The sequence below is a fragment of the Balaenoptera ricei genome, chromosome 5, assembly GCF_028023285.1.
Source record: "Balaenoptera ricei isolate mBalRic1 chromosome 5, mBalRic1.hap2, whole genome shotgun sequence".
NCBI lineage: Eukaryota > Metazoa > Chordata > Mammalia > Artiodactyla > Balaenopteridae > Balaenoptera > Balaenoptera ricei.
This window is the reverse complement of record NC_082643.1, coordinates 58,220,049-58,292,137: the sequence shown is the minus strand read 5'-3', so window position 1 is coordinate 58,292,137 and position 72,089 is coordinate 58,220,049.

The following is a 72,089-nucleotide window of genomic DNA, read 5'->3' as shown; positions in this document are numbered from 1 at the left end:
ACTAAAAGAAGTATTTTGCACTGTAACCACAGGATCCTGTTCCTACAGCTTGTTTCAGCTATTCTCCAGATACTTTTTTTTTTTTTAACCCATTGACCTCTGTAAATTAAAGATGGAGTAAATCCCCCACTTTATTTATTCTATTAATGTCTGAGCTAATTCCATCTCACCTGTCCCTTCTACCATAATAGAATAACACATGAGCCCTCCAAACCAGCCATATGTGCTTTTGGACACTATTCTGCCCTATGTTTTTGGAAAGCGTACACTATCATCTTTACTTCTCTCTCTTGATCTCTCTCCCTCCCCTGAACGATCTCACTCTCTCTTTCTTTCCTCCCTGTATATTGTAAATATATATATTTACAATATTGTGTAATATTTGTAATACTTACAATATTTACAATAATTACAATATTTACAATATTGTGTTAGTTTCAGGTGTACAGAAAAGTGATTCGATTATACATATGTATATGTATATGTCTATATTCTTTTTTTTGATTCTCTTCCATCATAGTTTATTACAAGATATATATTTTTTATATTTGTCCTTTGTCAATTGGATACTTTCCATTGCTTTAACAAAATCTAAAATCTCTATATTGAGTGGTAAAATGAAAAGAACTAAAACACACACACATGCACACTCCTCCTCTTTATACCCTTAATTAGGCTATCCCTCATTTTCTCCCCAATTATTCTCTTTATTTTTTTTTTTTTCTGAGTTCATTCTTTCCATTTCTTAACTCTCATAGCCCCCATTTACTACCCAGATCACTCTAACTAGGTTTATCTCCTCATTGCCATCCCCAAGTAACTTTTGCAAAATTCTTCATAACCTCCATGTTGTTAAATTCAAAAGCCACTTTTCAGTCTACAAATTTCATGCCCTTTTAGCAGCAATCAATTTTGTTAGCAAGTTCCTACTTTTGTAAACGCTTCTTTTAGGTTTTATGACCCCATACTTTCATAGACTTTCTCTGACCTTTTTGACAAACAGTTTCTTCCTTCTTTCACTGTCTTTTTCTACTCAGCCATTTACATTGGGGCATCATCAATCCCTATTTTCATATTCTCTTCTCTTCCCTTCTCCTTCAATGTCTTTCCCTAGATTTTCTCATCCATTTCACACTTTTAATGATCTCATATATGCTGATGATATGTAAATTTATACTTCTAGCCTAGATAGTTCCTCTGAGCTCTGGAACAATATATTTAAAAACCTACCTGACATTTGCACTTGAATGTCTGAAAGATAGATCAGAATTTTATGTCCTTAACAAACTAAAGATTTTTCCATATTAAAATACAATTTCCCACCTGTTTCCTCTATCAGTAAATGGTAACAACATTCATCCATTTATGCAAACCAATTACCTAAAATTTATAACAGATAATTTACTCTCTCTTAACCAGCATCTAATCCACTATAAATTCTGCAGATTCTATAGTGGTAGATATGTCATTCTGAATATATCTTATTCTTTCTGTTTATCCCCAGCTTCACTGCCAGCATCCTCATGCAAGCTCTTGAAATGACTTTTTGACTGTTCTAGCTTCCACTGTAGTCCATCATCCATTCACCCTTTTCCCGTCTGTTCTTATTATGGAGTGATCACTTTCAAAATATATCTCAGCATGTCTTTCAGGTACTGAAGTTAAAAGGCATCCATTTGCTCATGGAATAATAATTAAAATCACTAATGTGTTCTTTAATATCTCTCATGATCTATCCTTAACTAGTTTTTCACAGTCATCTCACATAATGCCTTCTCCACTCGACCCCCAATTCTCTGTACTCAACGCACTGGCTTTCTTTTAGTTCCTTAACCACTTCATGCAAATCTTGCAATGGTGTCTTTCCACATGTTGTTTTTTAAAAACTTTACTTAATTCATTCCCACTCTTACTTTAGATGCTTCCTAACTAAATTGTTGCTTTCTTTGGGAGGCAGTTCTGTAAGACACACACATTTCATAGCACCATCTACTGATTAGAGTGTTAATTTAGTATTCATTTTATGAAAATTTGGTCACTGTTATTCTTCCTGTGTAAACGCCATAAAAGCAAGAGCCCCCTCTCCACTTCTGTTCACTCTTGTAGTCAGATGCCCACCAGAGTCTTAGATATATTGTAGACACTCAATAAATGATTTTGTGAAAAATATATGTCTTTTATCTCTTATTTCAGAAAGCTCACATTTCTTTTATGTTATTGAGGATGCCAAGCTGTGTTCTTTAAAACTGATTTCAATAAATAATTTTCTGAAAATTCAGTAGAATGTGTTCTTTTTCCCTTTGTCTAAGGGATTTGTTTTTCCAATAGACCTAAAGTTTGGATGTTTTCTCTTTGCTCTTTCTAGAATGAGGAGAGATACATGTAAATACAGTATTTATCTGTAATTTCATGTGTGTGTCCTGGATTCATCATCTTGGTTATTTTGGAATTCTTCATCAGTTCCACAGCCTGGAAGCAGGCTGAAATGCAGAGCTCTTAGACTAATTTCCAGGTCCAGAGATGTTCATCAGGTACAATTTTGATTGGCCAGACTTTACCACATAACTTTTTTTTTTTCCTGAAGCTTTGTTCAAATAAAAAATTCTGCATTTTCCAGTTGTACAAGTATTCTTCCTGATATTGTTCCTCCAAGGGAGATCTACTTTTGGAAATCTCTCACTCTAAAATGAAGTGTCACTCCAAGTTTTCTTGCTAATTTTATTAGATATTTCAGTCTCTGAATGGATAAATAGAAATAAATGAAAAAAAAGGAGACAGTTTTTTGCCTTCCTCATGAAAGAACAATAAAATAATAAAACAAAATAAAGATCAAATCTTTATTTTATTAATATAAAATGAGTACTTACAAATCAAGGAGCAAAAGGCAAATGAACCTAATAGAAAACTAAACAAAATGTTTGAAGAACAATTTTACAAGAAAACAATTAAAATTATTGCTAAATGTATGGATAATGGAAATGTGTTACCCCTTTTCAATCCAGTCCAACATGGATCACGGACTTACGTGTCAAACATACAACTCTAAAACTTTTAGAGAAAAAAACGTAGGAGAAAATCTTCTTAGACTTGACACCAAAAGCACGGTCCATAAATGAAAAACTGATCCATTGGACTTCTTTGAAATTAAAAACTTTTGGTCTGCAAAAGACTGTTAAGAGCCTGAAAAGGCAAGCCACAGAGTGGGAGAAAATATTTACACACTACATATCTGACAAAGGACTAGTATCTAGAATATATAAAGACATCTCAAACCTCCACATTAAAAAAAAAAATTCATTAAAAAATGGGCAAGAGACATGAAGAGATGTTTCATGAAAGAAGATATAGAGATGACAAATAAGCACATGAAAAGATGTTCAACATTATTAGCCCCTAGGGAAATGCAAATTAAAACCACAATAAAATAGACTACACAGAATGGCTAAAATAAAAAATAGTGACAACACAAAATGCTGGCTGGGATACACGAAACTGGATCACTCAGACATTGCTGGTGGGAATGTAAAACCGTACAGCCACTCTGGAAAGCTTGGCAGTTTCTTTTAAAACTAAACATGCAAGTACCATATGACCCAACAATTACACTCCTGGGCATTTACCCAGAGAAATAAAAACTGATGTTCACATGTTCACACAAAAACTTGAATGTACATGAATGTTTATAACAGCTTTATTCATTATAGCCCCAAACTGGAAATGAAGGAGTTGTTTTTAAATGTCTTTTAACAGACAAATTGTTAAACTAACTGTGGCACATCCATACTACAGAATTCTACTCAGCTATAAAAAGGAAGGAATTCTTGACACACCCAACATCCTGGATGAATCTCCAGGGAATTACGAGTAAAAAGGCCCATTCCTGAAAAGTTACATACTGTATGATTCCATTCTTGAAATGACAAAATTATAGAAATGGAGAACAGATTAGTGTTCCAGGGGCTGGAAGGAAAGGAGAATGGGGAGTTATCGTTTAATGGGGATACAGTTTCAGTTTTACAATATGCAAAGAATTATGGAGATGGATAGTGGTGATGGCTGCACAACAGTGTAGACATAATACCGCTGAACTGTACACTTAAAAATGGTTAGGATGGCAAATTTTGTGTTATGTGTATCTTAACACAAATTATTTCTTCCAACTACATATGAATTTACAATGACCTTGAAATTAGAAGTTTAAATTAAAAAAAGAAAAAAGACTAAGCAAAAAGTCAGAATTCCAATACAATGCAAATGGAACACTTGCTGGAAAAATACACAGGAAATATTAACAGTTGTTACTTCTGGACAGTACGATTTGGAAGTTTGGGAGAGAGAACTGTACTTTTTACTTTCCACATTTTAGTACTATTTAGATGAGTGTGTGTGTGTGTGTGTTTGTGTAATCATAAACTTAATAGTGTTGGAATTAAACTGTACATACCACAATATGTAGAAGAAAAAAAAGAAAGAAAGAAAACAGGCATGGTTGACCTCGTGCTGAAGAGACAGGTGCTCAGTTTCTCATTTTTGTTTGTTTGCTTTGTGTTATTGTCATGCTGGTTATCTATGTAGGAGCAAGAGGAGGTGGAAGTTGGGGACCTGGATAGAATAGGGTATTAGGCTGACAGAGAACCATCAGTCACCAGTTGTAATTTTTAATAATATTGTAGACGGAGGTTGTACTGAGATTTTTGCAACAAATTGGCTATTTCGTTCTCTGCTTTATTATGTTTTTGAATTTTTTTTTTTTTTTGCTCTTATAGGTTTTCTAGTAAATATTCAGAGGCACGGTATTAGGTCGAACTAACCAGATATCATTTTAAACAGAAATCAATAAATGTATCAAATTAAATATTCTAAAATAATAGGGTTTAGGTTGAGGACACCTTAAGCTAGTTATTATAGGTACCCCAGGACTTGGTATATTTAGGTATATATTTAGGATCAGGAAGCAAGAGGACATTCTGTGTCACAGTCTTCACATTGTAATTAGCCGTGGATAGGGCACTTATGTTCCTATCTTAGTTTTAGATTTGTAAAATAAAGCAATAATGCCAGTCCTGCTAACTTCAATGCATGACATTTTTGAAAAAATGTAATGCACTCCACAAGGGCACAGAAGTTATTAACAGTGGAAACTAGTCTTCACCGGAAGGAGTAGCACTGGAAGGAGAGGACCTCCAGTTGTCATGTGGATATGGCAACAGCCTCTTGACTGGTGTCTTTGAGTCTAATGCTTCCTCCTTCAGGCCATTCTCCATACAACGATTTAATAATATTTTTTTTTTTAAATGAATTACTTCATATTACTTTTATGCTTACAAACCTCTGATTGCTTCCTATCACATTACAATGAAATATAAACTCCACCATGATTGATGACCAGGTTCAATCCCCCTGCCTAACTCCTTAACCCCATCTCATATTCTCTCCATTGCTTCCACTACTCAAGGCAGCTAAATGTACTTTAAGCACACCAGTCTCTTTCTCCATGTTCTTCCTCTTTACACTCCCTGGAATATTTTTAACTTGGATGTTTGCATTGTTCTTCTTCTCACATTATTTATCTCTGCTTAGATACCATCTTTTCTGTAACTGCTCTATCAAAATATTTCTGCCTATCAGTCATTATCTCTTTACCCCTAAATAATGCTATATATTTAAGTGTTTAATTGCTAATTGTCTGAATGATTCTACCAGCATGTAAGTTCCATTTGGGTGGAGACTCTGTTTTCACTAATTTATCCCCTGAGACTAAAACAGGCAAATAATAGGTTCACAATACATATTTGTCAAAAGAATAGATTAATGAGTACTTGGCTGAATAAATGATATGTGATATAAAAACTACTTAGCTGTCCTGCTTTCACTATGTTTTACATAGATTTTCTTTTTTTCCTTTGACATCTAATTTATAAAGATAAAGTTGCATCTCATTTTAATAATCCATAATAAATCACTCTAAAAATTGGTGATTATTGATTCAGGCTTTAACTGAATTAGAAAAATGCAAAGCTACATTTGCCATCTGATCGGCCATCAGGACACATTGACACTTATTTACCTTTTCTATAAAGTAAAGTTTTAAAATATTGATTTGGTCAATCTGGAATCACTCTATGTTTCCCACTGATTATTTTTTGCCAACAGCACAGTCAAATGCAATGATACATGTAAGCGTCCCACACTAACATAAGCATACAGGCACACCCATACTCTAGAATTTCCTAATACTTCCATCTGCTGTGTTGTGAAGTTAGTAGACAGAGGGTACAGCAGTCCACCAGGCCTCTGAAGAATTTCTCTCATTTTCACTTAACAGCTTTATGTAGGAGCCTCAATGTTGGCATCTGGACAGTATGTCTCCACATGAGCGCAGTGCTGCTTTATGAATCTGATAACAATAAATTTGAACTTGGTGGCTTCTTGTGTGTCCACTTGATTTAGTTTTAGTTTTATTTGGTTTTGAATTTTATACACACATGCATAAATGTCACTGTCTATCCTATAAGCAAAGTAAGACTTCTTACATTTATTTATATACTTAAGAAATATAGATCTGAATAAAAAACTGTAAAATATTGGTGAACTAGTTAACAAATATTTAATGAAGATAAATGAAATACATTAAACCAAATAGCTTTATGATTTCTTTTTGCTTTTATTAATGTGCCAGGAATTCTAGGTTAAGTGCTTATAGGCCTTATTTATTAATTACGAGAGTGGGTATGGATGTCCTTATTTCTTAGATGAAGTGAGTGAGCCTGAGAGAATTATAATAACTTTGCTAAGTGCACACAGCTGAAAAATGATAGCACTAGGATATGAACTCATGACTGACCTAAAGCCTATAGGCTACTCGCTACTACCACTATATAACTTTGGAAAACTCACTTAGCCTGTTTGAGCCCAGGGTTACACACCTATAAAATGCAGTATTTATACCATTCTTATCCGTTCCTGGATAAGGTTGGGGTAGTGGAAGGCTTTGTTCAGCATGGGCTTCTATCCTTGGCTCCTGACAACCTGATAAAAGATAAGGTCTTTTCAATGTCCTGTTGCTTTTTCTTTTTTTATGTGTTTGGGGACATAAAAAAGTAACAATTCCAATACTTCTCACTTAGAAAATAAGAGATTTGCTACATTTAACTAAAAGGATTCTCATAAAATTAAATGAATGCAGCATACATCAGCTAAGAGAGAACACCACTTTAAGTGTCTCAGCAGAACACAAGGCTCTCACCATTCATACCCTCTTCAACCATTTTGCACAGTCTTTGATGATCTGACTTTCTGCTTCCAGAGGGATGGGACCAAGGAACAGGGGCTCTGAAGATGAGGTGACAGCAGATACATAGTCCCTAATCTGGTGACCTCTTGAGATTTTATTTCTGCCAGTTCCTGAAGAGTTGGAAATCCGTCAGTCAGTTGTTCATTTGTAATGTTAAATATGTTATATGATTGATGCTCCAATTGCTGGTAAGCGAGGAAGGGGCAAAACGTCAGCTATTGGTTTTATTTCAGGCATCAGGGTATGGTTTCCATTGCAGTATGGATTGGCAACTCAAATAAGCATAGGTGTTTAGATTAAAACTGCAAACTGATTTTGAAATACATACAGAAAATTATGTCTTAGAATAGCCAACACAACACTGAAAAAGAAGAACAAAGTTGAAGGACTCTCACTATCTAACTTCAAGACTTACTTTTAAGCTTCAACAATCAAGACAGCATATTATTTGTGAAAAAATAAACAAATAGATTATGGAAAGGATGAAAGAGCTTAATAATAGAACTACACAAATATAGTCAGCTGATTTTTGACAAAGGAGCAAAGGCAGTTCAATGGAGAAAGGATAATATTTTCAACAAATGGTGCTGGGACAGTTGGACATCCAAATGCAAACAAACAAAAACCTAGACAAAGACATTATGCCTTTTAGAGAAATTAACTAAAATTAAATCATAGATCTAAATCTAAAATTAAAAGTATAAAAGTTCTAGAAAAATACTTAGGAGAAAACCTATATGACATTGAGTTTGGTTATGAGCTTTTAGTTCATGAAAAAAATTAATAAATATTTTAAAACTTCTGCTCTGTGAAGTCTCTTTAAAGAGGATAAAAATATAGTCCATAGACTGTGAGAAAATATTTGCCAAATACATATCTGATGAAAGATTGTCATTCAAAATATACAAAAATCCCTTAAAACTAAACAATAAGAAAACAATCAACCCAATTAAAAATGGGCAAATGCTCTGGACAGACTCCTCACCAAGGAAGATATACAGATGGTAAATAAGCATATGAAACAATGTGCTACATCATTTATCATTAGAAAACTGCAAATTAAAGCAAGAAGAAGATACCACTGCACATCTATTAGAATGTCTAAACTCCAAAAACTGGCAATACCAATTGCTGGTGAGAATGCAGAGTGACAGGAACTCTCATTCATTGCTAGAATGAATGCTAAATGATAAGACAACTTTGGAAGACAGTTTGACAGTTTCTCACAAAGCTAAACACAGTTTTTCCTATGATCTAGCCGTCAAAGTTGGGGATCAGTATGAACTCATGTTTAGCTTAATATGGCTGTAGAAGGTTACATATAGAAATATTTGAAGATATGCATATATGCACAGATTAGTTTGCACACATATAATTCCTTGTTCTGGCAGCTGAGAGGGCCTAGCAGCAACAAAAACCCAGCGGTTACAAGTACACTAACCACCCAGATCTTGGTTTCTAATACCACTCTCCAATAAAAGGAGGGCTCCTTGGAGAAATGGCTGATTCTAGAACTGGGGTAGGAAATACACAAGATGGACTCATAGCATAGTATAGTAACAGAAACTAAGGAAGTGCTCAAACAAACAAGCAAACAAAAAACACCACAGTAATAAGAATATATCAACCGGACATAGGGACCAATAGTCAAAGCTGCAAGAATTTGATCAACAAAATAAATAAAGTAGTTTTGGATTATAACCCAAAATTTAAAATAAATATCTAGGAGTCCATATTAAATGAATAAATGATTGAATAAATAAATAAGCGTGGGATAATAGAAAAAAGTTTTGTGCAGAAAAATTCCAAATAATTTATGTAGATAATTAAGTGAAGCGTAACTATTGGGCTATACACAGTGACTTCCTTCTAAAATGCAGAGTATGAAATGGGGACTAGTGGTGGTTACAGTAGCTTTACAATCAAGAAACCTGATAAACACTCTCCCAACCAGGTGATCAAGGTTAACATCAACAGTGATAATTCATGTAGATTGGTACAATGTACCTTTGATATGATGTGATTAAAATGGCACTGGGCCTCTTTGATCTTCCTCCCAAAACACATATCCTCAGTCTAATCATTAGAAAAACACCAGGCTAATCCCAAAGTCCCAATGGGACATTCAACAAAATATCTGACTAGTATCCCTCAAAACTTTCAAGTTCACAAAAACAGGGAGAGCTTGAGAGAGTATCACAGTCAACAGGAGCCTAAGGAGAAATGATGATTAAATGTAATGTGATATTCTGGGTGGATTCCCAGAAGGGAAAAAGAACACTAGGTGAAAACTAAGAAAATCTGGATAAACTGTAAACTTCCATTAATAAAAACACATAAATATTGATTTATTAATTGTGACAACTATAACATACTAATACAAGATGTTAATAATAGGGGAAACTGTGTGGTGGGGTGTATGAGAACTCTGCACTATCTTTAAAATAAAACATTTATTTAACAATAGAAGGAGAATTCAATTTGACAGAATTATAGTCTCTTCAAAATGTTTGTATAATATGGTCATTATCATTATCAGTAGCAGCAGCAGCAGAATCAATATTTCAGAAGTTAAATTCAAAATATAGTATTCAAACCTAAAACTAATGTAATATTGTAAATTAACTATATTTTAATTAGAAAAAGAAAATATAGTATTCCATAAAAATAAATTACCTATATGCAGGGATGAAACAATCTCATTCAGAAATATAAAAAAATAAAATAAATATTTAAAATACATTTTTGGCCTATTAATTGACACAAAATATAGAAACTTCAAGGTTCCAAGTTGGCAAGAGTGTATTAAAACTAGTACTTTTAAGAGTGAAGGTATATTGTGAAGAGGTTCAATTTATTTGCAGAGTAATAAAACATGATAGTGATTGACTCCATTAATACTAATTCTAGAAATATTTTCTAATGAAATAAATTATATTTGAATAAAAGTCATATGCATGATAATGTTCTTTGCTATGATATTTAAAAAACAAAAAAAATGAAAATATCCTAAATGCACAATTTTAATAGAATGAGTAAATTAATTATGGTTTGTTCATTCAGTAGAACATTATGGAACCTATAAGATAGGCATAACATAGTCTGATTTGTGTTTTAAAGAGACTACTCCAATTGATTATTGAAAATATTCTGTAGATGGGAAGCAGCTTTCCATTTAAGATACATTGGAAAATCCAGGCAGAAAATTATGGGCATTTGATATAGGAAAGTGAAATTAAAGGTACTGAGAAGTGGTTATAATTTGGATTTACTTTGAAGATTGGTTTGAAAATTTTTTCTGATGAATCAGATATGAGACGTGAAGTAAAGAACAGGGCAATTATTACTCCAAGGATTTTGCCAAAAGCAACTGAAAGAAAGGAGTTAGCATTCAGAGAGATGAGAGACCACAGAATAGCAGGTTTGGGAAAGGAAAGCAAGAGTCTGGTTTTGGAAATTTTAAGTTTGAGCTATTTATAGTTTGTTTTGAAGAAGAGATATTTTACATCAGGTATGAATACGAATGGGAATGATCCATAATTGGAGAAAAAAAACCCATATGATTCAGAAAAAAATTGTTTGAGTTATTTTCTTCAGTAGGTCCGATGATTAGGACACAGTTTACAAGCAGAGTATTGATTTTAAACATGAACCAAATATTGTTATTCAGACTAACAGGAGGGAAGACAAAGTAGATAGACATAGATGCAGGTATGTGGATGGAGGCTGTGATTGGGGCATGGGGGTGTTCTTTTCTTATTGCTTTATTGTGAGTAAGTGGTAATGTGAGAAAGAAAATTGGTGCATATGTGAGGGAGGATTAGAGGGAAAATGTTTATCTAGGAGAGTGCAAGAGTAAATGGAGTAAGGCTAGAGGACTAACAACTCACTAACTTTAGTGGTGATAGATTTAAGGAGAGAGCAGTAAACTTGCTTGTAGATTTCTCAGCAGCGTGGTCAGCATTATGGCTGCAGGCTTGAGTTAGTGGAGAATTAGAATTGAGGATGGTTAGCATTGCAGGTGTAAGATGTGAGACTAGAGGATCAAAGGAATTTTGGTGTTTCCAGGAAGTGATTATATTCATGAGCCATGGCACCAGCAATGGGTAAAAAGTAAAATTAGGACATGATGGTAAATGAGAAATAGAAAAAAAGTCAAAGATAAACGGGTGATAAGAATAGTTTCACTGAAGAGTTATTGTAAAGAATGTATTAGAAAGATTGAAAGTAAAGAATTTAAGAATGGAACACTTGGCACTGTAAGGGAAGTAATGCAGCTATTGGCAATGTAAAAGTGAAAGCTGTTGGGATGGCATGTAGGGTATGTTAATTTATTAATTGAAGGAGAGAGTGGAAAAAAAGAGAGAGGAGTGGGGAGAGAGAGGAAAATCTTGGCAATAGGAAGAATTATTTATGTGATATTGAAATTACCAAAATGTATGTCACAGTATTGGAGAGTGGAGCTGTTTTTTAGAATCAAAATCTTCATGGAATGATGGGCAACACTTGGGATCCTACAGGTGACTGCATGTCTTAAAAATAAAAGAAAGATTAAAATAAATGAGGTAAGCATTCAACATAAAAAGTGCATGAGGGGACTTCCCTAGTGGCACAGTGGTTAAGAATCCGCCTGCCAATGCAGGGGACACGGGTTCAAGCCCTGGTCCAGGAAGATCCCACATGCCATGGAGCAACTAAGTCCGTGCGCTACAACTACTGAACCTGCGCTCTAGAGCCTGCGAGTCACAACTACTGAAGCCCACGTGCCTAGAGCCTGCGCTCCGCAACAAGAGAAGCCACCGCAATGAGAAGCCCTCACACCACAAAGAAGAGTAGCCCCTGCTCACCACAACTAGAGAAAGCCCACGCGCAGCAACGAAGACCCAACACAGCCAAAAATAAATACATAAATTTATTAAAAAAGAAAAAGTGCATGAGAAGATGGCCAATCTCTAAAGAAATAATGATAACGCAAATCCAAACTATTTCATAGTTATTCAGTTCACACACACACACACACACACACACATACTCACATACACACACAGTGGTGTTACCAATATCTGGAGAATTATGAACTCACATACACTGCTTGTGGACCAATAACTACATGACCACTTTGGAAATAAATTTGATTTTACTTAATAAATGTGATGATGAACATCTTGTCAGACAGGCCCTGTGCTGGAGGAGGGCATGGAGATCATATGACCCCAGGTTGACCCCAGAGCTGGACCAGGGCAATCACAGGCTTCTCACTCCCTCGTCTGTCCTTGAAATGTACTTCTGCCCACTGTTCCCACAGTGGGAGTCATTTTCAAGGATGCAGCCGTAAGCGAACAATGTGTTGAGACCATCTGGATGGTATACATGAATGAACACATAAACTTTTAAGATTCAGGGAGGTGGCAGGGGGATGCAGAAATCTACCTGTCTTGTGGCTGTCCAAGACAAGGCTATTATGTAAGTTCCCTTGCTTGTTGAACCTGCCACCTACCTATCTGCAGTGGTCTACCTCTTTCTTGGGTCTCTCATTGCCCTCTATGTATAGGGTCCAGTTTGCCAACTAACAAACACCCCTGTAATTCTACTTGTAGCAACAGGTCCATAAGCTGCATTTCCCATGCTTCCTTGGACTTAAAAGATATCCAGGTGACTCAATTTAAAAAACGATCCCAGACTCCTCTGGAGAGATCCTGCAAAAATTTGTTAAGAACATTCCCCAATTAAGGAATAATAAAATGATTCTTATCACTTGAGACACACCACCCTAGACAAACCCTAGCACATGGGAACAACGGGAATTCAGACATCTGTTGAAACTTAGTTTATCACAAATGAGTCAACTGAAATATCATAAATAGAGGTACATTCATATAATAGATTAAAGTTCTTAAAAAGAATAGGTAGACATAATTTAAAGGAGTAAATCTCAAAAACAGAGTCAGAATAAGAAAGACACTATATTTTCCTAAAACATGACAACAGGAAACATGCCAACTAATACTCTATTTTCCCTATCGATACATATATACATAAAATATGAGAAATCCATGAAAATGATAAAAACCATATTCCAGACAGTGGAGACTACCTCTGGAGTGCATTAACAAAGAAAAATGGGATGGATAGAATACACGGAGTTTCAAATCTATCAATAATGTTTCATTAAAAAATAAAAATCTGAATATGTCAAATAACACTTTATGAAGATGTATAAGAGTTTTATATTTTCAAATTTATGTAGTTTATATAAACCTACATTATGTAGTTTATATAAACCTATATTTTTAAACCTACATATTTATATTTGGACTATTCCATTAACATTTTACATTCATTAAGTATAATAACTTAAAATTCCCTGTACCAACAATGGCCACAAATAAAGAATATGCTCCCTGATACTGATGATTTTTATCTTTTGTTATCAGGAACACTTTCTATATCACTTTATTATTTTGTTGCCCAAATATAACAACTATTAAATAAATATCTAATTAATCATGGTTAGTCTATAAAATAGTTGTTAGTCTTGTACTAGAAAACAAGCACTATAAAAAAGGATCTACCTATAAACTAACAAGCAATCAAAATCTTGCTATATACATGTTTTTAGATTATCGAAAATGTCTTTCAGAGTTTAGAGGCAAGTTGGCTACATAAGTAACAACATGTTAAAAAAAAATGTAAAAGGAAATTTTTCCCTCCCACCAAGTGTTATGATATGGTAGTTATGATATTCTCATGATATTGGTACTTTGGACACAACATTATGCATCTGTCCTTCCTGCTTCATTTGGAGGTCCTTGAAGGCAAAGCTTGGATCCTTCATTTTTGTGACCCAAGAAGCTAGACCCCTGTTTAACACATACTAGTGGCTCAATATATGTGTGAATTGAATTCATGTCAGATGCAGGAACAAGAAAAAAAAAGACAAAAAAAGGATAACAATTCACAAAGGATTCTATATTCTAATTCTTGCCTATGGTAATAGATGACCAAGTGCTGGAAACTTGAATTAGCAACAAAACACAATACAAAAAGTAACTATCTCATTCGCTCCCTAGGGACTGTCTTTACACTGACATGTGCACAAGATCACAGCTGAACATAAAAGACCCTTCTGCTATTTTAAAAATTCAGATTATCATTGTGCTTAAAAATATACTCAGACTATCTTTACTGTATTTATTTCAATATATAGTCCACATGGCATGTGACATGGTTGCTATTTTCAAAAAATATAAATTTGTGACTGGCACTGCAGGTAGAAATATGAAGAAAAGGTACTATCTTGTTTAAAGAAGAAAAATGGAGGCTAAGAACTTCCATCCCATAAATGGAAAAATAAGTGATGTTCTTGGGATTAAATAGGTTTTTCTCCCCTAATTAAAAACGTCACATGTCCATCAGCATAAATTTTCTCAGTGCACAGAGATGCATGTTTAGTGACGTATTCAGAAAGTTTACCCACAGAATACTTGGTCACAGACACTTTATTCAAGGATATACGTGGGACCGTAAGATAAGGCAAGTGAATGTCTGCAGAGTTTGCTCTTAAGACTAAAATGTAATGTTCTCTTACTGCAGGTATTAGAGAACTAAACACCACTTACTCTTGAATGTTCTTTTGCTTTCTCTTGTCCACTAGGTAATTTGCTCTATTAAGACAGTCTTTTATCATCTGCCTCCAAATACTTAGTTAACACTATCTGCAGGGCAGTTGTTTAACATTCTGAACCATTTCTAACCAATAGTGGTAAAAAATAATGAATGCTGTTTGACAAGCTTAAAAATTATCTTTTCAGAATGATTCCCTGAAGGAATATCTTTGTGTAATATGGAAGCAAAATCTAAAACGATTTTTGATTACTTGGCATATTTTCTCCAAAACTAGATTTATTTTAAAGTGAACCCTTGTTTTTCTTTAAAAAAGCCTCAGCAATGTCTATATAACTTTCGACTGATTTCAATATTGTAAATTGTGGGATAAATTTCAGGGCAGATCATGAAAAATCATAGCTACATCTAAATGAAGGATTGCTGATGCATCATCTCACTTCCTTAACAAGATGGGAAATAAAATGCCTTTTTTCCTAAAAGATGCTAGATTTATTAGGAACTCACATATGCAGAGTCTCCTGATGTAAGATACTTTGCTGATTTCCTTTTCTTTTGCTCTGTGTATTTGATCTCATTAGTAAGGCTTTACTAACAGGTCAAGTTTAGGTTCAAATTTAATAACTTCCTACTAGTCTCAAGTATTAATATTTTCTGTACAGATGCCAAAACCAGGTGTGTGTGTGTGTGTGTGTGTGTGTGTGTGTGTGTGTGTGTGTTACCTACATGGTTAACTACTGGCCTTTATTTCATTTCTTTCTAGGAGAAAAAGATAGAGGACACCCTGATTATAGGTAGTTATTTAGCATTTTGTGATACTGTTGACTTATTACAAAGTAAAGACTAGATCTGCTAGGAAATCTAACTTATATTTAATCCAAATTACATAGTTGGGAGCAACTCAAGGGAAGTGTTTTATTTTGACGCAATAGGTTTTTGCTGTTTTTTTAACTCCATAGTATTATAGAGATAATGACTCATGTGACACTATTCCATGAATAGGACATCAGATAATTTAAGTTTAGGCTGTCTCAAAATGAAATAATCTTGGAACTGTAATACCTAGTCTTTGGTTAGGTTCCACAACAGATCAGTGTTCTATTAAATGTAATTTGATACAGTATAGAATTATAATCAGTCTTACAGACACACACACACACACACATTATTCTATGTTAAGGAATAATTCTTCAAAAATATTGCTTAAAAAAGTAACTATGCTGTGTGTTTTTAAATCAAGGAACCACCTTAGCATATGTTCCTGCTAGGGAGATGTAGCAAATGTAAAAATAATTATCTAGAAGATAATTATATTTAATTTATTTGTAAATTTCCCACTTAGTTATTAATATATGTATAGGAATGGAGAGCATCAGAAGATATCTGCATGATTAGAATGATTGCAACCATTAATAATCAAAACTTTTTATCTTATAGCATTTGAAGAGCCTTATGAGAAAATGGTGTTCAAAAATATAAGCATACCTCTTCCATGGAGAGCATTATAATAATTTAAAGTTGCTTATTTCTCTCCAGAGTCTACCAATAATCAGCAAATTATTGGCAAGTCAAAAGTTTTTTTATGTGTAATTAGAATTTTCAAGGCATCATCTGCTTATGGCTACAAAAGAAGTCACAGAAGAACAAAACCCAACTTTGACTGGTGTATTGCTTCTGCATGTTAATTCAAAAAACTCCCTCCATTTTTGAGGGAGTATCTGAAGGGATCTTATGTATACAGAAATCCCATGTTGCCTGCAGGAATAATGTTCTACTGCCCCACACCAGTACCCCTCAAGTGCTGCCTTCATTCTGTACTGCTCCACTAGGTATAAAGGGTCCTGTCATTATTAAGGAAAATTATTCTGCTCCTCTGTGCAGAATAGTTCTCTTCCAAGATCCACAAAATGGAAACCTGAGCACTGGTCTGAAAAAGTCAGAAAATGGTCCTCCTCATGTTGTGTTAATGGCATGCTATTCAGGCCATGTGGTCTTGCCCATTTTAATGCCCAGGGCTAGATCCAGGTGTATTATAGTGACTGAAATTTGCTTTAAAATACTTCAGTAGACATATGCACATCACATATTTTTCATCTATATCTTTTTAGTAGTTGGTTAACAATTGAACTACCTTAAACCAACAGGGAGGTCCCATTTCAGAAGGAGCTACAAAAGAGCTTCAGCAATCTTTATTTCTGACCAAGCAGATGTTTTAGTAATGAGCATAATGGATGTTATAAATTATTTTTGTAGGTTTAAACATAGATATTCAAAATGTAGAACTTGGATATAACCATTGCTCTTTGTATGGAAAGTAGATGGCCAATGCTCTTTGGAATGAATCTCCTAAATTAGGATTCAGTCCAACTCTGTGTACAGATGCTTACTGGAGAATTCTGCTACCTAACTCTGGCTATAAATTTAGGTGTATTGTGCCTGAAGTATGTTAATGTACCTGCCTCTAGTGAAACTTTCATTCTAGGCCCTCTCATAACACCTAAAAGCATAGAGAATTGAGATTACAGAAGAGGTCGTTTGGCTGTTTCTGTGCATGCTTACTAATAGATGTTTGTGTAGCAGAATTCAGTCTGTGACTTAGTTCCATTCCACATAGTTGGAAAAGGGGAGGAAAAGGAAAAATAGAGAGAGTGCATATATGGTCCTTATTTACTTCTTACTGTTCAAGGTTAACAGTATTTTCCAGCAAGAATTATAATAATCCTTACTGTTGGAAATTGCTCAGGTCAGTTTGCACAGGGTAACAGCCAACAAGCCTTGCTCAAAATCTCTTGAAAGTTGTGTTGCTGGATTTCACTTTTCCCACCGATTTTCTTATTCTCCTAGGATGAATTCTCTTGAAGGAGGTTCCACAGCACCCCTGTAAATTAAACAGAGTTGGTCCAATCCACAAATATATGCCCTAGTGTATACTTGGCTATATTTGCATCTCCAAGGGAACAAAGCCTATCTCCTTTCCCTAGCTTCTCTGTACACATTCAAACCATTTTTAAAAGACCATTTCCACAAGTTTTCCACATAGGTCCAGGGATGACTAAACCCCTAACAAAGACTTAGTATAAGTTAATATCTCCACCAAATAAGAAAAAATATAAGCACTATTCTATGAGTTATATGTGATGTGTGGTTTAGTATTTATTCAGTGTGATATGGAGCTACACACAATTTGGGGGAATCATTAGTTTTTAAAGGGGACCTCTGATGAACCAGACTCCTGAAGAGTACTCCTATTAGTTGTCAGATTTTACACCTGAGGATCTGAACTAATTTCAGCTAACAATTTAATTGAAAAAAGGGACCTTCTTGGTGTCTCTACCTTTTAAGGAGCATTTATGTCAATTACAAATAAACATATGAAACATCTTTTTTTCCTAAAGTTTTATTTCTTTCTTTTTAAGTATTTGTGAACACTGGAAAATACTCCTCCCCAACATTTGTACCAAGTGTCTACCTTGGTGTGTCAGATAATGTCGGATGCCAGTTAAATTTGAATTTCAGATAAACAACAAATAATGTCTTACTATAAGTACGCCCCATGCAATATTTGAGATATACTAAAAATTATTTATCAGAAATTCACACTTAAGCAGATGCCTTATATTTTGTTAAATATGGCACATCTAGTCTATAAACAACAAATAATTATATGAGGAATAGGGTAGCATTATGGAGCTGATTTATTTCAGTAGCAAGCTACCATATGTGCTCATATATATACCATATATATGTACACACATACATATGTATATATAAACACATATCTCATATATGTGTATTATAAACACACAATAGTTTTAGGCAATTTAGGCGTTAAAAAATTCATGTTGAAGAAAGTGTATGTTATATATTTTTCCAACCTACATAATTTAAGGACATGTTCTCTTTGTGAAGGCATTGTCTTCTGCCCCAAATCTGAAGATAAACAGCACACATTTCCCTTTACCCAATCCCTCTTTCTCTGAATCTTTTAGTTGAAGAAACTTTTCACTTCAAAAGTAAGTATAACGCGAGAAATATATTCTCCTGGGCAAAACTCTGAACCAAACTCTAAGCTCACTGATTTGGAAAGCTCATATTCCCGTCAGTTAGCAAGTCTTAACTTTCAGTTTCTTTCTTGATTCACTTCCTGTATACTGTATTTTAAGTCCTCTCCTCTTAATCTTGTTAGCTGGATTAGTTCACAAGAACTGATTTTCCATTTTTTTTTCTGGATTTTATCAGTGAGATTTATGAGTCTAACTGCAAATGTAGACTGTCCATAAAAGAAAATGCTCTCTGTATTAGATCCCATTTTTCTAGTGCCTCTCTACTCTCCTTCCTTTGCAAATGTAAGATATTCTATATTCCCATCAATCATGTTGGGGACCAAATGAGCCTCAGTGCACTTGCTTTTAATATGTTGCTTCCCAAGACCTTTCTCTAAGGAGATCAGTGTACATCACTAACATTATCTAATTAGTTCTCACAACATCTATGGGAGGCTTTGGTATCCTGCTCTTGTAGCTTCCAAACAGTAACATGGCCGTAAGATCATATAGCAAGTTTTGAAAACCTCTCAAATTGTTCAAAAGAGCTTATAAAAATTTTCATCCTTCCCCACCCTCACTTCACTATGAATCCACACCTGCCTCCTTTCTCTTACCTTCTCCCTTAGTTTTCCCCTTTTCAGTGTCCTAGTTCTAACTACCATATTATTTTTCTTTTAAATATATATCTTTGTGATGTTAAGGATTTATAGATTCAAATGCCAGCTCCTCAGTTAACTTAGCTCCTATGGGCAAGTTATTGAAGCTTTTTTGAGCCTGACTTTTTCAAATATAGAAAATACTTTTTTTCAGTGTTATCATAAGAATACAGAGTAATGAACATAAAACATTTGACACATTGCCCAGCATTTAGCAGACATTTAGTAGCCTTCCTTGTTATTGTTAGAATAAATAGATTGAAGTCTGGTAAATAGTTGCCAGATAGAAAGTCCTTATGGAATTTTTATGGAATTCAACATTGGACTCTCCTCAGTTACTGCCTTCATTAGACAGCATACTTAATTTATATATCTGAAACTTTGGAAGATAAAAATAATAACTTCTAGACAAATGCGTCTACGTTTTGGCCCTTCCAAATTCTATCAAGACATTAAATTGCTTCATATAGAGGAAAGAACATGGGGAGACTTCAGGGTTGAATTTGCTATATGATTTTGGGTTCATTATTTAATCTAACTAAATCTTAGTTTTCTCATCTACAAAATAATTGAGATCATAATCTATACTCTGCAGTTGTAAGGATTAAATGAAATAAATTTTAGGATGTACCCAGTATGTTGTTGGTACCTGCAGGTAATAAAGTGTTAGTGACAATATTAAGGGAGAGAATATCTTTAGGAAATTTTAATGGCAGGCTCTTAAAAGCTCTTACTTATCAACAAATCTACTTGTAGATATTCTTGAGGGCACTAATCATTAAACACTAATAATAATTTTTGTTATTAAAACTTAATTATATAATTTATGTATTATTTAAATACTGATTATTTATTACACAAAATTTAGTTGTCTGGAAAATCTTAAGCTCCTAAAAAGGTATGTCCTAATTCCAACATACAGAAGTAGCAAAATAAAATGTGTTCATGCTTTCATCAAAGTTTCTTCAATCTCTTTGGTCATTTGGAAATGAATCTGTGTGATCACCTAACACATTGTACCTGCTGCTAAGTACTTTAACAATATTAGTTCCCTGTGCTAACTGTAGGGTCATCTATAAGATTTCATTGCTCCTGCTTATTTTAGTGTTCACTACGATATTTAGAGTACTCTAGCCTGCCTATTTTATATAAAGTCCATGGATACCACTTTCATTTTGACCTGTCACCTTAGAGTTTCCATTTCAATTTTAAAAATTAAAATTGTTTTTTATGAGTATTTCAAATTACAGGTTTAATAGTTTGCTCTGAACTTACTCCAGGTTTTCATAATTCATATGAAGATGTGATGGTCAAACCACAATTTAAATAAAAACCAAAAAAAAAGAGTTCATCTTTAACCTTCAGACAAAAATGAAGGACCAGTGTACTGTATTTATTCCCACCTTATGAAATTTCATTTATTAATTTTTCTTTGTGTTTTAGTGACATATATAAACTGAGTATTGAAATCAGAATGAATGGATTTAAATATTATAGTGCAGTTTACTCCTTTACATGCTCTCCTAGGCATTTCTAAATACTCTAACCTCCTTGAACAGTTTTAGTAGAATTTTTATGCCTAAGAATTTTTTTATTAAAGCTATAAATTTTATATTTGAATAGCACCTGTCATGTATTAGATTGACCCAGTGGAGTGGTTTTGCATTATAGGCATGAAAGATAAAACTTTTACTCAACTTAAATGTGCACAAGATGTTTTTTAATCACACTCTTCACTGAAGTTATTGGTAAACTTTAAACTCAGCTGTAATAGAGATGAGAAAATGGGCTAAATTCTACCCACAGATATTCATACAAAACTCTATAGAAATCAATTACATTTTTATTAGAGTTCTGTGTGATTTTCTGAGAGTTGAAATTGGCTTAACCTTGTTTAAATAACTTCAGTCCAGCATGGAATGTGATGGGAAAATTAGTACAATTACTGGTGAAGATAAAATGGAAAACTAGTCAAAAATGGAAAATATTCCTATTTTTTACTCTCTTCTGTCTTCTTGTTGACTACCTTGTTGAATATATGACTTTCTCCTGCATTAACTTAAATTAGTGATGAGCATCTTTTAATTGTACATTTTTCTGGTTTTGAATGACTCAAAATAAAGTATAATCTGCTATAGACCATAGGCAGACCATCTGTAAACCAGATGATACAGTAAGAAACGGAAAGTATGTAACCCTGGTGGGCCTCTTCTCACATGGTATACAAGTAGTAAACCAATGTTTCTAGTTCCTCTAACTTGGCAATTTCCTTACAATCACTACAAAACTCAAACTTCAGGGGATTCATGGAGACAGAGATGCTTCACCAGACCTCCCCTATAGGACTGAGGCATACCCCTCACTGCTGGGAGTGTTGGCTGGCTACAGAGCTGTATCACATCTCTCTCTGAGTTTCCCTCATAGAAAAAAAGCTGCCTCTATTAATGTTATGACTCCTTCCTGAGGCAGTCTATATCCAATGACTGGTCAATGAAGAAGGTACAAAGCCTGATCCCCTTACATCATTTTGAGGCAACTCTGTAGGCCATTCTAGTTCCAGAGCTCAATATGAAATCATCTGAGCTTTCTATTGAAACACTTCACATTTCAACATCTCTTTCTGCTTAATCTTGCTTCACTTATTTTATTTTAGGTATAGATATTGAGTTCACTCTCAAATAATATTACTGCATGCAATTCAGTACAGTTTCTGGCTCTTAGTCTTTAGGATACTAAAACAACAGCATGGTAGGGAGTACCTCCATTGAAGAAATGGGGAGAAACCATGACCTGCATCCATTCTTTCACTGTGGCATTATCTGGAATGTATTCTTTGAACTGCTTGATGGTTGATTTGGTAGCAAATCTGTGGAACCAGCATTGAATCAGTTCTGAATAATTATTCTCTCTAGTCATCAGGCTAGGCCTTTCTAGTGTGGCTTACTCCATACTATTCATGGCCTGGTTTCATTTATCTTGTACTTTAAAAGATCTAAAAACTAAAATAGTCTGTGCTCTGTATACAAAAGCAAGCAATCAATTAATCTAGGAACTATTCTAAATGTTCATGTGAATGAACTCATTTATCCATATCAAGTATATACTACTTCTACCCCCATTTAACAGATGAGGAAGCTGGAGCACAGAGCGCCGCTATTTTACTCTACATGAGTATAGTCAACAACTAAATTGTTTTGAGAAGGGAACTGAGAGGATAACCAGGGTGTATAAGGAAATAAGATTTAATTTTTTTAATAGCCATTATTTGAGAAATTGGCTTCACTTAGAAATCTTTTAGATCTAATAAATTTTGTTGTAGCCTGCTTTAACTCTCTCTTTCCTCTGTCTTTAAAGTTTTTGGGTTAATGAGGGCTCTTCTTTGAATAGGACAAAGCTGACACATATGAGACTTTCATTTTTATGCATTAATTACTTCAATGAAGGCAAATAAATTTTAGAGTTGGAGAAATCAAGGCCGTTCTAAGTTAAATAGCTCATTTGGAGATTTACTTATTTTAATACAAGCATTGGGCTGTATATTCTCTTGATGAAAGATAGCATGAGGATGGCTGTTCCTCCTGATCAAAGGACTACATAAGAATTAATGTATTCCTGAAAAAAATAAGGTACCAAGAAACTGAGTGTTTAAAAAAAAAAGAAACTTTTGGCAAAGAAATACCTTTGGAAAAAAAATCCACAGATTATTGTTGAATTAGATCTAAATTCACTTTTGCTATAAAAGTCTGGGTGTGTGGTTTATCTTAAGGGAAACTCATGAATACCTTGTGAGGTATAAATTAAAATGAAATGTAAATAATTTTTATTCAAATAGAATCTGTTATATTGTCATTTCTTCTACTTTCCTACTTTAATAATTTCACTGAATTTTTCTTTTCATCTGAAAATGACAACTCAGTTCCCCCAAAGTGATTGATTCTAAAAGTGAAAATAAACATACAAATTAATAATAAAAATCATAACAAACCACATTTGTGGTAAAAGATGAATAAGAATTGATAAATTCTGTCCTTCAACTTACTCATTTGGCTTCCCTGGTGGCGCAGTGGTTGAGAATCTGCCTGCCAATGCAGGGGACACGGGTTCGAGCCCTGGTCTGGGAAGATCCCACATGCCGCGGAGAAATTGGGCCCGTGAGCCACAGCTACTGAGCCTGTGCATTTGGAGCTTGTGCTCCGCAACAAGAGAGGTCGCGAAAGTGAGAGGCCCACGCACCGCGATGAAGAGTGGCCCCCACTCGCCGCAACTAGAGAAAGCCCTCGCACAGAAACGAAGACCCAACACAGCCAAAATAAATAAATACATAAATAGCGTTCCCTTTAAAAAAAAAGAAACTTACTTTTTACCTTTAATTATGTAGTATTATACAAAGGTGCAATTCTTCTTTGTTATAATTATAAACACATAAAATAATTCACCCTTAGTTGTTTGAATATTATCCTCAAGCAAAGGATTTTAAAATAAACCATAAACATTGACTTAAATGCTGCAGATGGATACTTGGATTTACATCAAATTCTGTCAGTTTTCACTTTCTGTTAATTACCATAATAATCTCCTCTCATTAGAACTAAGTGTTTTTGACCATATGAAAATGCCTGATTCTATCCATCTATCTCGTTTTTCTTCTAAACTCAGTTTTAAGGCAGAATAGTTAGATTTAATGCTAGTATAGTTTATTTTGAAAATGTCAAAACTGTGTGATTAACAGTAACCAGTTCTATATGTTGAGTTCTTTTTTTTTCCCCCGATTTTTGCCTTTATGGTCACATGCCAAGAGCATGTATTTGGGAGAGATTTGACTGGAGGTATTGTTTTTATCTTTAGAATAAATTTCTTATTTCTCATGCAAATTTAACAGGATAAGGGAAGCTTTTGTCTCATTGGCACGGGTATTCAGGTTGATTTGAAATATTTAAAAGCATATTTTAGAGATGTGCTAATTTTTAAATTGAAGTATAGTTGATCTACAATGTTTCAGGAGTGCAGCAAAGTGTTTCAGGTATACATATATCTATATCTATATCTATTCTTTCTCAGATTCTTTTCCAGTATATGTTCTTACAAGATATTGAATATAGTTCCCTGTGCTATACAGTAGGTCCTTGTGGTTTATCTATTTTACATATAGTAGTGAGTATTTGTTAATCCCAAATTCCTAATTTGGTCCTCCTCCCTCCTTTTCTTGTTTGGTAACCATTAGTTTGTTTTTTATGTCTGTGAGTGTATTTCTGTTTTATAAATAAGTTCATTTATATCATTTTTTAGATTCCACAAATAAGTGATGTCATATAATATTCATCTTTCTCTGTCTGACTAGTATGATAATCACTAGGTCTGTCCAAGTTGCTGCAAATGTCATTATTTCATTCTTTTTATGGCTGAGTAATATTCCATTGTATATATACCACATCTTCTTCATCCATTCATCTGTCAGTGGGCATTTAGGTTGCTTCCATATATCGGGTATTGTAAATAGTGCTTCTATGAATATTTGGGTGCATGTATCTTTTCAAATTAGAGTTTTTGTCTTTTCCAGATATATGCCCAGGAGTGGGATTGCTGAATCACATGGTAACTCTATTTTTAGTTTTAAGGAACCTCCATATTATTTTCCGTAGTGGCTACAACAGTTTACATTCCCACTAACAGTGTAGGAGGGTTCCATTTTCTCCACACCCTCTCTAGTATTTATTATTTGTAGACTTTTTGATGATGGCCATTCTCTCTGGAATGAAGTGATACTTCATTGTAGTTTTGATTTGCATTTCTCTAGTAACTATCGATGTTGAACATCTTTCCATGTGCCTGTGCTAATTTTTAGTCAGTAAGGATGTCTTTATATGTAATAATAATGCTAATAGTGTATTCAGATAGTGTTAAGTTCACTGTTTCAAGGTTGTGGATTTTTCTTTTTCATTTAAAGTTTGTATGAATCTTTAAAGAAGGCCAGATATTATTTGACACTTACAATCTGATAAAAAAGGTATTTTTATTTTGGCTTTTCTTAACTTGAGAATAAAATATGTAGTTTACTGCAAGTTTCATACTAGGCCATCTTTGTGAAGTGCTCTTATTAACTCAGGAAATTTCAGTTATAAAACAACAAAATCCAAACAATTAAAGATTTTCCAATGTGAAAATTCAAACATCTTTTTTTTTTTTTACACTTAACAATATCTACCTTTTTACTATTTTCAGATGTGGTATATTTAACTAGTTAATAAGTATTACTGTTAATAATATTATCAGTTATATGTATATAATTAATACAATATAATTAGTAATTAATAATACTATAATTACATTTAACATATTTAAGAACATGCAATGTGCTCCTTTGAAGATATTGAAATATGCATTTAAAACTAAACATCTTCTTATGTAAGATCATTCAAATCAACAGAGCCCATAATGTGTTGATTTGAACTAGCTAATTAATGATGGTTTATATTATGTGAGTATTTTATATCTTTGAGGAAGTTTCGTAAGGTCCTTTTAGATGAATTAATCTATTCCGTTCATACAAGAACTAAATGAGTTAGATGCTATAATTATCTCCATTTTACAGGTGAGGAAACTGAGTCACAGGATGGTAAAGTAATGTGCAGAAAATCACAGAGCTGTAGAAAGTGAGAGAACTATAATTTGACTAAATAAATATAGATATACAAATACATATATTTCTGGATATTATCTTTTATTCTGGATATCGCCCATTTTGCATTTTAGTGGTTTCTTTCCTTCATGTGATTACATTGTATTTGGAAGGAATTTAGATCTTTTTATTATAAGAGACACGGCTATAGTTAAGCATGAACAGTATATTCTATATTACTGAAAGTAAGGAGCTTGACATATAAGCAAATTAATCAACTTAAGGTATTGTAATGGAGACTGTGCAAATAAAAAATGTCCAACTCAGAATCCATTTACATAATCAAAGAAGAAGAGAGCCTTGTTGTATAATTCATAATTCTCAGTTAAAAACGTGAAAATAATTTTGTTTATCATTGGCCTAGCTGTGAAAATCAGAGAATTTGAGAAATCTTTCAATAATCACTGAATATTACTATTTAAGGCTAAGCACTATTTCAGGTAATGGACAAAATAGATAAGTAAAATAGTTATTTCACAAAAGAACCTCACTCTCTATTTGGGGACATGCATATTTAAACAATAAAGTCATATCACTTTATAAACATTTTCTACAATAGAAGAAGGCACTAGTGGTATGAAAATACAAATATGATCTGTGTGATCTGGCTGGGTGACTCTGGAAGGTTTCACTCTTTCCTTTCACAAATAATATTGAAGATCTACTGACATGACATACTGTCTTTGTCTGTTGGGGTACACAAATAAACAAGGCAGTTTTCCTGTACTTTCCTGAACTATGTCTTACAGACATAGTTCATGGTCTAAAAGTCAAGGGGGAAAATTATGTAGAAAAACAAATGAGTGATGTAATAGAAGGTCATATAAAGACTTTTGGGGACAACCATCAGTATCAAAGTAGAAGACTGCCAAAATAACACGGGGTGATAGCCAAAGGACATATGTGAAAAACAAAGTATAGGAAAATGCAATACACAAAGAATTGTTTCCAGTAGAGCATACATGTATGGATTGACAAGGTGAAAACAGCAGACATAGGCAAGGCTAAATCAGGAAGTCTAGTAAAACAATTACTAAGGAATTTGGACTTTTCCCTTACGTCATTGATTTCTCTTTATGTCATTTATTCTGAAACTTCCATTTATATAAGAAGAAAATATTCTGATTCTCTGTGTTCAAGTTATACCTTTGAGAAAAATTTTCTAAGTGATGGGAAAAACTGAAATTAGATTATTAAGGAAGCCAAGATAATAAATGATGAAAAAACCTGAGCTGTGACAGTAGGCAGGAGAATTAAAAACATGGAATCATTTGAAACAATCAATATTATTAAAATTTTAGTGTCTGTTGGATGAGCTGATGAAGGAGAAAGGAAATGAACATGATAAATTTATTTTTAATCATTTCTCCACCATACTCTTTGCACTAGTATGGTCCTGTTGATATTTTTTAATGGCTTGTATGCATAGATAGCCTAGGGGTAAATCACAGCTTCTGACCTTCTGCATGACCCATGTTAAAGACTATTTTATGTGAAAAAAATGCTTTGTGGCAATAGATAAATAGCTCAGGGGTAAATCACACTTTTTCACTTACTATTTGAGCCATATTAGAGACTATGTTATTTGACAAGATGTGCTTTGTGATATCTGATAAATTTTACTGAACTTTTGTCTTGTATAGAAAGAACAAAAATTACTATTCCCCCCATATTCTTGTCCTTGCGATTGGAAAAAAAGCTTTGAAACATATTTTGCCATGTAACAGAACTACAGAAGTCTACAGCTGACTTCTGAATTTGGAGTACATCTCCAAACATTGTTACGGAGCGCTAGGGTCACAACTGAATAATATTTTAGCAATGCCATTAGTGTAGATTAAACATACAAATGATTTTACAGTTTCCGTTAAGAATATTCTGATATTCTGCCCTCCTGCCACCTCTCCTTGTGTTATTTTATACTCCTTCCCATTTATATTTTGATCAATCTGAAAAGACACTTGCTAGTCAAAGAAGATGTCCAAGATCAAGAGTATGGGAAATATGTGAATGAAAATAGAAAACTACATTAATTGCTTCACTCCATTCATTTAGTGTTTGTGTCAAGCTGCTTATTCTTTAATAAAATTAAGAATTTAACCGCTCTCCAATTGGGTGATTCTAGCTGTAGTAATCACGTGTGTTTTATGCAGTTCATATTTTCTATTGTTGCTTGTTTCTGAGCACATTATAGTCATCTATAAATTAAACAACGAGGAAAAGCCCAAGGCTTCATGATTAAAAAAAAAAAAATGAAAGTTGTGCCTTGGGAAAAAAGTTTGAACTGAAGGTCTAGGATTGAACTTTTCAATTAAATTGGCTCTTGTTTTCTTTCTTTTCTTCCATATGTTTGGTTTATATTAAAATTTGACATATTAATCATGCTGTGAGTGAACTCCAAATGAAATCTGTACCCAATGTACATAAGTGATAAAAGATATGAAAAATGTCACATTTTTTCTTTCCAAATTTCAAAAATTCATTAGGCACTATTTCCTGAATTTATAACTGCTTGAATGCATTAGATTGGAGTTATGTATAATTTAAAATTCTTTCAGCACTTCTGTGTGAATGGTTTTTAAACAATACACTTGTTTGCATTTTTATTTAATTTTTTTATTGCAGTGCATTCTAGTTGTGAAATGATTTTGATTATTATATTACCAGAGCTGAATGACACAGAACAATTTTCATTAGCCTCCTCAGCCAGGAATTTAAGCATTCTTTGTTACAACCTGAGTAAATGCCTGAGAAATTTTTCTCCTACTACTGTGTAATGTGTAGCCTATACTCTAGCTAAATTCGACTCATTATTCTTTGCTATGTATGCCTGGAACTTGCCTTTATGTTTTCATTTATACTATTTTACTGATTGCCATGTCTCCCTCCACTTTAATTCCTTCTTTCTACCATGTTTCAGCTTCTGTCCCAGATTTTTAAATGGTTAATAGTGTCCGAACCAAAGTTGTCCTCTATCTCCTGAACCACAGTAATATGATACATATGCAAATTATACAATATTAGAAGTCACGTTACTTATATGCATACCTATTTTGAAGTTGCCTCACTGTCAGCTTCTTCAAGTAGACTGTATGCAATAACAAAGGCAATGTGTTATTCTTCTTTTAATCTAATTAGCACAGTGGGAGAAAAAAACTTTATAAATAAATATTGGAATTGATTTATTCTTCCTGAAAATTTTATTTTTTGTTCTCTTTGTTTTCATTCCGAGCCTCTTCTACTCTTCTTAGATATATTATTTACCACTTATTTAACTTATTGATATGTTGTGAGCTTTCTAAAATCAGAGAATATATCCTGTGTTTTGATTTGATCCACTCAAGTCCATAGCACATTATTGAACATATAATAGATGCTCAATAAAATACTGTTGATTTACTTAATTTCTTTGATGACTGTGATGTTATCTAGAACATAAGAAAGCCCATCTGATAAAGAATCAAATTTCCCCTGGTATTTTTAAGCTAATGCAAGATTATTCAGATCATACGACATGAAAGAACTTAGAGTAGAATGGCTAAAGGTAAAATAAAACATTATAATGAATATTAAATTATACAAATACTATAACCAATTTATTATTAATACAATATATTTATCTTATTATGGATTACATGCTAATTTCTTTAATGTTATGTTTTTTCAAGTTATGTACAGTGAAATGTTGTATAGGAAAGACTCAAAGTCTGTATTATCCAAACAATCAACATAAAATGCTAGATTGCTAACATTTTTCTGCTCGATTTTGAGTTGAGGGTGGCAAAATATAACTCATTTGGTTAACCACTGATCACTATTTTTTAACTTTGGTAAAATATAATTGAAAGAGATAATAACAACTTAATTTTCCTGTGAAATCCAAAAAGCAAGCTAACTATGAATCTGAATAGATTCTGGAAGTATCAGGTTTACATGTTTTCTTTCTGTGTGTTGTTGAGCTGTTGATTTCTTTGTTTTTAAACAATGTGTTTATGACCTACAGCTTGCCAGCCTCAAAGCAACAGCACTTTTAGTCTTTTTTAACCTGCAGTGGCATCACTTCTACAGAATTATGACTTCATTCATCAGCAGGCTTGCTTTAAGACTACAAGAGTCCAACTTCCTGCTCAGAAAATGTGCTAAACCTTCTGGCTGAGCCTTAAGACATTTTAGAAGCAATTCTTCACATGACAGAAAAGGCACCAAGCCATTCTACACACGCATAAATCTGTAAATTATCTAAGTCTGTCACAAAATTCATGTCACTTACGGGAAAAGTATGCTGAGAGATTGCAGTTCCAGCACAGAAATTGCTATTTTTTTTGTTTAGTTTTGTTTTTATGTAAAAAAGCTTGCAGTTGATCCCTTAAAATTGATGGGGGGGAAGAAAGAAATGGAAATAAAAACAAAAATAAACAAATGGGACCTAATGAAACTAAAAAGCTTTTTCACAGCAAAGGAAAACATAAACAAGATGAAAAGACAACCCTCAGAATGGGAGAAAATATTTGCAAATGAAGCAACTGACAAAGGATTAATCTCCAAAATATACAAGCAGCTCATGCAGCTAAATATCAAAAAAACAAACAAGCCAGTCCAAAAATGGGCAGAAGACCTAAATAGACATTTATCCAAAGAAGATATACAGATTGTCAATGAATACATGAAACGATGCTCAACATCACTAACCCTTAGAGAAAGGCAAATCAAAACTACAATGAGGTATCAACTCACACCGGTCAGAATGGCCATCCTCAAAAAATCTACAAACAATAAATGCTGGAGAGGGTGTGGAGAAAAGGGAACCCTCTTGCACTGTTGGTGGGAATGTAAATTGATACAGCCACTATGGAGAACAGTATGGAGGTTCCTTAAAAAACTAACAATAGAACAACCATATGACCCAGCAATCCCACTACCGGGCATATACCCAGAGTAAACCATAATTCAAAAGAGTCATGTACCACAATGTTCATTGCAGCACTTTGAAATAACCAGGACATGGAAGCAACCTAAGTGTCCATGGACAGATGAATGGATAAAGAAGATGTGGCACATATATACAATGGAATATTACTCAGCCATAAAAAGAAACGAAATTGAATTATTTGTAGTGAGGTGGATGGACCTAGAGTGTGTCATACAGAGTGAAGCAAGTCAGAAAGAGAAAAACAAATACCTCATGCCAACACAAATATATGGAATCTAAAAAAAAAAAAAAAAAAAGGTTCTGATGAACCTAGGGGCAGGACAGGAATAAAGACACAGACGTAGAGAATGGACTTGAGGACACGGGGAAGGGGAAGGGTAAGCTGGGACGAAGTGAGAGAGTGGCATGGACATATATACACTACCAAATGTAAAATAGATAGCTAGTGGGAAGCAGCCACATAGCACAGGGAGATCAGCTCGGTGCTTTGTGACCACCTAGGGTGGTGGGAAAGGGAAGGTTGGAGGGAGACACAAGAGGGAGGGGATATGGGGATATATGTAGGCGTTTAGCTCATTCACTTTGTTATACAGCAGCAACTAACACAACAATGTAAAGCAATTACACCTCAAAGGTTTAAAAAAAAAAAAAGAAATTAGGGGAAGATTATAATTTCTTGAAAAATTGATAAATAGAAGTTTAATTTATGAAATATGAATATCTGTGAATTTTTACAGTGGATGAAAGCAAACTGTGGTGAACTGAGCCTCCACTCTCTTAAACATTCTTAATAGCTTTTTTCTTCTTTGGTGGTGATTGTCATTTTGAATTGGCTTAGTGGTGATTTTGCTCATTTAAGTAGAGAATGTGTATATAGTGGCGTATTGGGTGAGGAAGGTGGGGAAGCGAGAGCAGAGGAAACCGAAGCAGATACATTTTACTATGTGAAATGGTAAATGGGTGCTATTATTGGCACCTTTCGTAACTAAAATCGAAGGTTATCGCATCCTAATTTAGTCACATGCTTGAGGCACTTAACCTCACAGCTATCAAAGGTCTGCACTGTGGAAGACCTCAACACTTCCATACTATAGAATATTCCGGTTCCTTGTTTCTGTGCCCAGTTGTGTAGCTGCATTCCAACTTCAGAGCTCAGTACTTTTATGAGAATGCAGCTTTTGAGAGTGCTGAAAGATACAGCATCCCATGCTGCTCAAATGAAGAGAAAAAGAAATGTTTCTAAGAAAATTATACTAAGTACAGTTAGCATGTAATGATCAAGATAAGCTCTTCAAAGCTTTTAGGTGTGAATCCAACCTCTTAAAGAGTAAGCTTGCAAATTATTCAGTATTATACTTGGAGGAATGTATTCCTAAAGCTGAAATTTAAGACATTTTCCTGCAAACTTCTTCCCTGATTTTATCCATTTTATCTAAGTTGCTAGACAGTTGATGATTCATCCTTGAGTGTTTGTTCTTAGTAAAGTTCCTAACATGATGGTAATTTCAAAAGTAAGAATACAAGCCCTGCTTCAATAGTGAATTCTCAAGTTCTTTACTTAAGCACACTTCATTACAAATGGTCCAAAGTAAAATTTAATTCAAAGTTAGATAATTTTTACCATCCAACACATTGAGGAAATTATACTTCATACTTCTACCTATGTTTTTTTTTTAAACATCTTTATTGAAGTATAATTGCTTCACAATGGTGTGTTAGTTTCTGCTTTATAACAAAGTGAATCAGCTACACATATACACACGTTCCCATATCTCCTCCCTCCCGCATCTCCCTCCCTCCCACCCTCCCCATCCCACCCCCCCAGGTGGTCACAAAGCACCGAGCTGATCTCCCTGTGCTATGTGGCTGCTTCCCACTAGCTATCTATTTTACATTTGGTAGTGTATATATGTCCATGACACTCTCTCACCCTGTCAACCTATGTTTTTAAAAACGATTCTAGAATCAAACACTTTTAAAAAATTTCCAATATCTGCCTTTGGAGTTTATTCATGCTTTTGATCATTTTAATTAATTCAAATAAGTGAGACAGATTATTATTACACCACCAAAAGATAAAATTTTTAAATAAAAAGATATGTTAAAAATAATTAAACTGTTACGTCTTAAAATTAATTGTTGTAAGAAATAATACTATTCTTTATCCAGTTTCCTTCAGTGGTAACATCTTGCAAAACTATAGTACAACATCACAGCCAAGATATTGACTATGATACAGTCAAGATACACATGATTTCCATTACCACAGAATCTATCATGTTGCCTTTTTATGGCTACGTCCACTGGCCCACTCTCATACCATGAACAATTTCTAATCTGTTCTCTATTTCTATAATGTTGTCATTTCAAGAATGTAACATATAGTAAATATATGTATCTGATGAGTTCTTGACAAGAATGCTATTCTGATATTGTTGGATGGAGGCATTCTATAAATGTCAACTACATCCTGTAGGTTGATGTCATGCTTGATTTTCTGTGTACTTGGTCAATCAATTGTTGAGGGAAGGATGTTGAAATCTCCAAATATATTTGTGGATTTGTCTATTTCTCCCTTCAATTCTATCAGTTTATACTTCACCTGTTATGCAGCTCTCTTGCTTGCTGCATACACATTTAGGATTGCTATGTCTTCTAGGTAGATTGATGATTTTATTATTATGTAGTGTCCCTTTCTGTCTCCGGTAATTTCTTTGCTCTGAAGTGTACTTTATTTGACACTAATATAGTTAATCTTGCTTTATTTTGATTAATATTTCATGATGTTTTTTCATGCTTTTGCACTCAATGTAGCTATGCCATTAAATTTGAAATGAGTTTCCTGTAAACTGTGTACATTTTTAAAATCCAATCTGTTAATGTCTTTCACTTCATTGATTTATTTAAACCATTTATATCTAATATAATTATTGGTGAATTAGGGCTTAAGTCTCCCATTTTATTTTTTGTTTTCTGATTGGTCTTGTGTTTTTTGTTTCTTTTTTTTCTGAGCCTATCTTCAGGTCTTTTGAATATTTTTAGTGTTCCATTTTGCTTTACTTAATAGTGTTTTCAAACATACCTCATTATATAGATTTTATAGTGGTCACTCTGGGTTTTATACTATATTGGGCTGGCCAAAAATTTTGTTTGGGTTTTTCCATAACACTGTATGGAAAAACCCGAATGAACTTTTTGGCCAACCCAATAGATACAAAACTTATCATGGTCTACTGGTGTTAACATTTTTCCAGTTTAAGTAAAGTTTTGAAACCTTACCTCCCTTTATATCTTCTTACTCTCTCATTCATAATATAAATATCTTAAATTTTTCTTCTACTTTTCTTCACTCTCTCCTTCCTTTTCTTTCTTCCTTCCTTCCTTCCTTCCTTCCTTCCTTCCTTCCTTCCTTCCTTCCTTTCTTTCTTTCTCTCTCTCTCTCCCCTTCTTTCTTTCTTTCTTTCTTTCTTTCTTTCTTTCTTTCTTTCTTTCTTTCTTTCTTTCTTTCTTTCCTTTCTTTCCAATACACTTTCTCTCTATTGTTCAGATTGGCAAATTTCTGTTGTTCTATTTTGAAGTTCACTGATCTTTCCTCTTTCCTCTTCATTCTGCCCTGATCTTATCCATTGAGTTTTGATTTGTTATTATATTTTTCAGTTCTGAAATTTCCTTTTCATTATTGTTTATATCTTTAGGTAGAAGTAGAAGTCCAAGTTCCCCACTAAGGCTCTGTTATCATTTGAGAGGCATAAGTGTTTTTCATTATTGCTTGGTGGGGGTGGGATTTCTGAATATCCACTATATGTCTAATGATAGCACCCTGGCTGTAAATAATGGGAGTACCTAGTTACAGCTCTCTAGAACTCTGCTGACACCAGGGTGGTGATGAAGTTCATGACTCTCCACTAGGCTTCCACTGACACTACTCCAGTGAGAATGAAAAGGTGACTGTGTTGCTTCTTGGTAAGCTTGGAATTTTAGTCTCCCATGTAATTCTACTTGTATGACAAGTTGTTTGGGTGCCTCCTTTCTCTCTGATAGTGTGAAAGTTTATGCTCTTCAGTCTCTGCCAGTGTGAGTGGGAATGGGACCACAGTATTTTTCTGTGAGGTTAACCTCACATAGAACAGCTGTTATGTAAATGTATTCTCTTTTACTAGGCTGCCCATTCCTGGTCCTTTGGGACTTTTTATATCTGTGCTTGTTAGCATTTCAAGTTTATTGACTTCTTCAGCTCCAAGTCCAGGATATATGAAGTAAAAAGAAAAAAAGAAAATTTACTAATTTGTGTAGTTAATTTAGGAAATTCATGGAAGTTGATATTGGAGGATAAAAGAGAATACTATTGGTGCCATGGCCCATGGAGAAATGTCTGGATTTTGGTTATTTTTTCCAATAATTAGGATACTTCAATGATTGTAGAGAGTATTCTATAAGACATTCCTACTCATTTTCTTTTTTATGTTTTCAAAAGAGCTGGAAAAAATAAAGAAACACAAATATATAACTTAAAAGATATGTACACACACAAAAGATATTCTTACCAAATATCCCTAGAGTGACAAGAGAAATCCCTGCTATTTTCCAATAATAATATGCAATCATCTTGCTACATTTTCATTTAAATATTATACAAGTTAAAAAATCCTGCTTTCACTCTTTAAAAATGATATATCTGTTTGTTCTGAAGGTCTTATTAGTGATATAACACTTCATCTTCTAACCAGTAGAATTGCTCTGTGTACTAGTTGAAAGCCTTTTGAACTGACAATCCTTTGTGCACTCAAGTTCTCAATACTGAAACCAGTGGTAATACCCATGCTTAACTTCATGGAGAACAAAGAGCAGATTATAACAAGATTTCCTTTGCATGATAATTGAAAAGTAGTGGAAAAAATACTGTATTGACAAGAAATTTAGGGCATATTTTATACTTTTACCTGTTGTAAGGTAAATCTATCAAGAAATGCTGTGATATAATTGTGTTAACAAAATGGTTTATAATTATATGCAGCGTGTTTTATTTGAAGATAGCAATAAATTAAGAATGGAAAGTATACTTTCTTATTTGTAGCAAAAAAGGTGTCAATGAGTTAAATATCTCCTTTAGTAGAAGTAGTGAATAGTGGTATTTCTTTACAAACCTTAATTTTCTAGGTGACTTTGTGTCTATAGGCTGCATATATTTTTTATTTTGTAAAGACATGATATCACATTTGTGTTGTCAAATTATATCATTGCTGCATGTTGCACTACAATCTAAATTGTCATGAACAGTAACCAATTTATGGATAACTGAAATAGATCTTATATAGTGCAACTTACACATTTCACATGGTAGAAATAAAAAACATTTACATTCGCACAGGGTGTCAATATATATTTAATCATTTTTGCCATACTATGCTCTTGAGTCTCAAACAGATGGGCCATCACTGTGCTGCATATGGGGCTATATATATTTAAAAGCTTCCTGATGCTAAATCTAACATATAAGGGGAAATTCAACTCCTAGATACTGTCAGAACTAGGAAAAATGTCTTCCTGAACAGTGACCATCTGTCAAACAAAACTGTACTAAAGTAGTGTGTGGTACCCACATGATAGGATCTCACTTACTGAAATTGAACTGGGAACACTGCATGCATTTCACATACGGAAGGGTTTCAATTTGAGCATGGAGAGACATATAAAAGAAAAAATTCACTCTTCTTTCAGATACATTGCTTGTATTGTCCTCATTATCCTACCAAGACATTTAGCAAAGGAAAAAAATAGAAGGATGCAGGGAATCATAAAAACAAGTCTTCATGCATGTGAACATATTTGTTTAATTTATATATAGCGCCTACTGAAGTAGTTTGTATGTGATAAGTTGGAGGAAATACCTAATAGTCAGGTTCACTATAACACACACAGTACATTCAGGAATGTAAGAAATTCTTTGAAACTTATAGGACCACACCAACTTTCTTCCCATGTCAATGGTACAATATATAGACTGATTTTTACCACTTCAGCTTTATCCTCAGACTCTATCAGCTGAATGATTTAGATGAATTCTGTGCCCTCTGTATGCCAAATCTATTTTGGTCCCTCTGCTATTTAACACTGGCTTCCTGCAGAGAAAGTATTTTGAAGTCTTGATGCTTTTTCCACATGTATACATAAAACAGAACTTGTTTTGTTTCTCCTTTATCCAAATATAGAGATGGTTAAGTAATTTTCTCCTTCAAAAACTGATGTTACATAAATGCAGTTATGAAAATTTGTTATTGGCCAGGCCAACCAGAAGAAAATGAAAACAAGTTATTTGATATAGCAACTCTCTTATAAAATAGTTTTCAGTGCATGCTTTATCTATTTAATGTAGTCACCCCTATGTTTTGCCATATCTGTTGGTTCTTACTTAAAATTCATGACTGTCGTTCTATTGCCACAGGTTTTATTGAAAAGGGATGAAATATTGTTTGATTTCATTCCTCTGACTTTATATTTTTACACCTGCACATACAAAGCCCACACATTCTTTGGTTCTTTTGGTTGGATCACTGATATGTCCTTCAATTCTATTTTTCCAGGGCTTTTGTAGTGTCTCCAGTTTAGTCAGAGTATTAATTTTGCAGCAATTCTTGATACTCATTCTAAAAGGTATACTAACTCATTCTCCATATGGAAATATGTTGCTTTTTCTTCCCTTAAAGTTCAACACTGATTATAAGTGACTTGTTATCACTCTTCAAAACATAGTTCCTTCTTCAGGTAAAATTTAAAAGTCCTTGACATGCCTCTAATCAACACATCTACCTGGTATCCAGTAACCTGTCTGGCATGATGCGGACAGCCATTGGATGTTTGTTGAATTAATAAACTAAGAAAATAAGTGAATGTTAGCTCATGAAAAGACAAATTAGGTGAATTTTAATCTTTCACTTGTCTTTTAAAAACCTGTTGAAAAAGCACCTCTTTAGGACTACTGCTGATCATCTCAGCTCTACCTACCTCTTGCTCCAACTGGGAGAGAGTACTGACTGATCTCATCTGCACTTCTGGCTCCTTCATACAACTCTCACCTGCAGGCTGGGGACTGTGCTGGTGATGTCGTCCATGATTCTCTGTGTCCTATCCCATGGGTCTGCTTTCTGGGGAACCCACACTAACTGAACTCATCTCAAACCAACCAAAAATTTCTTTGTGCTTCTTATCATCTTTAGGGTTTGTACTGTTATTTTAGAGACCTACTTATGTTTCAAATATACTCTTCATTATATCAAAATAGTAGTTAATAAATTTATTTACTACAACTTTTATATGTCCTTCACTCTATTAAGTCATGTAAAGTCAAAGATGAAAAGACATTCCTCACATTAGGGAGAAAGGAAAAATACAAAGACAAAACAAAGACAATGTCTTATGGAGCAACATGCAATGATATAGAGAGGCTGAGATACCCAAAGTCCTATAACTATTAAAAAAAAAAAGAGCCAAGATTAAATCCAAATAGAAGAGCATGTATTTAGTATTTTTTTATGCATCAGATTAATGTTCTTGGTCTCTCTACCCTTGGACTCAGTGACTATTTGTGTAAGGGTTTCTGTCCACAGGATAGTGGGAGAAGAAACTGGACATATGTGACTCATCCTCTCCCTGAACTGTCTGCTGTCAGACAGAGTATTTATGTGGTAAGCATAGAAGGGCAAAATGATTTCCTGAGTAGGGGAAGCCATGGTTTCCACTGAAGCCTACAACTGTTGTGTAGGCTGTATTAATGGGGCGATTCTTCATTTCTCCCTTCAACTACACCCTCTGCCATGTGACTTTGTAGTTCTTTTCACCAATGAGGCAAAGTGTATTTCCTAGCCCTTAGATTCTGAGTTCAAACAAGTGATGCACTTTGACAAAAGTGATGTACTTTGACAAAAGTGATGTTAACAGATGTGATCCACATATAGGCTTGAAAAAGCATGTGTTTCCGCTCTCAACTCATGTCCTCTTGTCACCATTATGATCACAGGAATGAGTTAGTGTACAATAGGCTGAGATCAGGTGGCCCAGTAACCCTTGTTATCCCAGATGACAGTCTACTAAAATCCAGAAATATAAGCACAAGTAAAACCAGAAGAGCCACCCAGCCTGAATACTGAAACACAGTCTCATGAGATAAATAAGTGCTCTTTTGTTTATGCCATTTTTTTTGGTGATGATTTGTTGTGCAGCATTATTGTGGCAATAGAAAACTGATGCAGAAGTTGGTGCAGGGGAAGAACATTGCCATAAGAGAAACCTAAGATAGGTGGCATTAGTTTGGGGCTGGATGACAGCAGAAAAGAAGTATCAGTAGAGACTGGGAAAATAGGGAGAAAATTGTTAGAGAAGCCTGGAAAAAATGTCAAGGCAACATCTAAAAGTGTCTGAAAAAATGGCCACCTATGTTGTATCTTTGTAATCATTTGGTAAAAATGTTGCCTCAGGTAAAGTAGGCTTTTTATTTTAATAGTCCTAAAGTTCTTTTGGATTTGAGAAGAGTTGTCTAAGTAAAATACTGAAAACATGTATTTATTTATTTTAGCTGTTTGTGAAGAAATGTATGAAACAAACAAAAAAAATAACTGGACACTTTGGAATCAAATTTATAAGAGAATACCGAGATATCAGAACTTGCTAGGTTGTAAAATAAAGCTATTTCTCATACCTAGGGAGCCAAAGATTCTAAAAGAAAGACATAGTGTCAGGATAGAGATCAAATCAATTGTGTTCTTATGAGATCCTTTGCTAAGACCACTCAGTGAATTAAGGTGATGCCTAGCAGATAGTCTCAGCTTGACAAAAGTGCTTTTAGAGAATTCAAAGTCATGAGCTTTAAAAAGTCTGAACTATGGGCTAGCCTGCTAGTAAGAGGCATTTATCAAAAACTGCTGTTTGTATGACTTTTGGAGCACGGGTGAGATATAATCAGATACATAGAAAACCCATAAAGATTTTAGGGGAGCTGTATGTATAAAATCTCTACCAACATGGGACTGATTGTTCAAATTGTAAAATTACCACTGAACCTTCAACTTCCTATGGGAAACTACGATTAGAAAGTTGCTTTAGATAGATATTTTACTAATTAATTTGTTGTTTAACTTACATTTACTGGAATGAGGAAAAACTTAACTAGTTTTATTTCTTCAAAATCTGGATATTTAGCTTTTCCTTAGATTTAGTGGTTCTTTGTGTAAAGTTTGTACCTTGGACTCCATGACTATCTGTTTGTGTAAGGCTTGTTGGTAATTTCAACACAAGCTAGGACAATTGAGCCTAACATTCTCATATTCAAGGAACAGATAAGTGCAATGACATACCAGCATCAGTAAATTTTTCTGTTAAGAGTCAGGTGGTAAATACTTTAGGCTTTGTAGGGCATAAGGTCTCTGTCACCACCACTCAACTCTGCCATTGTACATAAACTTGTCACAGACAATATGTAAATAAGTGAGCATGGCTATGTTCCCATAAAACTTTATCTATTGGATTATGAACTATAGTTTGCTGAATTCTGATTTAACTAAAATAAAAAAATAGGGAATAAAAGCACATTTGTTACATAATAGCATTCTATTACTTTGGTAATGAAATGCTCACGTAACTTGAGTCAAGTAAATATGGAATTCTGAGCAGCCTTATATTTGAATATTTGTAGAATTCCTCTGTAAATTTTTAATCTGATATAGATTGAGATTTACAATTTATGACTCATGGTATAAGACCTATGAGGATTTCATCTAGTATGGCTATTGAATACTGAGAAAATTACAGTGCACCTAAATGCACTCTTAGCAATATTTTTCTGTAACATTTTACTTTGGAAATTTGTGTCTTCCTAAATGGAATGTGTTCCAAAGTGTACATCTATATACTGCAAAGTTAAATTATGTGAATTGACATCTCAAAATGTATGTTATTGAACATACTGAGACAGAAAATCCTTTTTTCATCTTAGGAAATAATATGTGTGTATTAGAGAAAACTAACCAATTTTCAAGTTGGTATAATTGTAATTCTGCCAAGCATAACTTATTTTGTTTCAAGCAGGAAAACAGGTCATCTGTCAAATGTGTTTCTCATTGTAATACCATTAATGTTGCAATTATAGGAGATTTCATACAGATATTATATGTATATTGATGACTGATGATTTTTGATATGAACATGAATTTCATTTTTTTCTGGGTTTTCATTTTCAGGAAAAGTTGGGGAAAAGATGAAAAGTGAATTGTAATTGGAATACTGTTTTAGACTAAAATTCTTTTTGTGTTTTGGTTATAATAATATTTTTTTATAAAAATCATTTTATAATTTTTTATCTGTATATTTAAAAAACCTATTTAAAATCCTTCTACTCTTCATTTGGGCAATTTTTTTTTTTAAATGGAAGATTTCTCAACAACTATCAATCAATTTTTTGATCCCAGTCTGGATTAGAAGAAGAGAGTTAGATATTCAGAGACACATATCCTATGATCGGCTGACAATTACCCCCTTATTTAGTTTTCCCCTACCCATATTTATTAACTTAGTCATTCAATCATGTAATTTGATATTACTTGAGAACCTACCATGTGTTATATGTTGTGTTATTGACAAGATAAGTAGACTCTGTGAACTCACAGAGATTACAATCTACCAGCCAAGACAAATTTTAAACAAATAAATTTGAATGTACATAGATTGAAGGAAAATATCATGTATAATAAAAACATAACACTAGGAACCAGTTTTTTATGGCCAGCAAAGGAAAGCTCTTCTAAGTAAATTTGTTTTCTGCCTATATCTGAAGAATGAGTAGGAATTAGGTAGTTGAGAGATTGTGTGAACAGCATTTTAAGCAGAGGAAAGAACATAATGCAAAGGACCTATGGAAAAGAAAATTTGGCATACTTCAGGTAGTGTAAGAAGATCAATGTGGCTGTAGCATGATAATACAGAGTGAGAATGTTAGAAAGTAGGCTAGAAAGTTAAATGGCAGTTAATTAATGTCAGTGTTGTCATGTTAATTTTCAATGAATGAAAATGGGTATCCATCAGAGGGATGTAATCAGCTTCTTTATAGTGCTGCATTATATTCCATTGTCTGGGTATACCACAGTTTGTTTGCTTACCTACTGAAGGATATCCTGGTTGCTTACAAGTTTTGTCAATTTATAAATAAAGTTTCTGTAAATATCCTTGTTCAGGATTTTGTGTGGAAGTAAAATTTCAATTCCTTTAGGTAAATACCAAGGAGTATGATTGATTGATTATATGATAAGATTATATTTAGTTTGGTAAGAAATCGCCAGACTGTTTTTCAAAGTGGCTGTATCATTGTATTCTCATCATCAGTGAATGAGGGTTCCTTTTGTTCCACACGCTTGCCAGCATTTGGTGTTGTCAATGTTCCAGAGTTTGTCCATTATAATTGGTCTGTAGTGGTATCTCATTGTTGTTTTAATTTGAAGTTCCCCGATAACATGATATGGAGCACCTTTTCATATGCTCTTTTGCCTTTTGTATTTCTTGTTTAGTGTGGTGTCTGTTAAAGTTTTTGGTCCGTTTTAAATTAAATTGCTTGTTTTCTTATTTTTGAGTTTTAAGAGTTCTTTGTATACAGTAAGTTTCCTATTTAAAAACTTTGTGTGTGTGTGTGTTTCCTAAAAATGGGCCGAAAGTGCATATTAAGAGACTGTGATTTCTTTGGGGAAATAAAGTTGATGTCATGTATCCTGTTGGTGCTAAGGAAAGTGAAAGAATTATGTATATATATATATATATATATATATATATATACACACATATATATATTTGAGAAATGTGTAAGTGATAACAATTGACCAGAATTCGTGGTTTGAGTCAAGCAGTGGATGGTGAAGAACAGGAAGATTGTTGACATGAGCCACTGTCTAATGCTGAAAAAGGAAACTTTGAAATTCATAACACTAAAGCAGGAGTTGTTTCCTTTCTCTTAGATATAAAACAAAGTGACCTCACTCTCTGGATTTTTCCTTTTACATGCGCATGCTGAACTTCCATTTAATAGAGAATATGTCACTATTTCTGTGGGTCTGTAGCAGAGTGTCACTGTAGTATGGAGGATCATCTCTACTCCACCTGCCAACCATATCAGCTTCATAAAGAATGGTGTCCTCAGTTGGAATGGGGTCCTCTGAGTCATGGCAAAGACAGACAGTGGCAGAGGCATTCTTCTGTTTCTTCCCTTCAGTCATTTTTAGTAGCACTAAAGTGGTACTATTTTTTGTTCTTTTTTCTTTCCTAAACCAGACTGTAGAGACCATGGAGGCCAGTGCTCTAGTATCACTACATATGTGTGAGATGGGAGGGAAGAAGGTCACATAGCACTTTACAAATGCAGATTTATCTTTTCATGGCATAAATAGACTTTAAAAAAATACTCTATAAATGTGGAATATTCATTGATCCATATTAGTGAATAAAGGGCTAAAAAAGCCTTGTGATAACATTTACCATGAATTCTAAAGTAATGCTTTTAAAATCATTAAAAATAATTCTTCACAGATGCAAAATAAAATGGCAGAAGTCATTATATTTAAAAAGAAAATGTATATGTTTTTATATATTTGAATAACTTAAGAGTGAACATTTTGTTATTATAGGATTTTTTTAGGATCAAAACAATAATTCATTTATTTACAATACCTTCTAGGATGATTATAAAAATCATTTATTAATCCTTCCTAGGCCCTGGTTAAGCATTTTACATGTATTAACTTACATAATGCCCATAAATTATGAAGTTGGAATGATTGGTCTCACTGTTGTACATGTGGGAAGCTGATATACTGAGATAGTGAGTCTAAATTGCCAAAGGATACCCAGACTGTAATTGGAGAAGCTTGAATCAGAGCCGGAGCAACATGAGTTAAGGTCCTAACTCATCCATTAAGCCATACACAACAGGGAACTCAGATCTCAGGTTCATGATCAGAACAGATTTGATTTTTTAAAAATCTTAAATTTAATTCCATTGGGTTTTCTCTATCAATAGAGCAGGACTCAGGCACGCTGTAAATATTATCTCCAGAAATCACTCCAGGATGAGTGTTCTATTTTACTGGTTTTGTGTACTTGCTTTGCCTTGTCTCTGGATGCCTTCCCATTGTTTTAACAAATTGTTCTTCCTTTTGTATGGTACATTGGAATGATGCTTTTCTTAGGCTATGTGTTGCGGGTCCCAATACCACTGTCAATTTCAGTGATTTGGTAGAACTCACAGAATTCAGAAAAGCTGTTATACATGTGGCTATGGCTTATTACAGCAAAAGAATACAGACTCAAATTAGCAAAGGAAAAAGATGTAGAGAGCAGAAATCCATGAGATACTGAACACACACTTCCAGTTTTCCTCTCTCAGGTAAGTTGTAACGATAGAACTTAATTCTCCCAGAAGTGATATGTGACAATGTGTATATAGTATTGCCAATCAGGGAAGCTCACCTGAGAGTCTGCGTCCAGGAGTTTTATTGGTGGTTGGTCACATAGGCATGAATGAAGCACCTCTGTGACTGTCCTTAGTTACTCAGTCTCCAGCCCCTCCAGAGATCAACTTGATACCTCATGGCTCAAGGTCTCCACAATAAGTCACTTATTTAGCCTAAACTGTCTGGTGTGGCCAAAGGCCCTAGGTGTACAAAATGCCTTTATTAGGTAAGATATTAATAGGGCTTAGAGGTTGTCTCCAAGAAGCCAATCAAAGGTCAGTTTATTTGGAATGTGCAAGGTTTAGACACCCAAAACATGCTGAATTAATATTTTCCTGAGCAGAATGTTTGCTTTATTATTGTCTATATACTCGATATCTGGATACCTACAGTATTTCCTGTTTCTTCTGATTCTCTATTATATAATATTCACAGGATGGCCTCACCCCAACTTTTTTGCAGTCCTTGATCAAAGAACCCCAGGGTTTGTAGAAGAAGAATTATACTGGTATGATTATTACTTTTTAATTTTATGGCTGTGAAATCAAGAAAAATAAGAGTATGTCACATTGCAAAAATATTGAAAAGCTATAAACAAACAAACAAGCTTTTATTAACTGAATCACATTTATAAAACTTCTGGTTATTTATGCTCCTCACCTTCACCATATGTTTTTTTTTTTAATTAATTTTTTACATGACTAACTGCCCTTAATTTGCCTGTACTTTCCAAGATTAATCTGTATGGAAAAAAATTTACTCACATCATTCTCTTTTTTTTTTAATGTTGAAATAGTTATAATGATGTTATTTGCATTTTTACTGCAGTAAAATATATATAACATAAAATTTACCATTTAAATTACATTTAAGTATACAATTTACTGGCATTAAATACATTCACATTGTTGTTCAGCTATCACCACTATCCATCTCCAGAATTTTTTCATCTTCTCAAATTGAAATTCTGTAGCCATTGAATAATAACTCCCCATTTCCCATGGTAACCACTATTCTACTTTCTGTCTCTATGAATTTGACTACTGTAGGTGACCCATATAAGCAGAATCAAGCAATAGTTGCCTTTCATGTTCTGCCTTATTTTACTTAACATGGTATTTTTAAGGTTCACCTATATTATAACTTGTAAAAGAGTTTCATTCCTTTTTAAGGCTGCATATTATTCCATTATTTGTATATTCCACTTCTGAAAATCCATTTACTTGTCAGTGGACATTTGGGTTGTTCTCATGTTTTGGCTATTGTAAATAAAGCTGCTATAAACATTGGTGTAAATACCTGCTTTCAGATATTTTGGACATATACCTAGAAGTGAAATTGCTGAGTCATATGATAATTCTATGTTTAATATTTTGATAAACCACCATGCCATTTTCTATAGCAACTGTACCATTTAGCGTTCTCACCAGCAACACACAAACATTCCAATTTATCCACATCCTTACCAACACTTATTATTTTTTGTTTTCTTAATAATAGTCATCCTAATAAATATGAAATGTTATCTCATTGTGGTTTTGACTTGTATTTCCCAAAGATTAGTGGTGTTGAGCATATTTTTCATGTGTTTATTGGCCATTTGTAAATCTTCTGTGGTAAAATGTCTATTCAAATCCTTTGTTCATTTTTAAATTGGGTTGTTTGTTTTTTGTTGCTGAATTGTAGGAGTTTTATATATCCTGGATATAAATCCTTAACAGGTATATGATTTGTAAATATTTTTTTCCCATTTTGTGGGCTGCCTTTTCATTCTCTTGATAGTGTTCTCTCATGTACTTTGTTTTTTAAATTCTAACAAAGTCCAATTCCTCTATTTTCTTTTGTTGCCTGTTCTTTTAATGTCACATCCAAGAAATCATTGCCAAATTCAATGTTACGAAGTTTTTCCATATGTTTTAAGAGTTTTTTATTTTTATTTTTTTCCCCCAGTTTTATTGATAAATAATTGACATACATCACTGTATAAGTTTAAGGCATACAGCATGGTGGGTTGATTACATATTTTGTAATGATAGTATTTCACAATAGGTTCAGCCAACATCCATCTTCTCATATAGATGCGATAAAAAGGAAAGAAAGGAAAAATAAATCTCCTTGTGATGAGAACTCTTAGAATTTACTCTCTCAACAACTTTCCTATACATCATTCAGCAGTGTTAGCTATAGTCATCATGTTGTACATTACATCTGAAGTATTTATTTTATAACTGGAAGTGTGTATCTTATGTTACTTTTCTCCAATTTTCCCTCCCCCTACCCTCCACCTCTGGTAACCACAAGTCTGTCTGACTTATTTTACTTAGCATAATGCCTTCAAGGTCCATCCAGATTGTCACAAATGGGAGGATGTCCTTGTTTTTTGTGGCTGAATAATATTAATATATAGATAGATAGATAGATAGATAGATAGATAGATAGATATCACAACTTTTTTACCCATTCATCCATTAATGGATATTTAGATTGTTTCCATGTTTTGGCTATTGTAAATAGTGCTGCTTTGAATATGGGGGCACAGATATCTTTTTAATTTTATTTTTTTATCTTTGGATGTATTCCCAGAAGTGGAATTGCTGGATCACATGGTAGTTCTATTTATAAATTTTTGAGGATCCTCCATACTGTTTTCCATAGTGGCTGTACCAATTTACAGTTCCTTCAACAGCATTTGTTATCTCTTATTTTTTGTTTGTTTGTTTGTTTTTTGTATTTTTTAAATGATGGGCATTCTAACAGGTGTGAGGTGATTATCTCATTTGGTTTAACTTACATTTCCCTAATAACTAGTAACGTTGAACATCTGTTTATGTACCCATTGGCCTTTCAATATATCTTCTATGGGGAATTCCCTGTTCAGATTTTTTGCCCATTTTTTAATTGGGTTAATTGGGTTTTTTGGCTATTGAATTATATGAGTTCTTTATATATTCTGGATATTAACCTTTATCAGATATATAATTTGCAAATATTTTTTTTCCATTCCATAGGTTGTCTTTTTACCTTGTTGATGGTTTCTTTTGCTGTGCAAAGCAATTTAGTTTGATCTAGTCCCACTTATTTATTTATTATTTTGTTGCTTTGCTTTAAGGGTCATATCCAAAAAATCATTACCAAGACACACGCCCAGCAGCTTTATTCCTAAGTTTATTCTAGGAGTTTCATGGTTTTAGGTCTTACGTTTACTTATTTAATCCATTTTGAGTTAGTTTTTGTGAGTGATGTAAAATATGGGTTCAGTTTCATTTTTCTATATGGGAATATTCAATTATCCCATAATCATTTACTGAAGAGATTATCTTTTCTCCATTGAGTATTCTTGGCTCCCTTGTCAAATATTAGTTGACTGTATATGCCTGGGTTTATTTCTGTGCTCCTGATTCTGTTCCATTGGTCTATTTGTTTTTACACCAGTACCATACTCTCTCAAGACCTGCTGAATGATATGCTCTACTAAATGAGGAAGGAAAACAAGAAAGTAAAAGTCATGGTACCCAGGAAACAAGATTCACTGTGACAGATGTAAAGGGAATCCCTAAGATGGTGGTGAAGAACTTCTAGGAGAAGAGCTAAGCAGTCAGATTTCTATACTTAGATGGAGAAGATAAGTGCTTTGAGGGGGTTATCTACAAGCATGTAAAAGGACCTGATCAAAAAGTTGATGAGTTTAAATATTCTGTAAAAGTCTGGGAGAAATTAATATAACTCTGCTAGCAACTAAGATAAAGAAAATTAGTAATTCAAGAGAACAAAAATTGTTCAGGAAGGTAAATATGAGAACAGTACATTACAACGTGGATATCATACACATTGTTATGATAATATATGCCTTCTATTTATATAATTCAAAATTGTGACTTTGAGATTTTGGGGAACTGGGAGTTTGACTCTGTGTTATGATAAAAATGGTGACTGGTGCTTTTGGTTGTGAGAGAATTATAACAAAATCCTCAGCTTCTATTATAGGAAATTAACAAATACTATCTAAAACTAGAAAAAAAAGAGACTAATATTTGTAATTTATACTTAGAATAAGGACCTAAGTACTAGAAGGAAAGACAAGTACAGCTAAAGGTAACAGCTTTTGAAGAACAGGAATTAATAGTGGGGAATTTGGGAACAGAAAATGTTTTTAATTAAGCTTTGTAAAATTATTTGACATTTTAAAATATGTGCATGCATTGCTTTGATAAAAGCAACAGTTTAATTTAATTTGGCATTAATATTTCACCATATTTTTCTGACTTCTGAAATCTGAAACCTCCAACTAAGAGAGGAATTTTTAGGCCTAATTTAATGCTGTAGATCTCCTCATAAGAAACACACTTTAGTAGGGATCCAACATAACCAAGTCATGGTATAGAAAGCTTTGCAAAATAGCATCTATGACCAGTAACATATATCTTAAGGGAGAAGAGTAGAAAGCAAGAGCCTCCTGCCTTTGAGAGACCTAGAAATGATGATTGCTACTACTACTACTGCTACTTCCTATCCTTTTAAAATAACAACTGGTCAGTTCGAGCTTGAATGAGTAGTTTGAGAACTGAACTACATTTTTGTTCCTCTTCCCTTAATTTTTCTAACTAGCTCGAGACCCACATTTCTTCATCTCATTAACACTTGAACAGCCTGATCTTTGAAAATTTGGTAATTTCTAATGCATATATTTCTTAATTGAATATGAGAGAATTGGAAAAAGAGTGAACTTTGATTATAATTGAGTTACCTATTCGTAACAAATTAGGATATGAAAGTTCTGCAACTCAGAATAATTCAGTGTGAGAACATTTGGATTATATATTGCCAGACAGTTGTTTAGTTTTACTAAAGATCATTAATACTGTCAGGAATCTAATCTGTAAGGGTGAACCAGGGACAAAAATAAGATCTGGGGGTTGATGACCATAAAATTAAGGTGCTACCCTTTCCAAAATAAATTACAGCACCTGTGTATGTCAGTGACTGGGAAATCAATACTTGTTAGCATTCTCAATGGGGAAAAAGGCTTTGCTACTATTCATCTGTAAACACATATTGTACAATCATCAGTCATGGGACTACATCCTAATATATGTATGTGGGAGGTCCATCTCTGTATCTGAATCTTTGAATTAGTCCCAGCATGACAGAAAACAATCCTTGCAATTTTGGGGTAAGAAGCAAATAAATGCAGGTTGGATAATTATTACTGGAGGAAAAAAACTATGTATCTCTTCTCTAATGATGGGAAAAAACAACACAACATTTGAAGTGCACTGTGCACTTGCCTATTGTAGTTATTTTTCCTTTTAAGGTCCATTGGGTGGTACGGATGAGCAACAGTACCTGCAACTGCAGAGATGTGTCAGTCCTCACAGCTGTCAGTAAAGCCTACACTAATGTGTCCTGAAAGAGTGATTAATAGGTTTTGACAATATCATTGCATTGCATATTTAATCAGATTATACATCTGTTAGAAATGGTTTGCTTCTAACATCTGCAGTCAAAATCCACTGTCTGTATTCAGATCATTGCTTTAGCAGAAGCATGAAACTATTATCTATGTCAGTCTCACTGTTGACAACCTAAAACTGCATGCCAGAAACAGATGAATCGTGACATTTGCTTGATTAATGTAATGATTTTTTTCAAAATTTCCTAGAAATTTATCTGTGCCTAAGTTAATGCTCATTAACAAGGAAGGAGATGAATATATGTAATTGTAAGTTACACTCTTAAGAAAGATGTACAGTGGCTTGATGCCATCCTAAAGTTGGTACTACCTGGTTATAGTTTCAAAAACATATTTCACATGATAATTCTTGTCTAAGGAGATAGATATTATGAGACCGATTTTCAGGCTACAAAAATCTAATCTGAAAATTTGTATTTCCAATGTGATTATTATATAAAATGTTGAAGAAAGAAATGTATCCAAAATTGTGAAAGTAAGATTTAGAATTAAGCCCTATTTTCTTCTCAGTATTTATGCATTTCCCATATGTAGTTGGAAAACATTGCTTTTAAACAAGAAACCATTTCAACACTAGTCTTTTTCATCTCAACCCAATAGAAACCTTGCCATAAGAAAGTATGCTCTGATATCTTTCATCGTCTTGTCTCCAGCATTCCATCAACAGCCAAGTCACATATTCTTTCTATATGTTATTAACATTCATTCCTCAAAACCTGCAATCTGCTTTGAATTGACCAGTGTAATAAAATTCCCTGCCAAGGCTATCAATGACATCTAGTTACAAACCTAAGTGATCGCTCTCTAGGCCTTATCTTACTTGATCTCTGTACAATTTAGCAATGTTACTTATTCCATTCTTGAAATTCTGTTCATATTTTTTTTCTCTGTGATCTAGACATACCCCTTTTCTTTCAAATTCTCTGAGAATTTCTTCTTTGGTTTGTTCTGCATCATCCTCTCTCTGACTTATCCTTAAATATGCTATTCCAGGTACCTTCATTGATCATCTTTTCTGTTATGAATAAAGCTGCTATAAACAGTTTTTTCTACACAGTTTCATGAGAACATGCCTGTACTTTGGTAGTATAAATGCAACTAAAGGATTGAAATTGATGGTTCATGGTATTTGTAAATATATATATTTTTAATTATAATAAAGTATCAAAGAGTTTTCAAAAATGTTTTACAATTTTACTCTCCCACCAGCAATGCATTAGGTGTGCTGTAACTCCACAGCTCACCAAAATTAATATATTCAGTTTTTAAAATTTTAATTTCAGTCTTCCTAGTTGGTGTGTTGTGGTAACTGATTGTTCATTTTTTCTTTTCTAATATAAATATTTTAAGTTATAATTTCCCCTTTAATCACTGCTTTAATAAAAAAATTGAATATGTTGTTTTAATTTGCATTCAATACAAAATATTTTCTAGTTCTCTTCTGAATTTTTAAACCACACGTTATTCAAAATGTATTTTAAAATAATTTCTATGAATTACTGGGGTTTATCATTTCACTTCATTTGTTAAGAGAAGATGTTCCACACTATTTCAGACATTTTAAATATATTGAGACATTTACTGGTCCAACAAATGATCTCTCTTGTTGAATGCTCCATTTCAACTTAAAATAAAATGTTATTTTTGGGTACTATGTTTTATAAATATTATTTAGTTCCAATTTATCTTCTATATCTCGTTAATTTTCTATCGAGTTTTTATGATCAACAGAGAGAAATATTGACATTATTAATATAATTGTATATTTTTCTATTTCTCTCTTCAGTTAGACTTTGTCTTAGGTGAATATGTTTAAAACTGTTATTTCTTCTTGATGACTTGTCCCTTTGTGAATATGAAATATTCCTCTTTATTTCTGAAAAGATTTCTTACTCTGAAATCTAAATATCTTGATACTAATATAGTCATTCCAGACATTTTAGGGTTAGTGTTTAGATAGCATATCTTTCTTCACTTTTTTAACCTCTATCCTTCTTCATATTTAATGTAGCTTTTATATAGACAACATCCAGTTGTATCTTGTTATTAACCAAGTCTTTTAAGCCTTCTATTTTAATTGGAGTGTTTAGATAGTTTCTGTTTAATGCTATTATTTGACTGGGGTTAAATCTTCACCTCACAATTTTGTCACATCTTTTCTTTTTTCTTATTTTCCTCTTTGCCTGCCTTCTTTTGAGTGAGTACTTCTAGCATTCCAGTTTCTCTATTAGCTTATTTAACTATCCTTTTTTGATATGTTTTAATGGATGCTCTATTGTTTAAAAGGTGCGTCTTTTAGTTATCACTGTCTCCCTTCAAATAATTTTAAGCAACTTCAAATGCGGTTTAACAAATTTTCCGGAGTATAAAACAATAAACCATAGTCTATTATTCTCTCCCATCCTGATGTTGTCATACCTTTTCTTTTATACGTAAACATAACCATACAATTAAGAAATTCTTCACAAAGGGAAAATGTGAATTTACTCACATATTTTTCATTCCATTGCTCTATAATTTTCTGTGTAGATTCAAATTTTCACTTGTTAATTTCTTACTGCATGAAAAAATGCCTTTAATATTATTTGTGCTGAAAGTTTTGCTGGCAATAATTATCTCATGTTTTACTTGCTGAAAAATACTTATACCCCCTTCCATTTTTGAAAATGTATTTTTGCTAAGTTTAGATTTCAGTTTGACAGTTTTTATCAATGTTGAACGTTTTAAGTTGGTCTGTTGTCTTCGTGCTTGCACTGGGTGAGACAAGAAGTACAAAGTTGTTTATTTTTGTTTATTTGTTTCTCAGTATATATCACCCTCGCCCACCACCTACCAAGGCAACTTTCAAAGCTTTCTTTTTATCACGTTTTTTCAGCAATATTTTACTAACTTACCTTGACATGATTCTCTTTGTGTTTATCTGTTTGAGAATGGTTCACTTAGTTCAGTGAATTTATACTTTTCATAAAATTTAATATATTTTGAACATTATTTATTCAGTTTTTAAAATTTTCTCTCCCTGTTCACTCTCCTCTCTTTGGATTCTAACCACATATACATTCGAATTTATATCTCAAGGCCATTTAAGCTCTTTTCATTGGTTTCATTCTCTCGTTTTCTGTATCTTGAATTTGATTAGTTTCTATTGCTATATTTCCAAGTTTAGTGATCCTTTCTCTTTTAGTGTCTAGTTAAGTCAATCTTATCAAGTGAAAATTTCGAATTCTACATTGTATTTTTGAAATTAAAACTTTATTTTTTAGGGTGGTTTTATATTCACATAAAAATTGAGGGGAAGGTGCAGAGATTTTCCATATACTCTTCTATCCCTACACACGCATAGCCTCACCCATTATCAATATTTTCCACTGGATTGGTACATTTGTTATAATTAATGAACCTACAGTGACAGAACATAATCACTAAAAGTCCATAGTATAAAGTTCATTTTGGGTGTTGTACATTCTACTTCTTAAGACAAATGCATGATAACATGTAGCTGTCATAGTATCATACAGAGGTTTATACTGTCCTAAACACTCTCTGTCTCCACCCATTCATCTCTCTCCTTCTCCCAATCCCTGCCAAAAAAGCTGACCCTTTTACTGTCTCCATAGTTTTGTTTTTTGCTGAATGTAATATAATTGGAATCATGCAGTGTGTAGCCTTTTCAGATTGGCTTCTTTCACTTAGTAATAGTACTGAATAATATTCCATTGTCTAGATGCAATAAACCACAGTTTATTTATCCATTCACCTACTGAAGGGCATCTTGGTTGCTTCCAAGTTTTGAGCAATTATAAATAAAGCTGCCATAAACATCTTTGTGCAGGTTTTTTGGACATAATTTTTCAACTCCTTTGGGTAAATGCTAAGGAGGGCGATTGTTTCATCGTATAGTAAGAATGCGTTTAGTTTTGTAAGAAAGTGGCTGTACATTACTGGGTACTAGAAATTGTAAATTCATACTCTTGAGGACTGGATACTATATTATTACAAATGGTGTTGAATTTTGTTTTGCCTACTAGCTACGTTACATGTGGTTCAGCTAGACTCAATTGGGGCATTCTTTCAAGGTTAAAGGGGCAGTTTTAGAATATTTTTTCTATAGTTACCCCACACTTAAGGTGTGGCATCTTGGGGGTCTGCACTGAAGGCCTGAGTATTTCACAGGTTCTTTCCACTCTAGCTTATTTCTAATCAAACATGTCCCAGTCCTGAGTGAACAATGGGATTTGTCCAGCTTATAGTTTCTTAGTTTCTATTTGTCTTGCCTCATGAAGTTTTCACGTTATTCATATGAATAAATGGGACTTTAAGACTTTCCTCTGCACACAAATTTAGTATTCCACTCCACAAGTTAATCTAACTCTCTTTATCAAATCCTTATCCCTATTGCCTCAAGTCAGAAAGATCAATCTTCTCTGCTTGAGGTATCCTTCCTTACACCAGAATTGGGAACATAAGTCAGAAATTGATATAAATCAGAAGCTAAAAAATTAAAGGGTTCATATAATTTGTTTCTCTTTTCTCAATTATCTAATATCTGAAAACCACTAGTTCACATATTTTGTACAGTTTCCTATTTTTTCCTAATTGAAAGTTAAATCAATTCTCATTCAATCCATTGTGGCTGGAGGCAGAATTTTATTTCTTTGTGTTTTTATTTACATTTTCTTAAATTAGTGATACAGTTGAACTCTTTATATTTGTTGGTTACTTGGATGCGATTTATTTGGAAGTTCCTATTTCTATTCTTGTTTATTGTTAGGGGTTGTCTATCTTAAGAAAATATATATATATAATCTTGTCTGCTGATAAGTGTAAGAGCTCTACTATTTCTTTTACGTTGACACATTGCTTTTGCTTTCATATGATTTTGTTTGGTGGAAGGAGATTCTTGTTTTTAATGTAGTACAATTTATATTGGGTTTTTTTATGTTTAGTGCCTTTGTTCTTGTTTTAAGAAATTATTTTCTGAAATAGGTAATCATGGGATCATCCTATATAATCTTCTCAAAGTATTACTGTTTTTGCTATTTACCTTCAGATCAGCAGTCTACCTGGAACCCATTTTTATGAGTATTGTGGTGAAGTAGGGTCATGATTATTTCCATATGTTTCTACTGCCACTGTTAATTAAGACCACTGCTAATTAAGAAGTGCTACTTTTGCTGTGAGCAAAGGGCCCATAAATGTTCAGACCTGTTTCTAAGCTCTAAGCATTTTGTTCTGTTCCACTGATTCCTTTGTCTATTCTTCTGTCAAAACAATCCACTCTTATTACTACAGTTTTGATAACTGGTAATTTAAGACCACCTACCTTGTCTTTTTTTTTTCAATGTTATTTTATCAAGTTGTTATTTGGCCCTATCATTCCATATATAGTCTATAATTAGTTCTTAATTACATATGAAATAGTATTTTCATTAGGAATGTATTGAACATATATTAATAGATTAGTTTAGGAGAATATGTATGTATTTTTTAATTCTTGAGTTTTCCAATCCATGCACCCATTTTACTGTTATTTGGGAACTCTTCAAATTCTCCCAATACTTATTTGATAGATATATTTCCAGACCGTTTACATTTCTGGACTGCTCTTGGAAAAATATAAGATGAGCTATGTAAAGCCTCCTGGAAATAGTAGTCACAAGTATTTCCTCATTAATGTTTGAGAGGCAGTGTTAAGTACCACATTGTTCTTCAAATTGTGCTTCTAGGTGCTTCCTCTGAAGGGAAAGGGAAATAATTTGTAGATGCCATTGTGAATCTCCCTTCTTTTGCTGCAATTAGAACCATCTTGATTTTTTTAGGGCAGCCTTTCACACCTCAACTTCCACATAAGTCTTTTGAAACAAGACTGTATTTAAAGTCCTCAGTAGCATAAAGTTTATTAGCGTTGCAATATAGTAAGCCTAAATTTGAATTCCAATTTTTTATTTACCAGTATTGTGCTGCTCAGCCATGTAGTTTCCCCTGTCAAAATTTAGTGTGCTCATATATGAAATGGAGACAATGAAAGTTACTTGTATTTTATTATAATTTTAAAATATGAAAGTGTATAGCATGTGGTAGACATTCAATGTGAATGGTAGCAACTTTATTTTTATAATAAGGTATAAATGGTAGAACTCTAGAAATCACTTACTGTAACATATTCACCCTGTAGCTGAAAAACTGAAACTCATTCATACACTCATTCAACAAATATCCATAGGTTATTTACTACATGCTAATGGGGGTAAAGAGTGACAGGCAGTAAAGGTGCTATTATAGAAATGGTGCTCAGGGAAAACTTTAAAAGGAAGAAATATATTAAGTGACTCCAATGAAATGATACAGTGAGTCATGCAAATAGCTGAACAAAGATTGGAAACAGAAGGAACCATACATGAAAATACCTTGGGGAAGAAATAGTTTGATAGGTTCAAGAATTGGCAAGAGAGCAGTGAGCCAAGAGTGGAGTAAGCTATGCTAAGTGGAGAATGGTATGAAATGAATTTAGAGACATAAGCTGTGGCCATATACTGAAAGTGGGATAGGTTGTATAGGGGAAACCCCTGGAGAGCTTTGAGCAAGGAAGTGAAATAATTTGATTTAGAAGTTTTGTGTGTAACCCAAAGGGCTCTGTAAGTTTGTACCTCTCCACTACCAAATGTAAAATAGATAGCTAGTGGGAAGCAGCTGCATAGCACAGGGAGATCAGCTCGGTGCTTTGCAACCACCTAGAGGGGTGGAATAGGGAGGGTGGGAGGGAGATGCAAGAGGGAGGGGATATGGGGATATATGTATACGTATAGCTGATTCACTTTTTTATACAGCAGAAACTAAAACAACATTGTAAAGCAATTATACTCCAATAAAGATGTTAAAAAAAAAAAAAGACTTAAATATGATGATGTTCAGTACTTTGAAATGGCACTAAAACTCCCTCAAACGTACTTGGTTAACAAAACACAAAATGATTTAGCTTGCTTGTAAAATCAGTATGTTCTTTGTTAAAGTCATAGTTAAAATTTGTCTAATTTCTTATAATTTATCTGAAAAGATTAAATTAAAAAACACTTTCTATATATGTTTTATTTCTCTCTTAATAATATTTTGTAGTATTGATATATATTGGTCTTTCTGTACATATGGATGCCTATTCAGATATCAGTACTTTCAGTACTGATCAGTACTTTTTATTTATTGATAAATAAAAATTTATCAATTTTTATTCATTTTTTGCCTCAAAACTATTATTTTAATTGAAATAAAATTATTTTAATGAATTTAAACTGATGATACACAGTAATCAAATTGATAAAGATTCTATAATGGATTCAAAAGTTTGCTAGTATCTGTCCTAACTAAATTGCTGGCCAGTCTCACAAAAGATTACTTAACCTTTATCTCAGTCTCTGATGAATAGAATAGGTTAATGACAGTATCTAGCTTCAAACCTGCTTCATACCAATAATGTATTAGAAGGTACAATGGTAAAGTGTACTTTAAAAACAGTAATCTAAAATATTTATTAGAGTCCAAATATTGAAGATAGAGACTATTCACAGCATGCCCTAATTTTATAATTAACAATGAATCAAAAGAAGCTATTAATCTTCTGTTGTACCTTTATTCTTAATAAACCTCATGATGGTTAATGCTCAAAATTCTGTTGTCCTCTTAATATGTTTATAGATTTTATAAGATCAAATACAATAGTATGTTTGAGGGATAATTATTTTCATAAACATTTATAAAGATTATTTCAACATTTTCCTCTTTTCCTTGCCATTATAGCTATTTAACATTCCCCTGCATGTTTTTGTTGATGTGAAATATTGTCCAGCAACAGTGGGACAATTTCAGTGTATATCTTCCTTTCCAATATGCTAATCTATTCAGCATATGTTCAAATATCCCAGGTTTTTGTTTGCAGGCAAGTCTGGTCAATGTTTAATTTTGGCAGACTTCATTAGTTTTTCATTGTACTGACTTATTTTTTTCTGCAAAGAACATCTACATTTACAGGATAAGCATTTTCAATCATGCAATGAAAATACTGCTCTATTAAATTCACTCTAACACTAGCATGTTATTTAAATGCAAATGCTGACACCATCATAATGCAGCAAAATTTTCTGGCTAAGAAAATGATAGATATTAGAATAGAGCATTTGGCTAAAGTGGGTATACTTTAAGAGATAAAAAAAATGATTATGTCCATTTCATTGTCCACTAAATCAGGGGAGAGAAAGTGATAACTCCAAATGTGTGTCGTGCTGTACTTCAATTGGTACATTCTTATACTGTTGATGACTTTTAAAAACATCGCAAAAACAGAAAGGCAATATTCAACTCGTAGCTATAACCCAGGAGTCTCACTCTCAGAAATGTAAGTTAAAAGATAATTGAGGGGGCTTCCCTGGTGGCGCAGTGGTTGAGAGTCTGCCTGCTAATGCAGGGGACACGGGTTCGAGCCCTGGTCTGGGAGGATCCCACGTGCCGCGAAGCAACTAGGCCCGTGAGCCACAACTACTGAGCCTGCGCGTCTGGAGCCTGTGCTCCGCAACAAGAGAGGCCGCGATAGTGAGAGGCCCGCGCACCGCGATGAAGAGCTGCCCCCACTTGCCACAACTAGAGAAAGCCCTCGCACAGAAACGAAGACCCAACACAGCCAAAAAAAATAAAATAAATAAATTAAAAAAAAAAAAAAAAGATAATTGAACAAAAAAACAGAAACAAAAACTTCACTTATAAAAATATACATGTGGCATTTTTTCCCTAGAATCGAATCCTGCCCCAATCTCCCATTCAAGAAGTTTGGAATTATAAGCCTGGTGAAAAGCCAGGTAGCTTTTTCTGTTATTCTCTGTGTCCTCCCGAATCTAAAAGAGTATAAAGGGGTACAAAATCTCTGAATACTACATGGCATATTTATTATATGGCATACACAAGAATAGTGTACTAGTCAGGTGCAATTTTAGAGAATGCACTCTATTTTAAACAAAATACGTTTTATTAGAACGGTATTACACAGCTTGTGTAATATATGGGCGGACTCAAAAACACAGTCCAAGGTAGTCTTCCAAGAAAGATGCCCAAAGTCACAAGGCAGTTCTGTGCTGCCAAGATTTTGACTGCCTCTCTAGAACTACCAGGAAATGGTAGAATCTGGACGTTCTCGCCATAACAGCGTGCTACTCCTGCCATTACCAGGAAGCCTTGTGCTAAAATAGGAAAATGGTGGTACAGCTACCAGCTACAGAACTATGCCTCTTCTGCTTCAATATGAAGCAGAAAAATAAATGCTCACACATTGCCTCCTGATGCCCTTAAAACCAGGGAATGGGTACTAAGACCTCTGAAATAGCTGCTGAGCAGGATGGGGGAGGGGGGAGGGAGGCAAATGCATTTGCCACAGAAAACAGCAAAAGTAGCAGATGTTAGGCAGACTTCTACCTTGCAGTGTTCTATTTCTGCTTTCCAAATATTCTGCAGATGAATTTGATAGGTGAAACTCCAAACATATCTGTAAACTGAGTTATAAACTTTCTAGCATCTGCCCTCTGTAGTGTAAAATGCATACCAGGAAGATGTTGGAATGAACACTGAGTCAGCTGATTGACAGTATCTGCCAAAATAACATTGCTGAGGAAGTCTGCCTATACTTGACTTTGTGAGATGGTAAATACTCTGAGAGAATTTGTTGGAACATAGTTGAGAATTTTGTATTTGTACTTAGCATAGAAAATGCCTAACTGGTTTCATCACCCAAGAACTATTCCTCACTATCTGAGTATTTCAGTGAACTACGACTGATGGTTAGTTTTGGTCCTGCAGAGATGACAAAATATTGTTAAGTTTTCGGATATGAAATCTTGACCGGAATATCAAAAATGAAAGTCAAATATTGGGAACTATGTTATTTAAAACAATGCTAAACAAGTGGATGTACCCTTAGATTGGAAGGTTAATAGTTTACTCACCTATTACAAAAATATTATTATCCACAAAATCTCAGAATGTCATAAATTATATGGGAAAGAGAAAAAGAATTATAGTACTTAAATCATATTTCACATTTTAAGAAATACAATCTTTCACTTTAACACCTCAGGAATTCATACACTACTTAAATACATTTTATGCAGACAGCATTTATGGTACAGATGTCTTTGTCTCCAGGTATAGAAACTTAAAGATAGTTATTAAAATTATTATCTTTGCCTCATTTGAGTTCATTGTATTACTATACTATTCGAATTTTAGAATTAAATTAGCATTTAAAATGTCTTTCCACACTGTCTAGAAATTTGATAACATTGGAGATATACTCATATTTTAGTTGTGATACTGGTATTATTATTATGTATTATATATCTCAGAAATGTATTTTAGAGATATAAGTTGAACTATACATATATATTGAACTATAAATAAATTACATTATTTACTTTATGTATTCGAGTGAAAAAGAAGGGAAATGAATGAAGGTAGAAGTGACATCATAGTTATTGAATCTGAGTGAAGGATGCACTGATTCATTATAATTATCTCTCTACCTTTGTATATATTCAAAGTTTTCCATAATAACAGATTTGAAGTCTTCAAAATTTAGAAGCATATTTTCATATTGAAAGCAAAATGTATTGTGTTTGCTGAATGGAACAAAAATAATTATTACTCATATGGTAAAAATACATGTCTTTGTAATTGTAAAAAATTGTCTTAATAAGATAAAAATGAATAAAATTTAAAACAAAAAAAATATGAAGTGATAAGAAAAAATTGTATCATATTTTAACTGGCAGCATTTTATTATTTCCTAGTGGTACCCAAAATAATGGTATCTTACATTATATAAAATAAAGTGTATAGACATGATTTCCATTTGTAATGTGGCTTTTATAAAGAAGCACAATACTTCACAAGCTATATACATTTAAATTGACCTTATTGGATTTTTACAATAAAAATGTAATGTTAGTATGTTACTTTTTTATGTTATTAGACATAGTTTATAGACTATATCAACAACACATTATAGTCTGGAATTATTATCCTCATTTTGCTTATAACAAGGGAATGGATTGCAAGCCCAATGATATGTTTAGAGGTTCCACAGTGAATTTGACAATGAACTAGGATTAAGACATTTGAACTCAGACTCTTACCAGAGTTCAGCTAAACTTGAAGGATTTTACTTAACTATTTACAACAGGCTTACTCTATATTTGTATTTTCTGCATTTTCTTATAGATTAGTCTAATCTACCTTCTTACTACCTCATGAAGTTCTGAAATGTCAATTGCTTTAGAAGAGGAGGCATTTGCCTTGTTTGGTTCCTGTGAATTAACTCAGCATCTTAAAAACAGCTGCCATCGGAGACCTTCAAGATGGCGGAAGAGTAAGACATGGAGATCACTTTCCTCCCCACAGATACGTCAGAAATACATCTACATGAGGAACAACTCCTACAAAACACCTACTGAACGCTGGCAGAAGACCTCAGACCTCCCAAAAGGCAAGAAACTCCCCACGTACCTGGGTAGGGCAAAAGAAAAAAGAAAAAACAGAGACAAAAGAATAGAGAAGGGACCTGCACCAGTGGGAGGGAGCCGTGAAGGAGGAAAGGTTTCCACACACTAGGAAGCCCCTTCGCGGGCGGAGGCTGCGGGTGGCGGAGGGGGTAGATTCGGAGCCACGGAGGAGAGCACAGCCACAGGGGTGCGGAGGGCAAAGCGGAGAGATTCCCGCACAGAGACTCAGCGCCGAGCAGCACTCACCAGCCCGAGAGGCTTGTCTGCTCAGCCGCCAGGGCGGGCGGGGCTGGGAGCTGAGGCTCGGGCTTCGGTCAGATCCCAGGGAGAGGGCTGGGGTTGGCGGCTTGAACACAGCCTGAAGGGGTAAGTGCGCCACCGCTAGCCGAGAGGGAGTCCGGGAAAAAGTCTGGAGCTGCCGAAGAGGCAAGAGACCATTGTTTCAGGGTGCGCGAGGAGAGGGGATTCAGAGCACCACCTAAATGAGCTCCAGAGAGGGGCGCGAGCTGCAGCTATCAGTGCGGACACCAGAGACGGGCATGAGATGCTAAGGCTGCTGCTGCTGCCACCAAAAAGCCTGTGTGTGAGCACAGGTCACTCTCCACACCGCTCCTCCCGGGAGCCTGTGCAGCCTGCCACTGCCAGGGTCCCTTGATCCAGGGACAACTTACCTGGAAGGACGCACGGCATGCTTCAGGCTGGTGCAACGTCATGCAGGCCTCTGCCGCCACAGGCTCGCCCCGCCTCCTCCGTACCCCTCCCTCCCCGCTGGCCTGAATGAGCCAGAGCCCCCGAAGCAGCTGCTCCTTTAACCCCGTCCTGTCTGAGGAAGAACAGAAGCCCTCAGGCGACCTACACGCAGAGGCGGGGCCAAATCCAAAGCCGAACCCCGGGAGCTGTGCGAACAAAGAAGAGAAAGGGAAATTTCTCCCAGCAGCCTCAGGAGCAGCGGATTAAAGCTCCACAATCAACTTGATGTACCTGCATCTGTGGAATACTTGAATAGACAACGAATCATCCCAAGTTGAGGAGGTGGACGTTGGGAGCAACTATATATATATTATTTTCATTTTTCTCTCTTTTTGAGTGTGTATGTGTATGCTTCTTTGTGTGATTCTGTCTGTATAGCCTTGCTTTTACCATTTGTCCTAGGGTTCTGTCTGTCCTTTTTTTTTTTTGTATAGATTTTAGCCCTTGTTATCATTGGTGGATTTGTTTTTTGATTTGGTTGCTTTCTTCATTCTTTCTTTTTTTTAGTATTACTTTTAAATTTATTTTATTTTTAATAATTGCTTTTTATTTTAATAATTTATTTTATTTTATTTATTTATTTTCTTCCTTTCTCCTTTTTCTTCTGAACCGTGTGGCTGACTGGGTCTTGGTGCTCTGGCCAGGTGTCAGGCCTGTGCCTCTGAGGTCCACCAGAGACGTCCTGGCTCCACGTAATATCAAACAGCGAAAGCTCTCCCAGAGATCTCCATCTCAACGTAAGACCCAGCTCCATTCAATGAACAGCAAGCTACAGTGCTGGACACCCTATGAAAAACAACTAGCAAGACAGGAACACAGCCCCACCCATTAGCAGAGAGGCTGCCTAAAATCATATTAAGGTCACAGACACCCCAAAACACAACACCAGACGTGGTCCTGCCCACCAGAAAGACAAGATCCAGCCTCATGCACCAGAACACAGCACCAGTTCCCTCCACCAGGAAGCCTACACAACCCACTGAACCAACTTTAGCTGCTGGGGGCAGACAGCAAAAACAATGGGAACTACAAACTTGCAGCCTGCAGAAAGGAGACCCCAAACACAGTAAGTTAAGTAAAATGACAAGACAGAGAAACACACAGCAGATGAAGGAGCAAGGTAAAAACCCATCAGAGCAAACAAATAAAGAGGAAAAGAGCAGTCTACCTGAAAAAGAATTCAGAGTAATGATAGTAAAGATGATCCAAAATCTTGGAAATAGAATGGAGAAAATACAAGAAACGTTTAACAAGGACCTAGAAGAACTAAAGAGCAAACAAACAATGATGAACAACACAATAAATGAAATTAAAAATTCTCTAGACGGAATCAATAGCAGAATAACTGAGGCAGAAGAATGGATAAGTTACCTGGAAGATAAAATAGTGGAAATAACTGCTGCAGAGCAGAATAAAGAAAAAAGAATGAAAGGAATTGAAGAGAGTCTGAGAGACCTCTGCGACAACATTAAACACACCAACATTCGAATTATAGGGGTCCCAGAAGAAGAAGAGAAAAAGAAAGGGACTGAGAAAATATTTGAAGAGATTATAGTTGAAAACTTCCCTAATATGGGAAAGGAAATAGTTAATCAAGTCCAGGAAGCACAGAGAGTCACATACAGGATAAATCCAAGGAGAAACACACTAAGACGCAAGAGCATTTATAACTTCTGTATAGAACAGTGGATTCTTGGTTTATTTTCTTTTAAAATATTTTGGTTTTAAAACCATTATTATAAACATTTGTAAGTTCATAAATAGTTTGGGAAGTTATGACTAAGTTTTAAAAATTGTTTAAAGCGTGGGATACACAGAACCACAAAGAGGCTCAAATGACAAGGATCGTGGCATAGATACATAACATTTTGAAATTCTAAGTAAAAAAGTTCCTTAATGGTATATATACTTCTTATTTGTTTAGTGTTTTTTCAAAGGTGTTAATCTAAATTAACATTTTAGAGGAGAAATGAATAGACAAACAAGCCAAAAGTAAAAAAAAAAAAAAAAAAAAGTCATAAAAGTTTAAATTAAACAAGTTTGCTAACTTTATACAGTCCCAAGGAAAACTATATTCTTGAAAGTTTAGGGCATTACTAGTTTCTTCTTAATGCTTAGCTTAAGGTTTGAGATTTTTGGATGACCACAGCCCCTATTATCCTACTTCCTTTCAATATAATCATGCATTATGTTAGGTCTTACCTGTTTTATACTATTAAAAGTGATGGCAATAATGGGGTATGATTCAGAGATTCAAATTCAGGAAAACCACATCTGTTCTGAATTATATAATGGGGTTTCCAAGATGCTTTTATTTAAAAATTGGCTTCTTTTTATTATTTAGCTGGTTACTGAGTTGGAAACTTTTGAAAAAGAACATGAAATAAATCTGACCTTAGGGGAACAATGAATTGTAATTCTGTTTAAAAATCAAATTAGTTTAACAGAATGATTAAGTTGATATTGAGTCAAAAGGAGTTGTTTAGTATTATATATATATATATATATATATATATATATATATAAATAAAATGTTTTACACCTTTTTAAAAATATGGGGCATACAAACGCATAGGCAAATTTGTTTTTGTTGTTGTTAACAGGTCTACATTTTAGTGACCCTTGTAATATAATTGAAAGACATGTGGAGAAAAACACAATGGAAGAATTTTTCTCATTTAAATTTAAAAATATGTCATTTATTAAGCAATTGCTAAATAGGAAAAGATTCTAATTTTTTTGTTTTTCATGGAATTCCCATAATTAGACAATATTGTATGTGGAAAGACCCTTGTAAGAATCTGATTAATCTGTGTCACTGTATTTTCCACCTGCAATATATTTTCAATTTCTTTTCTGGCCTAAAGCCAGAAAAATATAAAAATTAATATTTATATTAATATTTATATCATCCTTGTTATCTTTACCCTACCATGTTTCAAAATTGAAACTTATATGCTTTCTCATCTATAAAGTCTATATGGATATCTGTCTATATATCTCTCTGCCTAGTATAAACTCTGAAGTCAGTTCTAACACTTAACTAAATCTGTGACCTTGGGGAAGTTATTAATACCTCTGTGTAATTCAGTTTCTTCATTTTTGAATTCGAAGTGTCAACAGAAGTATCTACCACATAGTGTAATATTAGAATTAAATCAGTCAGTATATGATTGGAAGAGAATAAGACTTCAGTAAGGGTTAGCTGTTAACTACTAATAATATTCACAATTCCACTATTGTCTCAGATCTACTATAACTTTTCCAGTCTATACAAATGAGTTGGCAGTAGTATAATATAACATACTCATATTGTGAATTTAATGTTAACAAATGTTTTATTGATGATTATATTTTTATGATTATCATTTCTTCTCCCAATATATGTTAAGGTTCTTGAATGCAGAGATGGAATGCTCTCTTTTCTCTGCATAGATGGTATAAATTGGTGGAGTACCTCAAAGGTATCAACAAGAACTTAACCTATAAATATTTATCATGTTTATTGTTAAGGGAAGAACCTTGGAGTATTGAAACTGGGATCAGGATTATTTTCACTATGTGGAAATAAATCTGTAAAATCGATAAAAAATTATTGTATTAGTCCAATATTTGGAACATTTCAAAATAATTTCATTCATTTGAATTTAGGGAAACTTCTAACCTAATGTCTTTTTATGTTCTTCAAATTATTTGCCTCTGTGCTATCTTTGGCCTGGAGTCCACATCTTTCGGATCGTCTAGTGGCCTGTTTCTTCTTACCTGACAGGTATGTATAGCTCAAATGTCACCTTATTAAATGAGGCCTTTTGGATGACCCTCTCTAAAGCAGGACCACTCCTATCCCACCCAGTTCCACTATTTTTTTCTATTATTCTGCACAATTTTAATTACTATCTGAAATTACTTTGTTTAAATTTTTCCCCATTTTTATTTTTTTCCTTCCACTAGAATACTAGCTCTATCATATCAGAGACCAGGTCTGTCTTACCCATTTTTTTATACCCAGATTAGAACAGCAGCCAGAACATAATAGATGTTTAATAAATATCTGTTAAAAATGAATTAATAATTTACATGAGTTAAAAATTTTTCTTTTGGTGATATAAAATCAAGAATATTGTAACTCAAAGGGATTAAGGTGTTCTGTCCTAACTGTTGTCAGAAGCTTAAAGGAAAATAATATTATCCAGATGTATAAGTTGTCCTTAAATCTTTTACATTAAAAAGTATCAATAGAAATAAAAATTTATCTAGAATATCAAGATGAAATAAGTCACCTAAACGAGGGGAAGTTTAGAAACATAGCCAAAGAGATCAAAAGATTATAGTTATCTGATGTGAACTTTGAAATAATTACGATAAATATGTTTAAAAGTTGTAATACAGCTTTCACCTTCTGGCCAAAATATATTAACAAGCACTAACTTTACTCTTCCACTCCCACAATTATAAACCTACAAAAAGTATATGAGGTAACACTTTTCAAGACCAGACAATATAAATAGTCGTAAAATGACTGAGATGTTGATGATAAGAGACACGAAATTTAAAATGACTGTTTAAAATACATTCAAAAATTGGAAAGAAAGAAGTAGTGCTAGTTTGCTAAATCAATCATAACCAAGTGTCACAAACTGGGTGGCTTAAACAGCATACAAGTATTGTCTCCCATTCTGGAGGCAAGAAGTTTAATTAAGATGAAGGTATTTGCAGGATTGATTTCTTCTGAGGGCTATGAGAGAGAATCTGTTTCACTCCTCTCATGTAGCTTCTAGTGGTTTGCTACAATCTTTGGTATTCCTTTCTTTATAAAAGCATATTCCCAAACTCTGCCTTTATTTTCATATGGCATTCTTCCTGTGTGTATGGCTATGTCTAAATGTCCTCTTTTTATAAGGATAATAGTTATATTGGACTATGGTTCATACTAAGGACATCACTTTAGTTTAACTAATCACATCTTCAAATAAGGTCACATTCTGAGATTCTAGGAGTTAGGACTTCAACATGTGAATTTTGGGGGAACATAAATTATCTCATAACAATAAGTAAATCGATTTAGAATTTCAGCAAAGGAATTAAGGTCATAAAAATAAAATAAAAATTATAGAAGTTACAGCAAAATTAATGGAATGAAAATTAGCTGGATGAGTTTAACAGTAGATTGGAGACTTCAGAAAAAAATTAATTAATCTGAATACAAGCCAATAGGAATTCAATCTGAAGAATAGAGAAAAAAAGCTAAAAAATAACTAAACGAACCTCAGTGACTTGTGGGGCAATATCATTTAATCTAAATATTTGTAAATGGAGTTCCAGAAAAAGGAGAGAAAAAATTGAGCAGAAAAATATTTGATAGAATAGTGTCCCAAAATACCCCAAATTAATGAAAAACCACAACCTGCAGAGCCAAGAATCTCAGCAAATCCTAAACTGGATAAATAAAAAAACTTCCAAAAAATTTCTCTTTGAAATTATCAAAGAGATTAGATAGATGATAGATAGATAGATAGGTAATTTTCCACTCATTTTCACTATATCCATGGCAATGCTATATCTTTAGCAGCAAGAACCATGCCTAGCAACTAGCAAACCTGAAAGATCATTGAATAAATAAATAGATGAAAAACTAAAAAGAAACTAAGTTGTTACTGTGAAAAGTACAAAACACGTAGCAATGGAAACACTTCTCATTGCTTTTTTTTTTTTTTAATGAACTGAATCTTTAAGAAGTTTTTCTCATGACCCATGAATAGGGTTCAAATACACCAAGGGCCTGATGTAGCTAAGCAAAATCAATTTACATTCAAAATTCCAAGCATTGCCTGGGTAATATAGACAAATTTCAGCAGGTGTTATATCAATATGAATTTTGTAGATGGTTGCCCAGAGAGCATGAGATATAAATTTAATGTTTGCCATATTGTTTGCTCAAGGGACATCTCATAAGCAATATGTTTAAAGAAAATATGTGGGTAGTTAACTCTTAACTCTAAGAGTTAACTGAGTAGGCTGAGACAACTTAGATACAGAATTTACCCATTCACGCTAATGTGATAGAATGTATAGCAAAGTATTTAAGGATGTAGAAAAAAGAATTAGTCAAGATCTACTTTTCTATATCCAAGTTTTTTCTCTGATAATTTTACTCGTTGTACTCAAAACACCATTACTTTGTTTAGTGACTATTGATTAGGAAGGCCATACATACAAATAAATGGACAATACTGCAGTTTTCCAAAAGAGGTAAGGACCCCAAGACTAGGGGAGAAGCCAAGAGTAGTCTGCTACAACAGCAACTGACTGGGGATTCAGGATCCTGAAAAATAACTCTACACAATTCCAGCTAACTCGGTTTCCATTTCAATAATGTATTTAGGTAAGACAAACAAACAAAAAAACCCTCCATTCTCTAATTTATGACTAGAATATGAATGTTAAAATTAAATTGTTCAATAGATTAATATGTAATATGCCCTTGTATCTTAGAGCCACAATTTCTCCAAAATATTGCAGTTGGCAAAGACATGTTAATGTTTAATACATATTATTTTTAAAAAAATTTTATTGGAGTATAGTTGATTTACAATGTTATGTTAGTTCAGGTGTACAGCAAATTGAATCAATTATACATATTCATATATCCACTCTTTTTTAGATTCTTTTCCCATATAGGCCGTTACAGAGTATTGAATAGAGTTTACTGTGCTATATAGTAGGTCCTTATTAGTTATCTATTATATATATAGTAGCGTAATACACATTATTTTTAAATATCAGATAATTAAAGGTTTATCAGGACATTATGTTGGTCATTGTTTAACCAAAATTCAATAAATGAGTGAACTTTTGTGTTTATGGTGAAAGGAGTTTAGTGATATAACTTGATGAGCTCTGAAACAGAACCTCCTCAAATATATTCTTTCACTAGTGCCTGAAATTCAATAAGCAGACATTTATTTCTGAATCCTAAATGTTGTTTTTCTTTCCTCATGTTTTTTTCTTTCAATGCAAATGCTTCTAAAATGGTACATGTACTACATTCCTTACGCTTTAGTATACAGTGACTCTTAAGAGAGACCAAGCAAGTTAAATTGCATCAGAATCAATAGGAGTGATTTGAAAAACTATACAAGTCTTCTTGTCCAAACTGTGTCATGTATTTATTATATTAATTTTACCCTGGTTAAGATAACTAGAACAACATGAGCAAACTAGACATATGAAGAGAGTATGTGCTGATGGGAAGGGAGGGAAGAGCACACATGGAATGATGTCATGGAGTATTCACCAAAATTTATCTCTTCATTGTCCTATATTATTGTTTTGTCTAAGTTGGAGACTGTCATCAGACACAGTTGAAAATCACAAATATCTTTATATATGTAGAAGCACAGTGGGTAGGAGAGAAATGAAATGAGCAATGCAAATGTTAAAGGTATGTGTGTAAAAGAATGTCATAAAGCCCCTTCTGAAATTATTTACTGAAAAAATTGCCAGGTTTTTAAATTACAAATAGGGCTCTCAATTATTGGAGAAATCTCTGCTTGGTGATCCTTCAGGAAGGAATAATGCCTCAAATATCACGTGCTTTCTTTCATAAGGATCAAAAGACTTGAAATAAAATTTTTCTCCCAAATATAGCACTTTTATTTATTTGCATGATTATTTTCTTAATTTCAATTATAAGTCACAATACATCTTCATACTTGATTTGGAGGTCAAACTAAATCTTTGTTGTTCCTTGCTAACAGCAAGTCATACAATTGAGACATTTAGTTTTGGAACACAACACTCATTTGATGTTTCATCACAATAAAAAAGGAAGCAGGATTTTACCCTATGAAACTGAGGGAAGATTCTCAAATATCAATTTTATAGATGAAATTTTATTTGAAAACTTTTATAGCCCCGTTTAACATTTGGAAGATTATCATTACTGCAGCTTTTCTGTGATTTTCTAATAAAACAAATAAACCAAAATTAAATGTGTAGAAATTATAATATGATTGGAATAACTTTTGCTCTGTTTAATGGTGCCCTAGATTGTGTTCCCTGGAAACAGACTATCAGTTTGTCTCAGGATGAGCTGAATTTAAAAGGTTTATTGAGGAGGTCTCTCAGGAGACACACCTGTGAAAAGATGGAATCTGTACTGGGAAGAGGGAGGAGCTTATCTATAATGTAGTGGGAGCTGAGCCTTCAGCCAATCCCAGAATCTGGTGGATCCTATTGCCAGCAGCTGGTATCCACTCTGAAGAAAGGCAAGCAGGGATATGTTTGGTGGAAGAAAACTCACCACGATGTCTCCTGGAGCTCCCAGTTGAAATAATACATAAGGATATGCAGCAGCCACTGCCTGGTCCTTATTCAGAATTTAATATTTAATGACTGTTCTTGTAAAAACCTGAATATCTTAAACCAAAATCAAAATGCAAAGAGTTGGTTTTTGTAATATGTTAAATTGTGAGACAGCACATGACAAACCAAACACTTCCAATATTTTCTCAACTACCCATCGCCAATATTAAGTCAGACCTGCACAATGATATTTTTATTCCTTAGCTTTTTCAGGAGCATGTTTTATGATTTCTGAAACTTTTCTGTGGTCCCTGAAAGCTGAGTTGCCACAAGCAGCAAAGAACACATTCTTAATTGTTTTTTTCTCTTTCTCCAAACCGTTTTGCATATTGGGCTGCCTTGCAACTTATACGAGGTTTACCAAGTCACCCCCTTTGCCATAGCTTTATTTCAGTGTTGTACTTTGCTTCCTGGATTTTAATAGGAAGCTGGCTAGTGATTTTTCACATTATGGATCAATACCCTAATTAGAATTCGACTAGAATGCTTTTTATTTTTACTTCCTATTATAGACACCCATTACAAAAGTGTTATTTGGTTGATTCTTTTCTCAGCTAGTTAATAAAATCCAAGGTATTTGCATTGTCCAAGAAGAAAGTTCTTACTCAGAATTCCAGAGTCCCAAATCACTAAATTCTCTGTTGCTTAAGAGACTAAAAAGATGAAGAGGTGAAAATAGTTTCAGTGCCTGATTGTTTATCAGCTAACAAAGTTGTCATTATATGTTGAGAGGGAGAGAGATAATTTGAAATAGAGAAATATTTATAACATTTTGCAATCACAGTAGGGAGAGTTTCAGATTTCCCTAAGTAATATCTGAATTGTGTCATTTTTTGAGTGTGTAATGCTGTTAAAGCAATAATACAGTGTGTATTTATGCCAAAGGTAACTGCTCTGCGTATGCTTGTGCTTATTTTTCTCTTGAGATTTTTGCAAATAAAAAATTTCTCTTTGCCAGCAAAGTAACAGCTTCAATCAATTTCTCTTTTAGGTTATGTAAGAGATTCTGATTAAAATAAGGATGATTCACAGATGGAACATGAAGCACACTGTTCCCCCTGGATATTAAAGGACAAACAAACAAGGTCTTTTCAGACTTCAGTTTTCTGTCAGAATGATCAGAGAACGGTAACTGAATGGCATCCATTAGGGAGAATCAAGGCCAACTATGGCAGTAGGTTTTGGTAAGTGCCCAAAAGTATCTCATGGGAACTATGAGACTCTGACAAAGCAGGGCTCTCTTCCTGTCATGTCATGTATCCGAA